The sequence below is a fragment of the Alexandromys fortis genome, unplaced genomic scaffold, assembly GCF_014885135.2.
Source record: "Alexandromys fortis isolate MF-2015 unplaced genomic scaffold, M_Fortis_MF-2015_v1.1 scaffold_23, whole genome shotgun sequence".
NCBI lineage: Eukaryota > Metazoa > Chordata > Mammalia > Rodentia > Cricetidae > Alexandromys > Alexandromys fortis.
In genome coordinates, this window is record NW_026067907.1 from 290,807 (window position 1) to 362,895 (window position 72,089).

Here is a 72,089-nt window from a genome sequence, read left to right on the forward strand (position 1 = left end):
TGCCCAGCTTTTCATATATGGGTCTAAGATTCAAATTCAGGCTCTCAGGCTGAAGAGCAAGTGCTCTTCCTCACTGCGCCATCCCCTCAGGTCCCTTCTGTGTTTGTTAAAATGTGTAGTTACGTGTGTCTAATTAAGATTTACTCTCTTTGATTTCTAGACTCCGGGTTTCTGGTCTTGCTTAACAATCTTCTTTCCTTTTGAATGTGTATGATCACGTGTCTGTCTATAGTCCCAACTACTCAGGAGGCTGTGGCAAGTGGATCTTGAGTTTAAGAGCAATCTGGACTATATCATGAGAGCCTGCCTCAAAATATTAAAAATTAATAAATAGATAGAAATAGGTCAGGCTGTCATTTTGTCTAGGGGCTCTGATCATTAATTCTTCCTTTATTTTAATATTTATTTTTGTATTTATATCTTATTCATGTGTCCATATGGGGACATGTGCAATCTTCAGGTGTGTGTATGTGTGTGCACCAGCCTATGGAAGCCAGAAGAAGGCATGAGAGCCCGTAGAGCTGGATTACAGGCAGTTGTGAGCTTCAACACATGGGTGCTCTTTACTTCTAAATCATCCTTCCAGCCTCTGTGGATTAATTTCTGCAGGGGGAGGGTATCTGATTTGGTTGCAGTTGGGTTTGTTTCTGGTAACTGATGGAATAGTTAGTATTCAAATGTTTCATGGCTAGTATCAGGTATTCTTCCTTATAAGTTTTCAAATCCTTTAACATCAGCAAAAAGCTAACTTTCAACTGTAAATTCATTTTGTCAGCCTGAATTTGCAAGAACTGCCAAAGGCACCAGTGAGTTTATTTGACAAAGCAATGTGTCTGCTTGTTGCATGGTTCTAACTGGAACTGTTTTCCTAATATGCTGTTTGGTGAAAAGCTTAGATTGGCTTCGGGAGCCACCACATCAGGGCTGGGAGTTCTCTGTGGCTGCCATTCTGTAAAGAATTTTTCATTCAACAATAAGCACTTCAAACACTATGAGCATGACTCTATATTACTCTTAGCATTTGGTGGCTATGGTGGTTAATCTTGATTGTCAACTTGATGAGATTTAGAATCGCCATGGAAACACAGCTCCAGGTGCATCCTTCATGCCATTTCCTGGTATGCTTAATTGAAGTGGGGAGACTTACCTGGAATGTGAGGGTATCATCTACTGGGTTCACGCATGAACTAAATAAAAAGGGTAAGTGCGTGGGGCCCCAGAACTCTGTTCTGTGCTTCCTAATGAGAAAGGGAGCTGTTTCCAACTCCGGTGACCAATGGTAGCAATGTTCTCTCTGTCCTACGTATTTCTTTGCACGGTGGACTTTCTCCTCAAGCTGTGAGTCTTTCTTCCTTAAGTTGCTTTTTTTTAATGCACTTTGTCATAGCAATAAGAATAATTAACACAATGGCTCTACATAATTAAAACTCCATGGCTAAGCGTTTCCAAAAGTTTAGCAATACAAGGTAGCAATGAATGCATACACTATGTTTACCTGTTTGCTAGTCTGTGTTCTTCTATGCCAAGTTCTTTAATGGCTGTATAATATTCTGCCTTTCCCAGTTTGCTTTTTCAAATGCCAAGTTATTTAACAGCCATATAATATTCCATGATGCCCTCTTGGTGCACTGAGCAGAGAGCCAATCTCAATATTTCTGTGACATGGCATAATGCTTAATCTCGGCTGTCAGGTTGATAGGAATGAGAGGTAGCCTGGAGTTTAAGGGAGCACGCTTACGCAGATGCATAGTGTTCACAAACACAACCAACATAGCAGGAAAAGACCTGCCCTGAGCATGCATGGAATCTCAAGTCGGCTAAGGGTGGGCTGCACAAAGATGAGAAGAAGACTCCTGCAAGATTTTACTGTGTAGCAAGAATATGCATTTTACTGCCTTGCTTGTAGGCACTAGACTCACTTTTTTGGGCTTTAGGAGTTCTCCAGGGAACTTTGATCCTTCAGCCTTGAACTGGGAATATGGAGACCTCCATCTCCTTGGACATGGAAGCCTCTGCACTCTCTGTTCTCCAGCTCGTAGGTGGTTGTTGAGAGACTATCCAGCCTCCAAGTGTGTAAGTTAGTCTAATCAATACCTCTGTGTGTGTGTGTGTGTGTGTGTGTGTTTTATTAGTTCCGCTCCTCTATTGTGCCCTAAATCACCCAGACATGTCACTTTTTATGTCATCTCCCCACAAATGCGGCTTCAGCTCTCAGCTCTCTCTTCCTGTTACGGTTACTTGTGTGCATAGCCTGAAGTTCTCCTGTCCTAGATTCATAAACCCAGAATTACTTGCTGAGTCAATCATTTACATTCAGGATGTGTATATCTTACCAGATTAGATTGCTTTCTCAAAAAGCTGTAGCTGTTTCTATCATGTGGAGTTGAGCCCTCTGGGATAAGGGCAGTCACGTGTGTTCTGTATACTTTGCTTTTGCCTTCCTTTAAACTTCAAGTGCATTCTTCATAAACAAAAAAACAAGGTCTTGCTCTGCTCTTTACTTAGTGAAACCATTGGCAGACTAAATTCCATTGTATCGATTTATGACTTTATTTTGCTTTTTTACTCTATCCATTTTCTTGGCTCTTTCTAGATCAGCCAAAATGAATGTTCCTTTCCAATTGCACTCTGATCTTAGAAGTTCCCTCTGCTTTACCACTGGGGTAAAAGTTACCCTTTTAATGCCTAGCATCATAATACAACCCTTTTCTCCAACCACAATAAAACAAATGTAGCCAGGTAGTACCGAGACTCGCACTCAATAATGCATGCAGAAGATGGTAGGGTGAGCGCAAACCCTTCCTATACCTTCCAACCATTTCTGTCAATCACGTCATAGTGACTGCTTCTTTGGAAAATACTCTTGTCATTCATCAGGTTCCAGACAAGATGGGGTCAGCAGATTTCTATGAGAATTGTCTGGAGGGCTCTGTTGGTAAAACTCTTGTCCCTCAAGCAAGACGACCTGAGGTTGGTTTTCCCAAAACTGCTAAAACAAATCAAAAAAACTGGGTGTGGCGGTGCATGCGTTTAGTCCCATCACTGAAGGAGATGCTGTTTAGTCCCGTCACTGAAGATGCAGAGACAGGGCTATTCCTAGGGCCTGAGAGCTAGTCACCCCAGCCTGCTTGGGGAGTTTCAGGCCAGTGACCCCGTCTTTAAGAAAAAAAGAATGGCACCTGAAGAATGACGTCTAAAGTTGCCTTCTGATCAACACATAAACATATTCATGAACACACGCATCTGTATCCACATATTCACCTCCACATATATGAACACACATACACCACTATCACTACCACTACACCATACTACACACACCCATAGGAGGGAAATAGGAGTTAGGCTGGGAAACAATATGACTGGATGCAGGTTTGTCACAGGGGCTTCCACTTCCTTCAAGCTTGACAACCCCAACCAAGCCAAGAGCACAAAAATTAAGCCATGCAAGAGATCTGGAGAATATCAGAAGTATCAGGGGGAAAGAGGAAGAAAAAATAACCCAGAGATTTCCATGACCCTCTTTCCAGAGAAGATCACCCTTCACCTTGAGGGACATTTTCTTTCTGTCTTCTGTACACTGTGGTGGGTTCACACACATTTAGGGATTTTAACTTCTTCACCTACTGCTGGATGCTGCTGGATGCAGCTATTTGATCTTTCATGCACCTCCTATTTTCTCCTGAAAAACAGATGGAAGACAGCGCTGACCTCTCCAGGTCAGTAGGAAAGTCTAACGGCATGCGCTGTCTTGGACCAAACTCCCTGTGGGTGTCAGAGTCTCTTCTCTTTGCTCTCCTGTCTCAGAGGGCTTTGCCTTCTACAGTACAGAATTGTGAGGATAAGAGTGAGTTGGTGTTGTGTTTGCAAACCACAAGGCTCTCAATGGGTCTCTAGTGTTGTGAATGCCGCCATTCTCGCTGTACTGGCAGACTAAATGTTTCCTTTTCCAAAACACGAGTTTGGTAATCACCACGATGTCACAAAAGCTGGGCAGATTCTATGAGGAATGTGAATGGATTAAAGAGAGTGTGCTTCCCCTGAATCCTAATAACTGGCTTCCTACACTATTCTCTGTGACCCCAGTCAGCAAGTTGTACCCAAAATTAAGTAATTAAGTACTGTGCTATAGGTGCATGGATATGAGAAGAAATCTGCAGAATGTATCAGGAACATCTTAAAAGACAATCCTTGTGCATATGAAAATTCAGCTGGTGAGAACCACAGCTTTTCAAAGGATGGCAAAAGAAAGTTCAAAATATAGTGTTAGGAAAAGATATACACATGGAAAAAAATAATGAAGACCTAAGCTCCTCTGACCACTCCACACAGTATATGACAATGAACTTTATATGTATTAAAGGGTCTAACCCAAAGTTCAGTGCCAAGTAAGACTCAATGCAGAAGAAAATGTAGGTGACTTGGTCCTTCATGGCCTCTGAGCAAGCTGCCCTAAAGTCTGAGGATTTAAGCTGTGATGATTGATTGCTATTAGCTATCAGGTCTCTGGAGAGTCTGGGTAGTTCCATTGATCTGGGCAAGGCGCAACTTGCCTCCAGGAGGCTTGTTCAGTCAGTGGGCAGGTGTCCCAAGAACTGCGTGTCTGGGATGACTTTGCCCATTGTATCTTCTGTAGTCACCACACTTGGTGCTGGCATGAGTAAGGGTCCCCTATTTTACCTCCTAATATGACAGTCATGCTCTTTAACACACAGAGAGAAGGTTTCACAGAAGAGGAGGAACGCTGAACTTTGTCACTTCCGGTGTCAGTACAGTTGTCCCGGCAACAAAGCAGATACCGTGGTTGACGGGAAAAGCAGCCACGTTGGATTGCAAAGAGCATTGAGATCCAAGCAATGAAACCAACGGCCATCTGCAACGTTGCACAATATGAAGTCAGTTTTGAAGTTTTATACTTCCAGGATTGACTTCATAAAATTTTAAGATCTAGGCACAGTAGAAGATATAAACAATGTTTAAAAATGAATATAATATTGAGGAAAAAATATGAGCAGTGTATCTGGCAGACAAAATGTTCCCATTCATCAATAAAAGGACAACATTCTAATTTCAAACCAGGCAAAAGTCCAAAAATGCTCAAGGCTGTAAAAGAAGAATACAAATAGCTAATAACTTTAGCAAAAGATGTTTAATCTCTGGCAATCTAAGGAAGCAAATCTAAAGGAACACAAAATAATGATCATTATGGAAAGAACTGGCAAAGACAAAAATGATTCAGTGTTCAGAGATACAGCAGTCGAAGAAAGGACTCGGTCCTCTTTAGGGAGCCAGGAACTTGAAAATCTCCTAAGACCAAGCCATCAATGCAAATCACAATATATGCGGGTGTTCTGCCCCAACAAATTCCCTTCCAGGGATATTTCCCAAAGAGACGATCAGATAATTGTTTATAGCAATGGAAAACAAGCTAAGCATCCAGCAACAGGAACTAGGTAGTCAAATGCCAGTAAACCCACACGGCATCATTTTGAGCTATTAGAAAGAGCAGAGCAGATCGCTGTGAGTTGTTAGGGAAAGACAGCAAGGCCGACGGTTAAGTGAAACAATGTGTGGAGATCAGGCTGTGGCTATCCTGTTACTGCGCTGCTCCAAGCTATGTGGAAAGGGACTTTCAAACGTTGTGCCTGGCCCTGGGTGTCTCCATTTTACAAAGCAGCAGTTGGCTCTATTTTAAGTGCAAACACAGATACAAACACAGAAGCATGGCTTCTCACATGTGTAAGTAGGCACAGCTACCTGTCTAACATGAACCTTGAGGCACAGACTAATAATGTATTTATATTAATAAAAAGGTACCACCTATAAACCCATTGAAGTACATGGCAAACACATAGACATGTGGCTATATTAAAATCATATATATTATACCCTGGTCTATAAACTTACTCAGCAGACAAGGAAGAGTGCAGCATCCTCACCTGGACCCCATAAAAAGAACACCAAATACCTTGACGCCAATACTTCCACCAACTTGTCATTTGACCATCTGACTGTTCTGGGCATGAAACTCAGCATTCTCCCAACTGCTTAATACAGACTACTCAAACAACTGTCCATACATCCATTAATCTATCTATCTTCCTAACCACCCATCCATCTAACTATCCATCCAATGATCTAGCCAATGATCCATCCATCCATCCACCCCTCCATCTATCCATCCAGTAGGACCCTTACTCAACAGCATACTTATGCCTCTGTGAGTCTGCGACTTGGTCCAGCTGCTAGGCTACCCTTCAGCAGCCTTTCAATGAACACCTTACTAGCCCATCTAACCACCTCAACGATTCCCTCTGCATCTTCATCATCTGTCTTGCTTGCCTCTGCTTTCAATAAGACATCTTTGAACTCAGCAGCCTCTCTAACCCTATAGCAGCCATTTTGTAACCTATATAAATACATACATACTTATTTAACTGTGTAAATTATGAGTGTCAATAATATAATTAATATTGGAATGAAAGAACACATAATGCCACAAGCCAGTCAGCAAGAGAATTTGGGATGTTTGGTAAGTTGTAGCCAGTGAAACTGACATAGCTTAGCAGTTTCTGACAACTGACATTATGGAAAGATATAAACATACCTATGCCTCTTATATAGGATATTCATGACAAAATGATAGTGTGCCTCGTACGATCCTATCTTGTTGAAAGTCATGCTATGGTTTAAAGTTTTCACCCCAGAATTCTTGTATTGCATAATCCCCAAGCTTATCTGGTGGTGAGACTTTGAGTCATTGAATCACTGAGGAATGGATAACTCAGTGGGTTATCATGTAGGTGATCTATTTTAAAAGTGATTTTGACCATTTCCTGTGTGCTCATCTTGGCAAGCAATGAGCTACATAAGCTACTTAGCCTCAGTGCTAGCAAGAAGAGCCTCACTGGCTATGGCGCCTCGATCTTAAACCCGCCAGCCTCTAGAATGGGAGCTGACTAAACTTCAAATCTTTATAAAGAACCCACTCTGTACTCAGTCACAGCCATGCCAAACAGACTAAGACAGCTGTTGAGTTTCAAATTCCAGAACTTTCCCCCATGCTTTTCCTCCCGGGTAGAAATGTTCTTCTCCACCACAGATCTTTCCAAACGCAAAGTGACAATCCATCCGGAGAAGCCCCCAGATGACAACACCTTCCCTGCCAGGAGGCCTGATCACTTCCTCCTTTGTTCTTCCTGGCTCTGTGGACAGCTGTACAGTGGAGGGAAAGAAGGGAGGGAGGGACAGAAGGAAAAAGGAGGCGGGGAAAAGCCAGTGACTATTTCTAACATGGGGGGGGGGGGGAATAGAAACTGCTTGTGAGCCTGTGCTCATTACAGTATGGAATTCCTCATGTTGCAGTGCCCACGTGTCTGGGTTCTGGGCCTTAAAGCATGTGTTTACACGTTGTTAAAGTGTAACCGTCTAGCAATATTCTCCCCAAACCACCCCACCTTGAAGCACATTATTTGCAGCGATTACATTTTAAACCCTGTCCTCCTCCCTCTGCCCACCAGCGTGAACCCAGGAAACAGTGTAAGAGACTGTTTTTATGGAAGCATAATTTGTTGTGGAACATTAACTGTGTAAAGATGTGTTGTATTTGTTTATGCTGTGGAATATTGCTGTTTGGAATCTCCGGCTTGGGGACCATTCCAAACCTTACCGTCAGGGTGCCAAGCCGTGGCCCTCCCCTGGAGTTGCCTCATTCTGGATTCTGCCCCTGAGAAAGTACTCCATATATGGCTGCCAGAGGGCATTTAAAAGCTCCCTTCTTGTGGTTCCCCCTCCTGGTTTTCTCCTCTTCCCCTGGGGTCACCAGGCAATGCTTTGCTCAGATTACACCTGGATTTATTAATTTACTTAGATTGGCTTATTACATCAGCGGCGGCAGATATCCAATAACCGGGGATTGGAAACTTATCAATTACTTTAACTGTGCAAAGGCGTGTTACATTTGTTTATGTGGCATTTGTTTAACGATGTAAGGAGGTGTGTTTAATTATATAAAGATAAGCTGCATTTGTTTCATCTTGCCTGCCTAAGGCATCTGATTGGTCTAATAAAATGCTGAATGACCAATGGCAATGCAGGAGAGGGATAGGTGGGACTGGCAGGCAGAGAGAAAAAAATAGGAGGAAAAAAATCTAGCCTCCAGAGGAACAAGAGAAGGAGGAGGAGAAAAGAGAGAGGCACCCAGGGCCAGAAGCCAGGCAGCTGCCAAACAGACAGACATAAAAAACCGTGAAAGTAAGTCATAGAAAGAAAGGTAACAAGCCCTGTGACATGAGGTAGACAAAGAGAAACAGCTTTGTTTAAAAGAGCTAGCGAGAGAGATGGCTCAGTGGTTAAGAGCACTGCCTGCTCTTCCAAAGGTCCTGAGTTCAATTCCCAGCAACCACATGGTGGCTCACAACCATCTGTAATGAGATCTGGTGCCCTCTTCTGGCCTGCAGATGTACACACAGACAGAATATTGTATACATAATAAATAAATAAATATTTTAAAAAAAAGAGCTAGCCTGAAGTGATACTAAGCTAGGATGAGAATCCATAACGAATAAGAAGTTTCTGTGTCATGATTTAGGAGCTGGTTGGTAACCCAAAAAGAAAAAAGGCTGATATAATCATTTTCTGACATGAGGCAGTACTTCAAGGTGATCACACATGGGAACTGGTCTGGACTACAGCTGGAGCAATAACAAGTAGGCTGCAGTCAGAACAGCAGCAAGACACAGGAACTTCATGCCCTTTATTTGGCATGAGCGTTATAGGAAGCTGAGAGTTAACCCATGTTCATGTCCTCGGAGATTTCATTTTGACAAGGGGAAATCTATCTAAACAAAGACATCTATGGTTTCCTAAAATTTTACACACCAATGAAAATGCACAACATTATAAATCCAACAGGGTCATACGACTGTTAAGTTTTATGTCGCTCCCAAAGCACAGAGCTGAACTATTACATCTTTACCAAATCTATATTATCTGGGTATTTCTTCTAGTGTCCTGGGAATGGATTCTGTGAAAAAGAGACAGATGGTAGACATGTTGAAAGACTTGAGGCCAACCTCATCCTGGTAATACAAGATAAGGAAGTGTGCTCTTAATATTTTGATAAATATTATCAAATATTTTGATAATATTTTGATAAATATTATCAAAAGACAGGGGTTCTGCCACATGGGAAAACTAACTGAACAGAGATCTGGTGCCATTTTGCTGACATCTCAGACAACAATCTGACCAAAGCATCATCAGCCTCCACCCGTCTATGAACTTACTTGGTAAGAAAACCTAAGTGAGGCAAGGCCCATTCCTTCTTGAAACTTCCTATCGATGAAGGCTTCCAAAGTCTTCTCGGAGGACGTCCCATCAGAGGCCTGGGGGCTCTGATGCATAGTCGTCCATCATGTAAGCGTGGTCCCTTTGCTTTTTTAAGATTATCTGCAGCCTCCAAGTAGCACAGACAGAACTACATACATTGCACCTTCTGCCTTTGCAGACTGAGCATGCTCAGAAAGGCCATCACTGAACCTGTCTACACAGGACTTCTCTGGCAGAATAAGCCGTGGAATTTGGCAATGTGGATAGTCACTCTTGGTTCCGGCCAGATTTTGACATACTCAAGATAAAGCCAGGAAGTGAACATTGACTGGTTGCCTTTGGACATACTTACTGTCTAAGTAATTTCCAGTAGAAGCCTTAATAGTCCAATTTCCCCAGAGCCCTTTTGGAAGAAAGAATTGATCACCAAGCCCTTTAAAACATAGATTTTTCTCAAGATGGTGGCACATACTGGAGTCTTCAGGTTTGGAGCCAGGAACTGCTGACCTGAGGTACCCAAGCCTGCTTCTTGGTGACAATCAGGGATCCAGGGATCCAAGCAAACTACCTGGCTCCAAGGTCAGTTGAAATCATGCTAAGGTTGGAAGAAGAGAATTTCCCTGCCAACTCCAGAACCATAGTGGGTCGAGGCCGTGCTGGCTTTGCAAGGAGGGAGCTGGGAAGAGCTGCAGTGTGTGGGGAGCCTTGCTTGAAAATCTGAGCTCAGGAGGTGAGCACTGTGCTGCACCCCTGCAATCCAAGCCTTTGGGAGTGAAGGCAGGAATATCAGGAGTTCAAGACTAGCCTTGGCCACATAGGTAGTTTAGGCCAGCCTGGGCCATTTGAGACCCTGAGGGGGGAGTATATAACAAACAAACACATAAATAAATCTGAGCTCAATATCTTCTGGGGGGAGCCTAAAAAAAGGAAAAGCCCTACCTACTCTAAAGTCAATGAATAACTTCTAATTTTATTTTGCCGGCTGTCTTCCAGTTTGCTCTGTGTTTACAGCCTACTCCTTTCAACTATTAACCAGAATCAGCATTTATAAAGGTAGCTGTTTCCCTCCTGGACCTCTTTATTCCAAACCATTCTCCAGAACTAACATCTTTCATCCAGGATAACATATTCTCACTTTCTGAAGCTTAGCATGAGGATGAATCGGGAGGAAAGCCATCCATGCCTTCGCTGGGAGCGACCACTGCCTTTCTTCACAATGGCGTGGCCTCTGACGGGAGGTTAGAAACGGATAGAACAAAAAGCGAAAGCTGGGCTCCAGATTTCCTCCCCCGCCCTCCAGCTGGTAGTACAATTATTTCTACAGTTCCAGCTCTGGTTATGTGTTTGACAGGTGGCTCGGGAAAACAACTGGACCTGATGTTTGATGGGGGGAAAGGATGGATAGAGCGCACTCTACCAGTCTGAAAGGAATTGGTCTTGGCAGAGGTCACCGAGAAGAGGTAAAGGGCACCCATTCCTGGCACAGGGAGCGCTTGAGTGGTTGTAATGGCCAATGGGAAGTCTTTCTGAGACCCAACAGCCCAAGGCTCTAATGTTTCCAGCTTCACTTCTCAGAACCTCCCACACGCCAACCTCATGAACTCACAGAGTGACCTGCCGCTGGGCAAGCCAGTTTGCTTGTTTGGGAACAAAATCTTTCTCTGTCACGGCACCGCACAACCACAGGTTCCAGAAGAGTGACTGCACTCACCCACACATGCCCACTTGCCTTGCAATGACCCGCAGCACCTCATCTGTGGTGGGCACAAGGGGAACAAGCTATTCAAGGCAAAGGGGGTACTGACTTCAGGGGCCCTGGCCAGGACTTGCCTTTACTACTTTGTTCATAAAAGATGCCAACTGATTAAGACTTTTTAAAGGGTTAGAGACAATGAAGAGAATTCCTGCAAAGTACAACTCTGAGAGCCATCTTTTACTCCATTTGTTAGTAAGTATTTGAGAGTTGAGATTACAATTGAAATCTTTTTCATATCCCTTATATGATAGTCACACAATCTCAGAAGCTTTAGGTTTTAAGTATTTTAAATCATATTGATGAAAAGTATAAATGACATTTGTGTGAGGCTATGCACTGAAAATCCACCTATAATAACGATAAATGAAAAATTACTAAGTCCTGTTAACTAGAAAATGCCTAAAATAAAGCCTCTGCGAAATAGAGAAGTACTATACAGCTTTAAAAATAGCAACAACTGCACGTAGCCGTGGAGCAGTTTACATATAAATTAAATTGAAAGCCTTGATGCAGTAGGGCTTGGGATTTAACTCAGGTTTGATCCCCACCACCACAAACAAATACAACCAAAACCAAAAACCCATAATGCATGGACACTTAGAGTGACCTAAGTACACGTGTTTTACAACACAAAATGTGAAGTGCTTACACAAATATATAAACTAAATTAAGCCCCTTGGGGTCTAACAAAGTGTTAATTCTTTTTTAATATAGATCTATGTCTCATTTCCCCTTCTATTTAGCATAATTTAGTTGCACAAACAATGGGCCTCATTACAACTTTTCATACAAGAATATAATGGACTCTGAGCATATTCACATCTTTGTTCTCAGCTCATACCGCCACCACCCCAGTCTCTTTCTCAAAGAGTCCACTTACAAGATTGATATTTCTTATTGAACTGCGTGAGATCGAAGCTCCTTTACCTTCCATATTTGAAAGATCTTGTAAGCAAGTGTTGGGTGACACCCAGGAATCTCTCAAAAAATGAATGGTTCTGAGGTATTCTGTGATAATCTGCTTATGTAGTTAAATTGTCTAAGCCCAAAATCTAGAGAAAGCCAGATAATTGGCTACAGCAGATTAGGTTAACTAACGATTTGAAGCCGTGGGGTTTTCTTCCTTCCTTCCTTCCTTCCTTCCTTCCTTCCTTCCTTCCTTCCTTTCTTCCTTCCTTCCTTCCTTGCTTCCTTTCTTTTGTTGTTTTTCAAGATGAGGTTTCTCCATGTAACAGCCATGGCTGTTCTGGAACTCTGGAACTTGAGTTGTAGATCATGTTAGCCTTGAATTTACAGAGATCCACCTGCCTCTACCTCCCAAGTGCTGGGATTAAAGGCGTGTGTCACCACACCTGGTCCAGGATTTGTATTTGTTATGACTCTAAAAATAATAGAAATTGAGTCTCAGCCATGCAAGGACTACTTGTATACTGCTACTATTCTGTGAGGTATACTTTTTTTATAAATGTGTTGCCCACATCACACACTCTTGGTCAGATACACACACATACACACAAACACACACACACACACACACACACCGTGTAAATACATTACAGTCTTGGAAGAAATTTGTGATGGAATCGAGGTGGTTAAATGGAGGACTAGCCTTTTAAATGAGTCAATAAGATTCAACTGGGTTCCAGAAGGAGGGTACACGATTTTTAAAGGTACAATTTTGGCAAAGGATATTACAATGTATACAGATTCTTTGTAGAAAATATCAGAGGTATGAGAAGGTAACCAGACTTTGCTTTCTCCCCACCACCCCATGCAGCTCCACAGCTGGGGTCGTGAGCCCACTAGGTCCAGCTGGTGTAGGGGCTGCTGTAATATTCCATGGGTGCATCTAAGTATCTCCTGGCAGCCTTGGGGATGCTCTCTTCGGGATACTTTTCCTTTCCTCTGCATCATCGTGAAGGCTACCTAGGCAGGTGTGCTGGTCCAGACAGCACTGCTTCTTTTTTGCTCATTCCATCACTTCGAAGAGTTTCCCCTTGTCTTGGTTCTTCTTCATCTTCTACTTGGTCACATGATCTCTATAAGGACTGTCAGCTATAGTGACGACTTTTGGACCCACTTGTAGTCTTCCATGAAGCTTAATGGATAAACTGAAAAAAACACTTATTTTGTCCAATGAGGAGACCAATGTACCGGCATATTAGGTAACATGTTTAAGGTTACACAGATGTGATATGTATTTGCTTCATTTTGTTAAATTGTCATGGAACACTCAACTCTCCTGGTAGACAGGTTTGGGAGGAGTTGAAACTGGAGCTGTATTTATCCTTTGAGTAAATCAGTGAAGTGTGATGTACTGGCTGGAGTCAGAAGGCTCCCCCCTCCCCATAGGCTCATATGCTTGAATACTTGGTCCTCAATTGGTAGAAACAATTGGGAAGAATTAGGAGGTGTATACTTCCTAGAGAAGGTGTGCCACTGGGGCAGACTTTACCATTTCATGCCATTCTCAGTTAACCATACTGCTTCGCGGTATGACTCAAGACATGAACTCTCAGCTACTGCTCCAGCCCCAATCCCTGCCAGCCTGCTACCATGCTCCCTCATCATGGTATCTTAAGACACCAATAGAGAAGTAACTAAGAGAGGTGAAGAACAGAATAGGAGAAAGATGCACTCAGGGTAACAAGGGAAGGACCTAGGGCAGAGCTGACCTGAGCAGGAGGTCATCACGGGAAGCTGGAGCTGATGGGACACAGATGGAGCTCCAAGGAGCCTTGGGAACATTCAAGGGAGAGCCTACAGAGATGCACAGATATGCTGAGCAGTCAACTGATACTTCATAGAAATTAAGGGAAGGATGCTATTCACTTTACATTTATAGAAGAGATTTCGCAGGAGACCACTGTTGTAGACTGAATTGTGTGTCCCTTGTCATTCTGAAGCCTAATCCTCTGCACATCCACATTAGGAACGATGACAGTAGAAGAAGTAATTCAGATTAAACGAGGCATGGTTAGGATCTAATGGTATGTGTATCTGCCTTCCAAAACACTACTTGGGGTAGGTGTGGGGTTGGGGAGAGGGTGGAGAGATAGCTCAGAGGTTCAGAGTACTGACTGCTGTTCCAGAAGTCTTGAGTTCGTTTCCCAGCAACGACATGGCGGCTCACAACCATCGGCAATGGGATCTAATTCCTTCTTCTGGTGTGCACGAAGACAGGTCACTCATAAACAAAATAAATACATTTTTTAAAAGGTCACTCAATTAGAATGAGGCCCACTCTGTGGGTACTCTATCTAACTAAACAGGTGTCTTTTGAAGAGACACTATGAGTGTGCAAACATAGGTAAAATACCTACTTTAAGCCAAGGCAAAAGATCACCTGAAACATCAAAGGTGTGACCCTTTGATCTTGAACTTTCTGCCTGTAGAACTCTTACAAAAGAATCTCTATTGTTCCAGCTCAATTTAGGGCTTGGTGTTATGGAAACCTGAGCAGAGTTTGACAGAAGTTGTTTAGAGATGACCTCCAAATCCCCATGGGCCACACCTTTTCCTGACCTCTAGATTGGAGAATACTTCACAGAAATCCCAGCTTTGCCCTTCAGCTGCCCTACCTTACCCATGATATCTTCCCAGTGGGATTCTGTTTTCCTTGGTCACTCTGCTCTTAATCCACAAGATGAAGCATGATTTAGGATATCATCTTCTCATAATACAGGGTGTAGTGAGGGCTTCTGGAGAAGGTAGTGGGACGAGCCACTGCACCCAGCCATCGTGGGAAAATGCTTCCTGTTCCATCACTGTCTCTTAAGCCCCAGGCCTAGAACATTCCAGACATAGTCAGTATTCAGTCAGTTAACAGTATCCATGAATTAGTTTAAGCACTGACCACTCCCCAGCCCCCAGCCACTTCTGGTTTTATGATGAATAGTCACATTGGCAGTAAAATACGATAAGGAAGAAGAGATAGGACAGAAAACGACTTTTGAGACTGGCTGTAATTCAGTCTCAGAGTAGAGGACTACTCATTAGGAAGGCCTGTGATCTGGAGCTCCCCATGTTGGAGGACTATTGAAGACGCAGGAGTCTCATGTCCACTTTGAAGAATGAATACAAGCATCCTTATTTCTAGAAGTGAATATCAAGTTGCAGTAGGGTGGAGAGAAATGGTACTTGATGGTCAAACTGGCAGTTAGGGACATCCTGAAGAGGGATGACACCTGAGCAGAATCATAAAGAATCTGTAAGACTGAGGTGTGGAGGTACCTATCTGCATTTCCAGCACAGTGGAGGCTGAGGAAAGGCAGTCATGGGTTCAAAGTCCATCTGGTCTACATCGCAAGAGCTTGTCTCAAAAATAAAATAGATTGTTATTTGTTTACTTATTGTTTGGGAATCGGGGATGAGCCCTGGAGGCCGAGTGGGTGCCTGAGCCAAGGCCTTGAGCTAGAACAGGATTGAAGTCTGCAGACCCTGTAGGCAGCCATTTGTGGTGGCCCTGTGGTAAGAAAGACGCTGCAGAAGAGATCAAATCTGGAACAAAGTATCTATAGTTTGTGGTATATCTTGGGTGGCTCTGTAGGCCTCTCATCAGTCAGATGGATCACACTAATGAGATCCTCTAGAAGTATTATCCACCTTTTTTGGTAACACACCATCGAATGGGGAGCGAAAGACTTAATCCCAAAGAGGCAGGGTAGGACTCTGAAAGTCTATGCCGAAGTTCGGGAGAGACGAAGACCCCCAGGTCAGGGAACCCATACTGCGGAAAGTGGGCAGAGAACCATCTCACAGACAGGGTTCCTTGGAGCCAGTGGTTGAAGAACCCAACCCAACAACAACTTCAGCTTGGGACAGAATGTGGTGATGGGACTTTCCCCTATATTGGAGTCTAGAGGGATCCAGGAGTTTAGAGCCCAAAGAAAACACTCTTAGTGAAGACTGGTGAACAAAACAGTGTCACAGAGCTCAGGCGAACAGAGGCCAAGAAGTCAGTGGTCCTTAGCACGACATGTGGCGGAGAAACTGCGGTAATAGACAAGAACTGTCCCCTGGTTTGGTAAACCACTGATACCCTTCATCAGAGAAATTTCAGTACAGCAATGGCTCTGCTTTACCTTTGGATGGGAAATGTCTACAAATGATTGTGTTTGAACACCTGGTTCTCAGCCGGTGTCCTTGTTTGTAGAAAGTCTGGGGCAACAGCCATAGCTGGTAGAAATAGGTCACTTTAGGCAGGCCCTTGAAGGTTAGAGCCTTCCCCTTCATCTGGAAAAGGTCTCTGCTTTCTGTCCACTATGACCAGTTACCTCGAACTCCTGATATCCCAGGTATGAGCTCCCTCCTCCATGCGTTCCTTCTCGCCATGCCATTTTCTCAGAAACAGGAGCCCAGATAAGCCCTTTCTCCCTTAAGCTGCTTCTGCTGTGTGTTTAACCTGAGTGATGAGTAAAGTAACCAAGACAGGATAGAAGCTAGACTGCAGAGGGTTAAGGACAAGACAGGTAAGGAGACTTTGAGGATGAGCTCCAAATACAGAACTATCTTTCAGGGAACTTAGCTGATGGAAGGATGGAGGGATAGAGCCATGTCTAGATGTGGACAACAGGTCAGCTAGCACTTTTTCAGGACAGAGGGTGGTTGTGCATACTTAAAAGAAAGAGATGAAGACATTGATAAGTGTATATGGGAACGATGATATGAGGAAGACATTAGCAGCCCTCTACTTGTGAAGAAGTAGAGATTTACAGTGAGATCCGTGAGATTTATAGTGTTAGTGATGGGACCGTGGGGCCAGAGGTAGAATGCCTCCTCTTATATGCCTGAGGGCTGGATGGTGGTGCCAGGGAAGTGATCAGTCTCTTGCTGCGGTTTTCAGAAAGCAGATGTAATGTACACCTGATGACTATAGTTTTCTTGATGAAACTGGGCATGTCTTTGGCAAAGAACAACAAAGATTATAGTGCTTGGGAAATAGATCTGTAAAGAGAAGTTAAGTTTTGAAATACTATCCATGTGTCAAAGATGTACGAGGCTGACAGATAGCAAGCCAGAGGGCTTTTGGAAGTGTTCAGGGAGTAGAAAGGCAGACATTTGTGCAGATACAAACGTATCCTACCGTGAGACACAACAGTGTGGTGTTAGACTGGCATCTATCCAATGAGTTTTGATGAGCTGGCTTGGGTCAGAAGAATGAGAGAACCTAGAGAGTTCTTGCAAGGAAGAGTGTGGTTTGAGGCTTTGATCCTGCAGCTGTGGTTAGGCTGTGATGCTAGACACATCATATGGAGCAGGTGTAATCAAGGGTAGGATAAGGAGCTCATGGCCAGACTGGAGATGTGGGAAAGAGAACACAAAGTCACAAGAGCACTGTGAAGAAGCACCAAGGAAACCCCTTAGCTGTGGAAAGGGGAACGTCAAACATAACCATCTTCTTGTTGAGGGAATAGGATTTTTTTTCACCTTAACAAATACTTGATAACTCTCAAAAGGCTTACACTCATGAAATAAAAAGATATTAAAGCTAAGTTTAATACAACCCCCCCCAAAAAAAAACCACAAACACTTGAATATTCTACGAGTCCCAGTTCTGTTCTTAGAATATTTTGGAGAAATCCTGCCACTTATTGGTTAACACGTTAGCCTCCTAGAACGTGTGAGACTTCAGACAAATTGCCTAGCCTCGCACACTGATGAGAAGCTCCCAGGAAAGAAACCCTTCTACAATGATAGTGCCCACTGGCTGCTAGACATTGAAGTGTGACACAAGAGGCCAGTGGGACATCTTGGAATGAGATTAATAGCCCATGTCTCCACAGGAAGATGTCCACCCTGGGAGGGTACATATACCAAGGTACGATAAGGTGTGCCTTTTAAGGGGATGCACTTTAGATGGATGCATCTAAGTGATTTCTATTCCCATCAAGAACAATGAAAATCCTTGCATCAATCAGATTAACCTAACCAACCCTTTATGAACCAGCATCTACTATGAGCTAATGTTAAGGACACCAGGAAAGTTTCTAGGTTGTTAATTACAGGATGGAGGAGACCCTCTGTAAACAGAGGTAAAATATGTCTGATGTCACAAAGATACTTTCCAAGGTTGGCATTCTCTTGTTCTTTACAGTGATTATTTTTAATTGTGAACTGGATGCAATCAGAGTCACCTGATAAAGACAGTCTGAATGAGGGACATGCTAGATCAAGTGGGCTTTGAGTTTTTCTGTAGGACATGGTCCCGATCATCTTATTTAATATGGGAAGAACCCACCTGATTGTGTGCAGATGGCTCCGTTCCCTGGTTTGGGGCTCTGAACTAGTAAGAGTATAAAAAGCTAGCAGAAAGCAAAGCATACAAGGGTCAGTTAATCCTCTGTTCTCGGCTGTGGATGTGAGCAGCTGCTCCTGAGACTTCTCTGCAATGCTGGACTCCAACCTGGAACTGTGAGCTGAGACAAACCCTTTCTCCTCTAAGTCGCTTTGGGTCAGGATGCTTTATCACAGCAACAGAAACCAAACAAGGGAGTATCTGACCCAGAGAGTCAAATCCATGGAAACGAGAGACTTGGAGTAAACTAGGTCTCCCTAGATGGGTTGGTACACAAGTCTTCCATGACTTATGTCAAACTCTGGCCAGAGGAAGCTTTCTGAGGGTATCTAGGGGATAAAACTGCATGGAGGTCCCAAATATTTAGGAGCTAGGAAGGAGTGGCAGAACATTCTAGCTCTCATTAAACACGCTTAGGAGTGGTTATATTGAGTAGTAATTGAAAACAGCAGAAAATCAGAAGATGACATCATGACTTATCTTTGATGGGTGTTTCTTCAAATATTTTCGCCTCCATGAATCATCAAGCTAAATATAATCATTATAAACCTCCCCAAACTTTGCGCTTAGTTGTTTCAACAAAGTTTTGTTTTAGTTTCAAACAATTATGTCTCATTGGTGGAAAAAATGTCTAGGTTTGTGTCTGGAAGGAAGTCTATCTTTTTCAGAGTGGGAGCCTTGTATTCCAACACCACCAGGATAGGTTACCCCTTCTCCGTTTGTATATCTTGGGTGACATGGCGAGGGTGAGCCAACCTGGCAAGTCTTAGGTACTGTTTAAACACTTGGCACTTAACACATCTGTGCTCTCGGCTTCCTAATGAGCCTTTGTCTCCCAGTGGGAGCAAGATTCTACTCTGTGTCTGTTGAAAACATCCACCAAGCTCGCATTTGCTTCCTCCCTCCTCCCTCTGCACCACAGTGCCTTTTTTTTTTTTTTTTTGTTAATTTTATTGAGCTCTACACTTTTCTCTGCTTCCCTCCCTGTCTCTCCCTCCTTCAACTTTCCCCCAAGGTCCCTATGCTCCCAATTTACTCAGGAGATCTTGTCTTTTTCTTCTTCCCATGTAGATTAGATCTATGAAAGTCTCTCTTAGTGTCCTCGTTGTTATCTAAAGTCTCTGGGATTGTGGTTTGTAGGTTGGTTTTCTTTGCTTTATGTTTAAAAACCACCTATGCCTGAGTACATGTGATAATTGTCTTTCTGTGTCTGTGTTACCTCATTCAAAATAATGTTTGATCCAATTTAAAAAAAAATGGAGTACAGACCTAAACAGAGAACTCTCAACAGAGGAATCTAAAATGACTGAAAGACACTTAAGGAAATGTTCAACATCCTTAGTCGTCAGAGAAATGCAAATCAAAACAACTCTGAGAATCCATCTTACATCTGTAAGAATGGCCAAGATCAAAAACACTGATGACAACTTATGCTGAAGAGGTTGTGGGGAAAAGGGAACACTTCTGCATTATTGGTGGGAATGCAAGCTGGTACAACCCCTTTGGATGTCAGTGTGGTGATTTCTCAGAAAATTAGAAAACAACCTTCCTCAAGACCCGGTAATACCACTTTTGGGTATATATCCAAAGGATGCTCAATCTTGCCACAAGGACATGTGCTCAACTATGTTCATAGCAGCATTGTTTGTCCTAGCCAGAACCTGGAAACAACCTAAATGCCTCTCGACCAAAGAATGAATAAGGAAAATGTGGTACATTTACACAATGGAATACTACACAGCAGAAAAAAAAATAACGGCATCTTGAATTTTGCAGGGCTGACTTCTGAATGTGGTCCTCATTATCCTTCTTTAATCCTTACTACACTGGCTTCTAAGACCCCAGACCATGCAGCCCTAGAACTCCATAGTCCTTCAGATTCTCCAAGGGGCCCCAGCCGTCCTCTTCCTACCCTGTTAGAAAGAGTTCCTGATACCCTGTGCCTCGTACTCCAGGCAAACAGCACCTCCTCACTGTGACTTCCATTTCCAAAGAGATCTCACTTTGGGAGCTAATATTAATAAGGACAGTGGGTTACCCATGCCTGATGCAGGGACTCTGAGGAGGCTACAAATATAGAACTCAAACATACATATTTAAAGCAAAATGTAAGGCCCCTTGAGTGTAACTAGTGCACGTCATTGAAATCCAAGGGTATTTTGTGGCTGCTTATTCCTCAAATGATCCCATTGTGAACTGAAATACAGGGCAGGTTCTTTCTCTTCTAGATGGACCATAGGAAGTTCCTATTTGCATTATTCCTGAGGGGGAGGTTCTTTGCCAGGGCTGGCGGAATACACTCTTTAATCCTGACACCCACATTTTCTTTTGCAAAATGAAAGATACTAGAACGCAATGCCCACACATGTTATCGGCACAATTTGAAGAATAATGGGCTCTCTGAGAATAGATGGAATCTTCCTTCCTTTTCTAGGGAAATAAAAACAGTAAAGATTCTTAGTATGAAATAAGAGACCATCAGAGACTTGGGTGATAGCTCTGACCCAGAAAGCATGAGCACCTCAATTCTATCTGTAGAAACTGCATTGAAAAATGACATGTGAGGGGTGGAGAGACAGCTCAGCAGTTAGGAGCACTTGCTGCTCTTGCAAAGGCTGAGTTCAGTTCCCACCATCCATGTTGAGTGGCTCATAACTGCTTGGAACTCCAGTTCCAAGGGATCTGTCGTCCTCTTTTGGCTTCTGGGGGTACCTATATTTGTGTATAATACCCACATACATACATATAAAATTATCGTAAGTATTTATGTATTTAAGACGTTAGATGTTATGGTATGTGCTTATAATCCCAGTGCTGGGAAATGGAGACAAGGAGATCTCTGGGACCTGCTAGACAGCCAGCCTAGCCTACTTGGTGAGTTCTAGGACAATGAGGAACTGTGTCTCAAAAAATATTGGACAGTGCCTAAGGAATGACACCCAAGATTTTTTATCTAACTCTGAGTGCACATATATATGTGGGTGTATGTTCAAATCCCCATCACAACATCCAAACACATGCACAAAAGAACATCAAATATTGTTCTTACTCTATCATGAAAGGTTCAGCACAAAACCTTAGATTAGCTGTTACACCCAGATGGAAGACAGGATAGCGTCCCTGACCCTCACATACAATTGCATGGAGAGAAATGAGAAGATTCCAGGAAGAACAGGATTATTTCCTTATAATGTCTGACTGTGCTCAGGTGTTTACAAATAGAAATGTGGAGAAGAAGTCAACTCTGAGGACAGAGAGAGACCTTTGGTCACTAATTTCAAAACGTAATACATGGTAGCTATTCCATGAGATGTGTGACTTTAAAGGAAATGACACTTTGTTTTGGTATTTTGGTTGGCGGACAAAAGCAGAAAGAAAGATTCCAACATGGTGATAACCCAGCTTCTCTTGTTGAGGACGCCTAGGGAGGTTCTGCTTAGGGTCTCAGACGCCAGTTTGGACATTTCATCAATTCTTGCTACACACGATAGTCCACAGACCAGGCAGCAAAAGGCTGCATGACTTCATACTAGAGTAGAAAGAGCAGGCATTCACACTTCATGGACGTTGCATGCAATCATTGGAAAGGAAAAGCAGTTCTGAGTCCATCTTGTTTTCTCTCTTAGGAAGGAGGCATTAGCACATGCAACTTAAACACCTGCCGAAGCATTTACGATTCCTGGATGCTTTGCTTCTCTGTTCCGAAAAGGATGTGCTGTGGGTTCCAGGAATTCACACTTTATCTTATTTCATGTCTTTGTTTTGCTGCATGTAGATCTATGTACCACACATGTGCCTGGTTCCTGTGGACTCCAGAAGAGAGTGCCAGATCTCCTGGAGCTGGAGATGCAGATGGCTATGAGCTGCCATGTGGGTGCCAGGAAGAGAACGTGGGTCCTATGGAAGAGCAGGCCCTGCTCTTGACTTCCGGGTTACTTCTCCAGCCCCAGGATTAGAGACTTTCGATTATCATAACAATTTCCATCCTTACACAGGACCTTGTTTGTTCTAGTCCAGAACTTTGTGTCTGAAAACTCTACAAGTTACACTTTGTAGAAAGGCATGTGTGTGTGTGTATATGTGTATGTGTGTATATAAGTATGTATGTATATAACATATATTATATATTACATATATATAAATCTTTCAAAGGTCAAGGTTGCAAACTGATAGCACCATTTCCTTAATAACCAAACAGCCTTAGTATCATCAACACACCCATCCTTCCCGCTACCCAAGTCCATGTCTTGAAATGACTCGGGGACATAGTGTTCCCACCTTTGCTTCTGAACAAATTTCCTTGGCTCAGACCACTGCAGTCTGCTTCCATCCTCTGGCCTCAGCTGAGTTTCCTTCTTCCATTCCGACCATCCCCCCTTTCCACTCTTTCACGAATTCTTTATGCTCCGTGCCTTGCATCCTTCCCGTTGACTATGGTTCTCTTCCCTACCCTCCCTCAAGAGACCCAGCCCGAGCTCTCTGCCTCCGGCGTCCCTGTCTTAGATGCACTGCTCCTTCCGCAGAAACCAGTCAATATAAACGTGTCTGCGGGATCATTCTGCTCTTTTCTGAAGGCAATAAATAAATAGAACTGACTGTTAAATCACAAGTGTTTAAGGAATGGTGCAGGCTATGATAATCATCCTGTGTTGCCAATATGCTTCCTAATTATGTTTACAATTAGGCTGGATTTCCTGGTTCCAGCATGCCAGTGGGTTGAAGATGTTAAAGGTGACGATTTAACCCTTTCCTGATCTCACACTTTTTCAACGTTGGTAACTAATGGCATAGATTTACTTCTCCTGTATGACTTCGTAAGCACTTAGCCACATACAAACTCAATAGCTCCTCCCACTCTGTGAGTCTCTGGTGACCTTCAGTTTCATTAACATCATACAAACACTTGGCCCTGTAAACAAGGTTGGTACCATTTGTACTCTGTGGAGACTTGGGGACCATTTTCTCAATATGAAAATTTCCTGGGTTGTAAGCATCGTGTTTGGTCTTTTGAAATCTAACCTGTACACGGGAAAGAGTCCAGTCTTCTAATCAACCTGTCGGCCACCTGGAGTTTCTACAGACTGCAGCAGAGTGCAGGGGACTGTGGAGAACAGGAGGATGCGGATGCCTGACCACCTTGCTGAGGCTGGAAGTGTGAGTCATGCTCTTTTGGGTCACAGGATACCCCTGAGTGCCGGCCAAGGGATATTAATAACGCTGACAGTTCAGCAGTTCTTTGGGAAAAACACAGTGTTCCTACCAAATTAGAGTTGCATAGTCTGGTGCATAGTCTGGCCAATAGGTACCGTTTCGTTTCACCCCTTCCTTGCGGCTTAGCTCACCTCGGCTGTCCACAGCTCTATTACAGGCTGTTTATCCACCCCTTAACCATTCCAAACAAAGCTTTAGGAGTTGGAATCCTAAGCTCTTTCTCTGACAGTTTCTTAAAAATAGTTTCCTTTGAGAAAAAAAAAATGGAGAGCATTAGCACCGTAGTCATCAAGAGGCTGCACTAAGTAGCCTTTTGCTGCTAGAGTCATCTGACTCGCAGGTTTTCCTAACTAAGTATTCTCAGTTCTTCTCGCTGTAGCCAACAGCGCCAGGTCCTCAGCATCCCTGGGATGCTGTGTATTGCAGCCCTTGTTTATTACAATCCATCTTCACCAATTGCCCACAAAGGAGTCCCTTTCTTCATGGGGAATAAAGATGACCTCCATCCTGGTGATAAGAATGGGCTTCAGACGTCTGTGGAGGACATCTTGGCTCCATGTGGCCTTGGAAAAGCTCATGAATCTATTTCCATGTCCCCTTTCCTAAGTTTTGAAATGGAGAGGACCCAACAGTTTCTCAGTGGGCTCTTTAGAGATAAAAACAAGTCAGTGTAGACAAAAAGCTTGGAAGAGCATCATGCTAATTCTACTGATTACTAATGGTATTTAGAAAAAGTAAAATATATATTGAAAAAATGAACACACTCAACTTCTGAAAACTATGTAGTAACTTATATTTATTTATATGCCTTCCTTTACTCTCCCTTTACCATAAGAGAGGGTCTCGGGCTGACTGAGGCTCCTCCTTCACACAGTGTTTCCGCTGCCTCCCATAAACCCTGCCTGCCCGCAGCCTTGGGCGGACGCCCTTCCATTCCTTCTCTCCCTGTAGCTCGAGCCCCACCCCTGTGCACTGTATTTCTTGTCATCGGCATGAGACATCCTTTCTCATGAAGAACACAGTGATCTTAGATGAACGGCAGCATCTCCTGTGTTCTCCTTCCCTTCTCTGAGCGCCGCATCCAGGCCCTCTGCCCAGCAGCTGTGTCTAGTCACTCCGCCTGCTCTCCGCAGCATCCCTTCCCTCACAAGCCCAGCGGACACTGGACTGTCTTAGGTCACTGGAATTCTTGGCAGCGTTGGATGCTGTGACCGCTTCTTCCTTCCTGCAGTCTCTTCCTTCAGTTCCCTGCTCCAGGCTTCTTTAACTTTCTAAACTCACCCTTCTTCCCCTCGGTCCAAACTGTTGATCTATTTCTTGTGCTCCGAGTGGTGTTCACTGGGCCTCTGGCAGATTCTCTTCTCTTTCCCTGTTGCTTTTGGTGATGATGCACCACAGCAAAGACGCTACTCCGTACCACCAGAGAGAGCTTTAGTGTTCAACGATTAGAGTTTAAATTTCAATCCAACTCAGTGACAAGAGAGAAAAGGGAAGATATGAGCAAGTGTGTGCTCTGCATGTTCATGTGTGCTGGTGTGTGTTTGCGTGTTCATGTGTTGTATGTATGTTTGTAGCTGCGCATTTGCATGTTCATGCCTGTCAGTATATATGAATATGGGATGATGGACATGCAAGAGTACACATGCATATGGGGGTCAGAAGAAAACCTCACACACCATTCCTCAGACATGATCCACCATTTTGAAACAAGGTCTCTCACGAGCCTGGAAGTAACCAAGGGGGCTGCCTGGCCAGTGATCCCCAAGGATCCAACTCTTGTCTCAGCCATCCTTGCACAGGGATTACAAACATGTGGTGTTGTTTGACGTTTTCTGTCCTGCTCAGTTCCTGCAGTCGTTAAGTCCCAAAGAATCATACAGAGGTCTACATTAGTTATAAACTGATTGGCCCATTAGCTCAGGCTTCGCATTACTCTTACAACTTAAATTAGCCCATTATATTTGTCTATGTTAGCCACATGGCTCAGTACTTTATTCAGCAAGGCAGTCACATCTTGTTTCTTCTGTGGCTGGGTCACAACTGTGGACTGTGTCCTCTTCCCAGAATTCTCCTGTTCTCATTGTCCCACATCTACTTCCTGCCTGGTCACCCTACCTATACTTCCTGCTACTGGCCAATCAGCATTTTATTAAATACAATTGACAGGGTACAAACCATTGTCCCACAGCAATGTGGCACTATGCCTGCCTGCCTTCTATTTTTTTAAGTGTGTCCTAAGGATTCAATTCACATCCTTGTGCTTACAAAGCAAACATTTGAATAACTGGACCATCTCCTCAGTACCAGAAAAGGCAGAATTACATCTTTCTGTCAATGGATATGCAATTAACGCAGCACCGTTTTATGAAGGGCCATCTCGGCTTCGTGGTTTCACTGTCTACACGGGTGAGGTGTGTGTCTGTCCTTCACTGTTGACATGTGTAGAGATGCGTGTCTGCCTTTGGCCTAACTCTGCTGTGGAGCCCCCATTTGGCTCCATTATGCCAATGGAACATTTTAAGGCAAATCTTCACATAAAGAAGAAAGTTTTTACAGGTTGGAGTTTTTTACAGATTCTGTTTGAGTTGGAGCTCTTTTCTGATTTTTGGTTTAGAGTTCTTTTTTCTAGAAAAAAAAATCTTTCCAGGAAGGAATACCATCAATAACAACTGTGTTTTTATCTCTTGAATTTAAGTAGTACTTGTAGTTTAAGACTTTTGAATAAACTTACTGGCTATTTCATTAACAAGGCCATCAAAACAGGGTCACTTCAGTGGACATAGCCCAACAAATTCAACTAAAACAGTGGTTCCCAGCCTTCCTAACGCTGTGATCCTTTAATACAGTTCCTCATGTTGTGGTGACCCCAACCATAAAATTCCTTCATTGCTATGTTGAAATAAGAGCGTCGGCGGGGCTGCGTCCCCAACACCCCGGCCGCTTGGCTAGCTTATGTCCGAAATAACAACACACAAACTGTATTCATTTAAAGAACTCCTTGGCCCATGAACTCTAGCCCTTACAGGCCAATTCTCGCAACTGGACTAGCCCATTTCTAATGATGCATGTAAGCACCCCAAGGTGCGCTTACCGGGAAGATTCTAGCCTCCATCCATCCTGGTGTCTCTGCTCCAGAGAGCAGAGCTGTTGGGTCTCTCTGGGAGCAGAGCAGAGTCTGACATCACTTCCTCTTCCGCCCAGATTGCTACTTCAATGTAATTTTGCTACTGTTATGAATCGTAATATAAATATTTGGTATTTCAGACGGTCTTAAGGCAACCCCTGTGAAAAGGTCACTTGACCTCCAAGTGGTCTCAATACAGAGGCTGAAAACCACGGCACTTCATTCCAGATTCATAGCAGCTTCAGGGAGCTTCTGGGGCAGGCACAGCCTTTCTTCAACTCTTCAATCTCTAGCAACCTCACCGACCCTTGTCCACGGTCTCTCTTCATCCTTGAGAATAATCAGTGATGAACGCGGCTATTTCTAAACACCGATTACCATTGCTCTAATTTCCTATGAGATCAAAGGAAACGATTTTGTTCTTTTCTCCTTTCTCCCTCCAATTAAACTATTGACTGTATGCAACCAGTGAAACTTCATCTGTCCTTGTTTTAGCCAGCACCCGGGGCTCCTCTGTCTCTCACTGCTGATCTGGTCCCTCCGGTAAATTTTATTTTTTTTAAAATATTTTTATGGTTTATTTAACTTTATTTTATGTGCATTAGTGTGAAGGTGTCAGATCCCCTGCAACTGGATCTTCAGACAGTTGTGAGCTGCCATGTAGGTGCTGGGAATTGAACCCGGGTCCTCTGGAAGAGCAGTCAGTACTCTCAACCATTGAGCCATCTCTCTAGCCCCAATGAGGTGATTTATTTTTTTTCTTCTTCTTCTTTTTTTTTTTTTTTTTGGTTTTTCGAGACAGGATTTCTCTGTGGTTTTGGAGCCTGTCCTGGAACTAGCTCTTGTAGACCAGGCTGGTCTCGAACTCACAGAGATCCGCCTGCCTCTGCCTCCCAAGTACTGGGATTAAAGGCGTGCGCCACCACCACCCGGCTGCTCCGGTAAATTTTAACACAGCCTTGCCACTTGACAACACCACTTCTTAGAACCAGAGGGTGAGCCCGTTGGGACCTAGTAAACATAAGAGGATATAGTGAATTGATATTCAAGAGGGTACTTCAAAAGACAGCGGAGGAAGTTCAGGTATCTAAGGACTATAATCTAGTTGAAGTGACAAGATTAGAACCCATGAATTAGAGAACACTAAAGTAGCAGTTCTCAACCTGTGGGTCATGACCCCACAAGGGACACATATCCAATATCTTACATATTTATTATTTACTTTACCCTTTATAATGGTAGCAAAATTATGGTTATGAAATAGCAACTAAATAATTTTATGGTGGGGTGGTCACCACAACATTAGGAACTGTATTAAAGGGTCGCAGCGTAAGGCAGTTGAGGGCCGCTGTGCTAAAATGGCAGTATCATCCATCTTAGCAAATAAATTACAATAAACACTCGCCAAGAGTTTAACAATGTCAAGAGTAACTAATTCCCGTGTCTCTAGCCCCATCTTTGAACTTGTTCCTGCCTTCTCCAAGTTTGTAATTCCTGTCTCAGCTCTGACTGGCTAACTCCCACCTTCCCTGCCCCACCCCACCCCATGAACTCAATGATGGGAATGCTTGCTTTGGGCAGTCTGAGGCACGGCAGCGAGGAGCGGTGCAAATACTTCAGTTCTACAAGCTGACTGGGCTTTTGTGAAATGGCTATTTCTAACCATCTCTTTGGGGAAGCCAGTCTGAGTACAAGACGACCTGCTTTGGGCTGAGATTTCAGAGCACAGACCCTCCTTTTGGCCGGGAGTACTCAGACATAAGCACTCAGGAAGTGGGTGCTGCCAGTCCCCGGATGTTCTTTCTCTCCTTTGGAAAGGATAAAGTGCAGACAGGTTGGTGGTCAACAAGGCACGGTCGGGCACACTCTCTTTGTTTTTACCGAAACGACTTTTCTCATGAGCAGGAGGATCAAAAGCATCTCAAGAGAAGCGAGAATGCACCAGGCGTGTTTGTTGTGTACTCGGAGCAGCCAGATCTGGGAAATGGATGAGGGTGTTAGCCAAACCTGAATTGGGAAAGATGTGCTTTCGAATGCATACGACTCCTAACTCAGAGACTGCTCAACAGCAGCAGTGGAACCAGGTTTTAGGGTGCGAAATTCCCAGTGTGTTTTTGCTAGTGTCGTTCAGAGCATGGCGGTGGGACCTGTGACATTAGACTCAGCCAGGAGGTGACCAGAATGCAGATACTCAACTCACAGAAACTTTATAAGACCCAAGTGTTCTGGGCTCCAGCAAGTTTCCCAAGGGCTTTATGTACCTGGAAGGATGGGACCTGTGCTTGCCTTCCTTCCTCAAGCACTGTGGAATCAGCAGGGGTGGCGGCGGTCCTGGATTGAGGCGCCTCAATGGGCTGTGCATGGGGTCGTGGGCTGGCTGAACTTAGGGCTGAACACAGACCAAGCCCTCCGCAGCAGAGAGATGAATACATCTGGACTATCTCCATGCACCTTCTGCTTCTCTCTCCCCAATATAATAAAGTTAAATAAGAGTTCCAATTAAACCACCACAGTGGGCTGTTACAGGCTGAGCTGTGTCATCTTAGAATTCATGGGTTGAAGTCGCAGCCTCCGGGATCTTCTCTGTGAGATCATGTTCAGAAATAGGGTCATTAAAAGGGTAATTGAGTTAAAATGAGGTCATTAGTGTGTGTGTTAACACAGCATGACTGGGTCCTGTAAGGAAGAGGAGAGGAGGACACAAACGCGCACAGGAAGGATCTTCTGGAAGAAAGGACAACCACAGCTAGAGGGGCATCAGTGAAAGCAATGCACTTGACTTCTAACCACATGAACTCTGAGGAAAGCTTCCTGACATTTGAGCACCCCAGGGTCTCTCCATCGTGGCAGCCACAGCAGGCTGACACAGGACCCCATCTTGGCCCTCACACAGCAGAGCTTCATACAGGGCTCTGCCCAGAGTGATTGCTACCCGGTAAGCAACTCATCCCTAGCCTTTGCAGGGGGATGTCTAAGGAATTCTTCCCTTACGGGTCATTTGTATAGCACAGGTAAGCCGGTTCTGACCCCGGCAAGAATGTGGTTGCACGCTCTGCTGTTTCTCTGAGAATGAGAGCCTGACTGCCAGGAGCAGCTTTGGCCTATCAGCCTAGCCACACCAGAGCCCAGGCTTCACCCGTTACCGCTAACTGCATACTAACTGCATGTGTGTCTGCTACGGTGTTCTCACTCTAAGTTTGTTGCTCCACATGTAACATGGAGATAATAACAATGTCCACACTGACAGTTCCCTTACCCATGCTGACAAGTTCAAATAAGGTGGCATGTGTCGGGGAGAACTATAGATGGCTGGATCTGTTACTTTTCTGGGACTGTGATAAAACACCATGAGAAAGGCAACTCCATAAAAGGGAAAGTGAGGTCTGGCTTATGGTTCCGGAGGGATAAGTGTCCGTCATGGGAGGGCAGAGCCATGACAGCAAGAGACAGGTATGGTGGCAGGAGCAGATCACATCTTTAACCACAAGCATGAAGTGGAGAGCAAACTGTGAAACAAAGTTACAAATCAAAGCCAAGTTCCAGGGATGTGCTTCCTCCTTGAAGGCTGCCCCATACCCCAAACAACCTTACCAGCGGGAACCAAGTGTTTGAATCCATGAGCCCATGGGAGACATCTTCATTAAACCACTACAGCGGGTCTATCATTATTACTGTTGCTATTTGTTAATTATCGTCATCATTAGCAAACCTTCTCTAGAGACACCCCTTGGGCACAACAGCAACTGGGAGCCATTGTGGAGCCACTACTTGGTCACTTCTCAGAATTCAGGGGCTCTGAACTCAACTTGGTACCTACACATCTGGAAATTTGTCAGAAGGCCATGTAACTATGTATTTTTTATGATCTGGTCATGTAACTATGTATTTTTGTGATTTGGTTGTTCCTCTACATTTTTTCCCTCAACTTCAGATTGCATGAGTGGTGGGATGCATTCCAGTGGGTGGGCAGGAAGTTAGCTTTTGGAAGACAATGCCAAATTAGGGTATTTTCAGCCTGCAGTACCATCAGGACTTTGAGAGCCATCTTGTAGACATCTGGGCGCAGAGAGCCGTGTCAGCTTTTGCTGAGTTTAGTTGAACTGAGCAGGGGATGTGAAGGATGAACACGGGGTGATAATTTAGATGGAGCTGCCAAGCCACGAAAGGTCTTGGGCAGAAGACGGAGAAGAGGAAGAAGGCAAATAGTAGATACTTGTCGGTTGATTAGGGTAAGAAACAGGTGCAGAAGAGAACTACGTGGTGGGCAGGATTAGGCGAAAAAAGGGGCTAAGAACACAGGCACGATTTTAAAATGTTAGTAGTGTAATGTTTCAAAAGACATCGCTGTAATGAAAGCATCCAGGACGAAAGGAAAGCTGAAAAAAATGGGATGGATACCTACCAACTCACTGAACATGAACTTTTAGTGGGAAAACTGAGGATAGTGAGAGAGAGAGAGAGAGAGAGAGAGACAGAGACAGAGACAGAGACAGAGACAGAGAGAGACAGAGAGAGACAGACAGACAGAGACAGACAGAGAAAGAGAGACAGAGAGAGACAGAGAGACAGAGAGAGACAGAGACAGAGAGATTATATGATCAGACCAAGCTGTCATGTGTAATGGGCTCCATCCCTCCTCTCTCACTAATTTGAACCACCACATTCTCTCTTACTTTTCATAGTTAAATGCTTGTATCTTATATCAATAAGGATCCAATTAGATTGAAGATAAAGGCCCCCCCTTATTATTGTGTTTAGGACATTACAGCAACAACAACAAAAACCACATCAAAGGCTCCATTCAGCCAGGATGCACAGCAAAATGAGTACTAAATGACACCAGACAAAACAAGAGAATGTTCTTGAAAAATCATTGGTGGAATTTATACTCAAAGACTTCTCTTTAATTCAAACCACACAACAACTGGTGGTGACATCATTAAAATAAATATCCCACATGGCCTATCTCTCTCCCTCCCATATAACAGCACTGACATCATTTTTGTATGTTATATTAATGGCATCTTCTGTATTCTGCTGAAAGGTCACAATTCTGTCAGTAATGAGATTCAGCCTCCAGTCAAGCTGTTCCAAGACACCACCGCCTAATTCCAAAACAATCCGGAGGCTGGAATCCCAGCAGTATGAATTCCAGAATGCAGATGGCTCCCTGGGTGTGAACCTTGAGTGGAAGTGAACGGAGTCTACTCCAGATTCCCCTGGTCCTTGGCACTGTGGCCAGGATAAGGGGACACATGGAAATATATAATCCCAAGGGGCCTGGGCTTCTCCAGAACACATGGCAGCGGATCATAAGGGGCCAAAGGGCACAGTGTCAGGGTTGAGTTCAGAATCCCCAAGTGACAATATGATTGTCAACTAATCCTGAAAAACAGAGTAGGAAGAATCATTTGTTTAAAGATTAAAAACCTGAAGAAACTTGAAATTGTGTCCAATCCAAATCCTGTGGGTGGAATGTGGCCTGGGGTAGCTATGAACGTGGGTCAACAAAAAATCAAACATCACAAGGGGTGTGTACATGTATGTGTGTGCATGTCGGGTGTGTGTGTGTGTGTGTGTGTGTGTGTGTGTGTGTGTGTGATTGCTCCTGTGACTCAGTTGCAAGGTTCAGGTATGAACTCTGTAGATGACAATGCTGTGTCACAGTGTCAAGATGCTGAGCACACCTGGGAGAATGAGCAACTAAAATCGCTCTGATTCTGTTCCCTGTGTGATTTCAAGCAAATTGACCAGCCTCTCTGAGTCTCTAAGACAAGAAGCTAATGACCCTGTCTTCTTAGGGTTGTTGGGAGAATTATGACTTATTGCACTTAGCACAGTGGCTAGAAATGTCAGCTGACATCTTACTGTTAGCAAGGATGTTAAAGTTGTGCTGAACTTGTGTATCTGCTCTAAGGACCTGTCTTCCACTCCTGATGCCTGCTATGATAGGATCAAAGCTACACTGGAAATGTTTTGATCTTGGAGCTTCCCATGAAGAAGGGGAAAAAAGCAAGCATGGGCACAGGGATCATAGTGTGTATGTTTATCAGTGCAAATGTGGTTCTGCGCACAGATCCTTTTCCAAGCTTGCTCGCTAAGTCTATATGACCTGTTTTCATTCCCTGTGCAGCGGTGGCAGCACACTTTTTAACATTTTATTAGCAACCGTTCTCTGCCTCTCCCAGGATCCAGAAGCTCTCTCACTCCCATCTGAGCTAGATAGGAAGAAGTCTGTTGGGTTGCTAATATTTTAGTGTGGATTGATGCAATGTGTTCATCTGCATGGGAGGGCTTTCATTCTGAAAGACCGAAAGACAGACAAAGGATAGAGTCTGTTCTAATGACTGGACCAGAGGAATGCTACGCTGCAGACATATCTGGATTTCAGCGAGGGAAATAACAAAACCCTTCTGGAGAAATCGTACACCAGAAACGAGCACACTTCTATTTATAACCAACTCAATATCCCCAGCATGAAAAAAATGCTTATCAACAGAATAAGGATATAAGGGCTTGGTGTCCTTGGATAGGGTCACGGGGCTGTTTTCCAGACCACATCCTGGTCGATGTTTTTATCAATAACTTCAACGAAAACATAGATATGCTGTCTGACAAGCTCTCCAATAGTTGATTTGTAACCGGTGTGCTTCGATGACCGAGACTGTCCGATGTTCTTATTCCGGTTAATAGTACTGAGTGGCAGATGCGCTGTTCAATGGCTGAGTTCCTGCTCAGTCCAGGGCAGGCTATATACATTGTTGCCATCCCTAAAGAGATGCAGTGTATTCTCTATCGTCACTAAAGAACCTGGTGCTAGGAGTGTTTAGAAAGGCTGAAAGAGCCAAGAAGGATAGAAGAACCAACGTTGGATGTACTTGGTAGACGTGTCCTGCAAATCCACCTCTTGGGAAGCTGAGGCAGGAGGATTCACAAGTTCAAGGCCACCCTGAGATTCCTAACTCCATTCTCTTTCAAACAAAAGAAAACAGAACTTAACTCCAGGGTCTATGGTCTTTCATGATCTCACCACACTGCATATATTCTGTATTTCCCTTTAACCTACAAATCCTCTAGCTGTACAATGGAGGGAAAGTGTGTCTAGTACAACTTCTGGCACTTAGATGCAGAAATATTTGTGAGAGAAAATGAGTGGGAGGGAGGAAGAAAGAAAAAGGGAGGGCACATATCTGCTTTAATGTGTGCTAGTAATCGTGGCCGGCGAAGAACATCTGAAGATATTCCATTTGGCAAATGTAGACACCGTGGTCCTCTCCAAATATTTCAAGGACTGTGTGTAATAAGCATCAAACAGATTTAAATTCAGTGGGAACTGGGACTGTCAAAATAATGCGTACTATTTGTGCAGGCAGGAGTTGGCTTCTGGGCCCACATTGCGTGGCTGGGAGTCTCTAGGCCATATCAGATCACAGCTCACTGAAGGCAACAGAGAGGAGGCAGAGAGGAGACAGGAGAGGTGGAATATATGGACCTATGCTTTGGAAAAGTGTCCTAGAAACATCTCAGTTGCTTTAGGCCAGGGTTGGCACTGTACTGGGAAGCTGAAGACAGGGAGGGGGCTGTGTTTTCTTAAAATAGACCCCTTTCCACTTCTTCCACATGTGTCAAAACTAAGGTTCAAAAGTTACGTCCGTCATTCATCGTACCAAATGCCAGCAAAACAGTGGCCATTTCATTCTCTCAAGCAAGCTTCTTGGGCATGGAGAGGAGGGAGGGAGGGCAGGGAACCCTCGAAAGTACAGCAGGCACTTCTAAGGGACAGAGTGGACTTTGTCTGCTGCTGCAAGCCTGAGCCAGAAGAGCAATGAGGGAATGGAAAAAGGGTCCCAACACGCCATGTTTATCACCCACACCATTGTGAGCTGGTCACAGACACAAACACGTTTCTTTCTGGGAGGCTTGTGGAGAGAAGCTCGGGCTGTAGAAAGGGCTGTGGGCTTACGGTTTTTTTTCCCCTCTCTATTTCCAAGGCGATAAACCAGGAAAAGTTTTAGACATCCTCCCAGGAACTGGAACACTAACAATGAAAGCACACCAAGAGCGCAGGCTGCTTGATGATTTCCTAACGTCCTCTTTATGCTGGTTCCAGCCCGAGCCCCTTGCCAGACACAGGATGCTTCCCTCATGGCAGCACAAAGTTTCCATTTCCCAGCCCAGAGCCAGCATCCAAAAGATCCTCTCATTTGAAACTGAATGAAACAAAAGATGGCCCAGAACCCAACTGTAGCCAGGAAACAGAGGATCCCATGCCAGAAAACTCTGCTGCGTCCCAGAAATCCCCAAGGCCAGAGGGAGGGGAACACTGGCTACTCCAAGCCAGTGGCCATCTCAGAGAATGACCTCCTGGCTGTTAACCTATCAGAAAGGCCTTCAAGGACTTGAGATTCCATGCAGTCTCTTGATACTCCCAAGAGTGTCCTGGCCTTCCTGACCTCTCACGCATTGTCACAGAAATTCATTCATTCATCCCTCCAGCCTTTTTTTTTTTTTTTTTTTGGTGCCTCCTTTAATGGTTTTCAACACCATATATGTGTCTTATTCCATTTTGTATTGTTATATCAAAATGCCTGAGGTTTAGCAACTTACAGAGAAAAGGAGTTTCCTTGGTTCCTGATTCTGGTGGCCGGAGAGTCCTAAAAGCCTGGTGCGGATATCCTGGTAAAGGAGTCTCGTTTTGTCACAATATGGTGGAGAAGTGCCAAGGGAAATGACCACACGCACAAGGGACAGGCATGTAGAGTGGCCTCACTTTATAACTACCCTTGTGAGAACCAATCCATTCCTGAGAGCCCCGACCCCTGCCACAAGACATCGCCAATATGTGCATGCGGGTAGAACCCCTAAGACCCAGTTCCCTCTCGCAAGCTTCACCTCTCATTCTGTAAGAACATACAGTGTTATCCATGAGAGCCGTATTAAAATTGAGTGGGAGGAAATGTTTTTGTGTGTATTTTCATGATATTTTGATTTGGTTTCTGAGAATTCCATGTATAGGATGCATTTTTATTGTATCTACCTCTCTCTCCAAATCCTCCCAGGCCAACATGTCCCCATACCCTAAGTCATGTCCTCTTCTTTATTTTGTAAATAATCCACAGGGTCCAAGTAGCACTGTTCTGTGCATAGGTGGGGGCTGTCCACTGGAGCCTCTGCAACCTACCAACAGCCACATTCTCACAGGAAAAAACAAGTCTCCCCTTCCCACTATAGCCTTTAACTATCAATGGCTCCTCAGCTAGGGGTGGAGCCTCATGGGCTCCTCCCCCACTCATGCTGGAATGCTCTCTGGCTTATCTTGTAACCATGGCTACTGTGAGTTCTTGAATGCCTGGGTTCTGTGATGCTCAGAAGATGGGTTCACAGCACACCTCCCCATCCTCCAGCTCTTCCATCCTTCTGACCCCTTGCATGGGGGTGGCTTTGATATAGATGACCCCTTTAGGACTGAGCACTCAAGGTCACTTATCCTTTGCACTTTCACCAGTTATTAGTCTCTGGATTAATCACGGTCACCTGCAAAAGGAAACTTCCTGAGCATGGTTGAGAGCAGCATAAACCTACGGATATAAACACAAACGTTTAAAAGATGCTTAGGCACTTTGACCATTTGGCAAAACAGTACCTGGTTCCTCCAATAGGAAGGCTCCATCTCTTCAAAGTTCTATTACATTAACACCATCGTTCAAGAACCTAAGGACCTGGGAAGACAAACTCCATCCAAACTGTAGCACTCGGACTCTCATAATCCATTCATGGCTTTAGCGCTTCTGACCATCACCACAAACCAGTGTAGAGCTGGGTTTAAAGAGACGACAGTACATGATCCTTGCTGTCCTCACTGGCTGAACCCTGCTGCACTGTGTGTGTGTGTGTGTGTGTGTGTGTTTATATGTGTGTGCAGTGTATTGGTTTGGTTTGGTGTTTCAGAGAGGGTCTCTCACAGGCCTAGAGTTCACTGATAAGATAGACTGACTTCCAGAGATCTGCCTGTATCCATCTTGCCGGTACACACCATGATTTCTCCATGGGTTCTAAGGCTAAACTCAGACCCTCATGCTTGCAGGGCAAGCACTCCACCAACTGAACCATCTCCCCACCCCAAGCACTGCCCAACTGAACCATCTCCTAAGTCCAAGCACTGCCCAACTGAACCATCTCCCCACCCCAAGCAGTGTCCAACTGAACCATCTCCTAAGTCCAAGCACTGCCCAACTGAACCATCTCCCCACCCCAAGCAGTGTCCAACTGAACCATCTCCTAAGTCCAAGCACTGCCCAACTGAACCATCTCCCCACCCCAGGCAGTGTCCAACTGAACCATCTCCTAAGTCCAAGCACTGCCCAACTGAACCATCTCCCCACCCCAAGCAGTGTCCAACTGAACCATCTCCTAAGTCCAAGCACTGCCCAACTGAACCATCTCCCCACCCCAGGCAGTGTCCAACTGAACCATCTCCTAAGTCCAAGCACTGCCCAACTGAACCATCTCCCCACCCCAAGCAGTGTCCAACTGAACCATCTCCTAAGTCCAAGCACTGCCCAACTGAACCATCTCCCCACCCCAAGCAGTGTCCAACTGAACCATCTCCCGAGCCCGAGCACTGCCCAACTGAACCAAAATGCTTTTGGCTGCTTTTCTGCTTCTCTGCGTTTCATAGCCAGAAGCCACACTCTAATGTCCCTGCTGGATTCATTTCCTCACGCATGTGCCATGGACATATTAGCATATGTGGAACTGAACTCATGTCCAAACCCTCTAAACCCAGAACTCTATAATATTATTGGAAACAGATATATATTTTTTCTCCTGCTATTATTTTCTTTTAGTAACTGTTTGATGTTTATATTGTCAAAAGATAAAGGCAAGGTTCAGAAGATTGAAACTGATTTTCAGATATTCAGAAAAAACTGAATAATTTTTAAATTATTGTAATTTTGGAACATATATATATATATGATGCATATGCATACATAAGGCTTAAGCAAATAGAAATTTATTTCATCTGCATCTGGAGGCCAGAGGTTCAGTGTGGTTGGTTCTGCTAAAGGTCTTCTTCCTGCGGATAGCTGCTTTCTTGCTGTGTCCTCACATGGTGAAGTAGGAGAAAGTAGGACTCTGCCATGACTTAAAAGGACATTAATGTTAACCAATCACAGGACTCATCCTTATGACTTCATTTAACCTTTATTACTTCAGCAATACCCTGTCACCAAATGCAGTCACATTGGAGGATAGATCTTTACATACAGATTTTGGGGTAGACACAAACATTTAGTCCATACAGAACACACTTTCTCCCCTTCCTCTTCCTGCTCTGCTCTCTCTCCTTCTCTTCCCCCCACCTATCTCATGTGTGAGTTCACCTCTGTGTGTCATCATCAGTTAGAAACACCTAGAAAGAAAGGCTATGGAGACCTCCGTGAATAAAGCTCTTACTTTGTAAGCATAAGGACCTGAGTTCAATCCCTCAAACCCCATGTGGAAAAAAAATACATAAATAAAAGAAGCCGGACATGGTGACCCAGGTTTGTAATCCCAGCACTGGAGAACCAGAGACAGGTGGGTCCCTGGTGCTCATTCACTGATGAGTCAGCAAGTCTAGCCTAATTGGTGAGTTCCAGGCCAGTGGTAAACTCTCTCTCTCTCTCTCTCTCTCTCTCTCTCTCTCTCTCTCTCTCTCTCTCTCACACACACACACACACACACACACACACACACACACATCACCAGCACATGAGGTTGTCCTCTGGCTTCCATGCCCCTCCCCACGCAGACTCACACCTACCCACAGGTGAACAAGCGGATACTACACTCACAAACATCCATGTACACACACAGTCATTGCTGGGGCTCGTAATAGTTCTGAATTTTCTTTCATTTCTGTCGTCTCTCTGGCCCCAGATGAAGCATATGAGAGGGTTCTGTGAACATACTCTTCCTTAGCTTTATGCTTTTAATGCTTTGCTTTATACTTCTGACAATAATTGGGCTTTATTTCCTTCAATAATATCTCCTGAAAGCAATGCAAATGCTAATACTCAATCGTATGTTCCTATCTTGTTCCATTCAAAAGTGTTCGAGGTGGTTTGCCAAAATACAGATAGGGAAACAGAATTTTAAATTAAATTGGGAGAAAGAAAAAGATACCAGGAAAGGATATAAAGCCACAAACAAGGATAAAGCATAACATGTGTCAGAAATACCAGGGCAATTACCCACAACAGGTACCAGTTTTGAAGCTGCGCTCCGTAGCAGCAAAAGCAAGTGAGGAAAGTAGTCTTACCCATTAGTGCTTTCTAGCAAGACCATATTCGTTAGTGGGAGGGAAGAGAGAGGGCATAGCTGGCACGGCTGAAGGAGATTAAGAATCCTGATTAAATGCAGCACAGCCACGGGATGCTGAGAGCACACCTGTGACTAGTCCCAGTATTTCCTTATCTTCTTTTCCTTTCATTGGTATGGAGTGGGGGGTTCTAGAGCTTTTGTATTCAAAACAACACCTTAGGGTTCATCTCTAGAGACCTATGATGGGTTTACCAAAACCAGTGTTTTCAGGGACCTCAGCTAGGTGTAACAAGCTGATTCTGGTGATCCACCCCTTGAAAATGCCACACCAAAGCATGGCTGGGAGGAATCTGTCAAGAAAAATGTGCAAAGTAAAATGTACTAATCACATAGTTTGCACAAAACACACACACACACACACACACACACACACACACACACACACAGAAATCTAACTTAAAGCACTGCCACTTCCTGGCTGACCCTCCAGTGTAAACAGGCTGTAAATGCATCCCTAGGAAGCGACACAAGTTGATTTTCTATACATGGCCATTGGAGAGAGGCCAAGTACAACTCCCCGTCTTCTTTACATAAACTGTACTTGAGTTATTGATTTTTTTTCAAACTCAAACACAGAACTTTACATTGATCCTTGTTCCCACCCAGTGTGCCCTCTGATTGGCTGGCCCGAATCCAGGAAGCTGGCCCCATTTGCCCTATGCTCTCCACAGCTGAATTCATAAAGGAGGGCCCATCTTTTGGGCTTGTGTAACCTGAAGTCAGCCTGCTTTCAGGAACTGGCAATGAACAACACATTTTCTCAACGTTTCCTAATCTCTTCCTGGGTCTAATTTCTTCTTTGAAATTTAGGAACTAAAACAACAACATTGATAAACAACTGCGTGTTTTTTGTATAGGTGCTGGGTGTCTGAGGAGTGAGGGCTGGGCGCCACCCAGCTTCAGGTGGCCCCACTCATGCCTCAGTGGTATACCAGAGTGATTCCCGAGTGTGGGGACGAAGGAATGACCTCGTGTCTAAATTCGCTCAGAAACTGAACTAAACTTTCCAGTGAAGCAAACTTCCACTTCATGGTTAAGGGACACCGTATTAACTGACCTGTCAATATCGATTCTCGATTCTGACCCCAAGTGTGATTCTTCCCTCCTACCGTAACAGTGACGGCATTAATTGGATACTTACTAAACTGCAAATTATAGACCTCTGCCTCAGATGAATGGACTCAGAAACTCGGAGGGCAGTCAAGCTACACACAGCCTTCCATGACTTACCTTGCCATCCACGTAGTTACGTGTATGGTTCAGAGCCACTAATGGGGTTTTTCAGAGGCCTTGCACACTGCTGGTGTTTGATAAAAAGTGCTTGTTTCAATCCATGTAATATGTGGCCCAAAAATATGTTATTGATCATGGGGGAGGTAGCTCAATTAGTATATTGATGACTTAGCATGCCTGAAGCTCCAGATTTCATTCTCATCACTGCCTACACAGAATACAGCATGGTGAATGCCTGTACTCCCAGTAATCAGAAGGTAGAGGCTGGAGGAGCAGAAGGTCAAGGTTATCTCAGCTACATAGTGAATTTGTGCTCAGCATGGGTTTCATGAGACCCTGTCTCAAACTCTGTTTCTCATTAAGCACTAAGAACTGAAGTAGGGACTCAGAACAAAGACATGACCGTGAAGTAAGAGCTTACAGTGCTGTGTTTCCCCTTAGCATCCATATCGTAGATTTGGGGTAAAACTTTTTATGAATATGAAAAGGTGCATAAATAGGAAGGGATAAAATGCATATGATTTCACCTCCACCCCCTAAAATAACACTCTTTTTGTCTCAATGAAACCTATTAAATCTCAAGAGTGACCCCATGTCTGTCTGGGAAGTTTCCAGGGATAGGGCAGCCTCTACGAAAGGCAGATGCCCACTAGAGACACCAGGAGTTCACCCGGCTAAATAATACACGGTGCCTTGTTCTACTGAATGTATAAAGTGATTTGTTATGCTGTTTTGTGCAGGACTGTCCCACTTTCAGTGCCTCAAGTCCTCAGCCCCCATCAACCAGGACAGTTAGCCACTGTTCATTGCAATAACCCAAGATAACCTACCGTTAAGCAACGCCCCTTCCTGGATAGCCCTCATAACATACAAATTGATTAAAAGGGGAATTCAACTCATCAGTTAGCTTATGTTGAGGAGCAAGGAGCTATTTTACCATATAGAAGAAACTGGACCCAGGAGTCATCTGTCTTGCCCCAAGTCACTGACCCCTCCTATATCTTCCACTCTAAGTTTCTTATTAATATCTTTATTAATATTCTCAGTAATTTTTGCTATTGTGTTATATACTTATTTCTTGATATCTAGGGTTTAAAAATATAGATGACTTTTTTATTATAGTTTTCTTTATCTGCCCCTTATTTATAAAGATTATTTATATTGGCTTCTGTATCTTTTCCAAAGCACTTTAGCTACACCATTCTCCTCACCTGCTCACTCACCCATCCATCCATCCATTAGATAATTATTGCTCAGGGTGTTTGGCTGCATTTGCGTCACCACGGTTGTTGACTAGGTGCTGAGGAGTGGCTACTTTCTAGTGAGAGATGTTGGAAAACTCGCTGGCAGCATAAGAGCCCAGATTTACTGGCCATGAGAGTTACCAAGGGAAAGAAGCACGATTAAAAAAAAATGGGGCTGCTACAGGGACTGATGGGGTGAAGGACGCAGGGAAGGGAGATGGTCATTGTTACTTTTCTCTCCCTTGGCTATGTATTGTGTGTGCATGCACACATGCCATGGCATGTGTGTAGAGGTCTGAAGACAAGGTGTGGGACTCAGTTCTCTGCTTCTACTATATGAGTCCAAGAGATTTAATCCCAGGTTACCAGGCTTGGCAGCACATACCCTTACCCACTGAGCCTTACTGACAGCCCCACTGTACTTATTTATTTGTTTGTTTGTTTTTTAGACAGGGTAGAACGAGGGTTGAAGTCACCTTAAACCTTAAGCTACATGCATGTTGTTTTCATTATTTAGAAAGGAAAGAGGAGGGAAAAGGCTGAAAGCAAAAAATATTGGAAAGTATATTAGCAATTTTAGATGAAGAAAATATGCCAATAGCACTATACTATGTATTGTTATCTATTTTTAGAACCCAAAAGATTTTATATAAGAAAAAAGTGTTCTAAAAGGCACAGATGTTTAAAAAAAAAAGTGTAGTCTGTGTATGTTTATGGGTTCCAAAGAGATGTAGTCTTTTTTTCTGAGCCATTTTAATAAAAGTAACACTCCTTTGTGATCATGTGACCAATGAATTTGGAGAAGTAATTGAAGCAGACATGTTGGTCACACCCTCTTTCTACCAGCCCATAGCTGCAGGATGCCCCAAGATCCCCAGCCATTCTCAGTGTCCTCTGTTCTACCGTTAGTGACAAACTGAAAATTGTATTTGCTTAGAGGGGCCTGAACAGTAGAGTTCACCCACATCTGAGTAGGACAGTTGCAGAAAGAGAGACCCATTTAAGTGGGTCTGAGCCATGAAGAAACTTGATCTCCTCATTTGCAGGTGAATAATACCTTACCAGCAAGACCGAGTAGCCCGTGAACTCTGCCATGCAGACCTTGGGAAAAGCCTGAGCTGGCCTTCTGCTCAGCCAGGAGGATGCTCCCATCAACACAATCAACTTCCTGGCCCCTGCACGGAGATAAAGCTATCCTCAAGGAAGGATGCCAACAACAGGAAATCTTAAAATACAAAGGAAACCAACTGTTTTCCCCCCTAACATTGATCCTCCTAACATGAGCCATGAGAAGTCTCCCCTTAGAATAGAGTTCCCCTAAACAGGGGGCATCAGAACTGCACCTGTGGGGCCCCCATCACCTGAGAGACGTTTCTGACGTTCTCAGGTGTGCATCTGACCATGTCATAACCCCACCCCCAGCAGCTGGGTTTCAGCATCATTGCTTTCCTTGGGTCTCGCATACTTCGACAACAGCTTTTCATGCTGGCGTTCACAAGCAAACATTAAGCATTGCAGTGTGGTTCTTTTCCTGTGTCTGTGCTTGGATGTGAAAATATTGCTAGCTGTTTACTGTGCCTGCTCATCCTGGATGACGGGTGAGTCGGAAATGAACAGGCTGACTCACCAGTTGAGGGGCACATCTGTGCTCAAGTCTCCGGAAAGTTCGTGCCGAACCAAGGAACTCCACACTGCTACTGGAATGGTTAGGGTTAAAGCCTGGGTTCTAGCAAAGAAAGGACATTTATTTAGTAAGGCCACACTGGAGGAGAACAGTGCCACCGTAATCAGTGACCACCTCAAGTCTCCAGGGTCCTGCCATGAGGCTTAGGTTTTAAGCTGGGAGTGGCAGGAGGTGTGCATAGCTACGCAGACCTGGACAAGGTGTGGTCCTGCCCATTTTTGAGACGTCTTGTCTAAGCTCCGAATTCTTCTGCAAGGAAATCTGACAGGTCGTCAGAACTGCGTGAAATCTCTTACTAAGAGATAAATTCTTGCTCTGGCTAGCACCAGACATCAGCCTTCTTCCCGCCTCAGATTCCTGGAGAATTTTTAATTTATTGGGAACTGTATTGATCTGTTTTCCACTGCTGTGGCAAATTATTCCAATCGAAAGCAGCTCAGGAAGAAGGGGGTTTATTTAGCTTCCAAGTCCCCATCAGACTCTCTCACCAAGGGAAGTCAAGGCAAGCACTCCCAGGTGTAGCTCTTCATACATTTCTTCTGGTCCCAGCTTCTCTCTTCCCAGTGATAGGAGAGGATGTGGAAGGGTGGGGAGCAAGGAACAGGCAAAGAACACGAGGTTACGGAATGGGGAGAATGACGTATCTGATGATTCTCCCAAGTTGTTACTTACTGTGTGGCTTTGAATTCTGAATTGCGACCTCATTTCCCAGGGAATCTGTGTGGGGCCTGGGAGAGTGGGGGGGAGTTAGTCCATGGTTCTTCAGTGGAGTTTTCAACATTTTTAAAGCTAAAAGACCCGCCGCTGGGTACTTTCCTTAGTGAGGTGTGCCATTTGGTTCTTTGCCTTGGGAAATTCTTCTAGGCTTTCCATATCTCCCCGGTAGACAAGTCTATCTGTGAAGGATTGGGAAGACAAGAAATGCTAAGCCACAGAGATTCCTCAGCAACATCACCCAGTGCTGGACCGCCCTCCTCTATCATGGCTTGTTTCCCAGGCCTGATGCCCTTGGTCACCTGCTTTTTCTACGCCTTTCCCTTTGCTGAATATAGCCTGTCCCTTAAAAGAATAGACATTGACCTCCAATCCATCAACAGATTGCCTTTGTTGGCCTCTAAGTTCTTTCTGGCTCTAATGCCCTAAATCAAAGGTAAACTAGCTAAGGGCACTACTACACACTACTACATGCGCATGTGCACGCATGCAGGTACCTGCAACCCAAGGTCCCCTTTTCAAGTGAGCATCTATTGCTATAATACTCACTGGTTCATTCCATTGTTTTGCCAGAGAAGGGATTCTAATTGCATTTTCTTCAAGCCAGGCTGCTATGAGACAAAGCCGTTCAGGCAGGTGAAGCCTTTTGGTGCAGCATCCGGCTCATTCGCTATGTTCCTCTTACAGCCAGGGTGGGCTTGGGACTCCTTTCTGGAATCTAATTAATAATGATCATTGCTTCCATGGTCAGAGAAGAGTAATCTGACCAATGACCTAAGGCAAGAAAGTTTTCATGGCCTGTAGGCAAGACATTGTCTTCTTTCATTTCCCAAAATATCAAGATCACCTATAGAGAGAATGATGTTTAAGGTTGTTTTTCTGAAGCTAAACCAAATCGTTCCCTTGGACTTTCCAACCAGATGTTCCTTTTAATTTAAAGGCTTGATTTCAAAATCATGGAAGAATGCCTCCTTTATTAGATCAGATGTCCAATTACTCAACTGTTACTGCACATGGACAAGCTTGGTTGAGAGGGCAAAAGACAGACCCGCCACGTCAAAGTTTGCGGTATAGAAATGCAATCAACAAAAAAACCCAAGAAGTATTTAATTAGGTGTTCATTGCGCATGGATAGTAAAGAACAAAGGAAAGAAAAAAGGGTCAGTCTAGCCCATGATGGGAGAAAAGAGAGGATTTCCCAAGTCAAGAGCTCTCTCAGCAAAGGAGCCTACAGGCAAAGAGGGATGAAGAGTTAGTGAAATAAAAGCTTGTGTGTGAGTCTCCTAGGCCTGGCCTCACCCAAGCTTCTCCTGGTTGCTAAGGCCCTTCCTGCTCTGCATCTATTGGAGGTCTCTTTGCAGAAGGGGTGGTGTTTGTGTAGAAAGGAATGCAGAAGAGCCAGCTCTACACCTCAGCAAAGCTGATGTCAGGATGCCCCAGTGGGATTTGGGCTTTTACACTGGCTATTAACAGCCATGACTATCTTATTACTAGCGGTTTTGAGGCCTTTTCTCCCATTGTTTCAGAGTCTTCCAGAAAGTCCTGTGAAATTCTCAGCTGATATGAAGGTATTCAGAGAGAAACTGGGGCAGAACCTACTTTAGAAGGAATAGTAAGATTTTTCTGAGGTGAGACCAAGAGTTGTATACCCTCCCAAAAGCCGAAGCAATAGTCTCTTGCTAAAGACAAGTGACCTGGGGCCTGTCATGTGTAACTCTCTTCCTAGTCAAACAATTGCCATTTTGTTAAGAATTCAACTTCAACCTCTTGCAAAAGGGTTATTCTAACTGGGCTTGCGGTTTGCCTCTCCTCGTGAAGGCCTAGGCAGGGTTACAGGACCCTCACCCGAGAGTCCAACCTTTCCATAAGGCCCAATTGTATGTAATGCTGCTTTAATTGCATTATAGTTAAGGAAGAGCCAGTGAGGACTGGGGGGGGGGTGGATCTCTCTATGGCTATGAGAAAGCCCTTATTCTTTCTGGGTAAAGACTCTCAGGTAGAGTCACCCACACTCCTGTAGGTAATCCCCCACCTAGGCTCTGTAAGTAAGCCCAAGAAACTCATTGGTTGTCCAGAGTTAGCTTTGGTGGCATGGTGCCTTGGTTTGTCACTGGGACCTTGGGAGAAGGCACCGATATTGCTTGTCTCCCCCAGGCAGGAATTCTAGCAACTGGGCCACGTGGTTGATCTACTCAGCAGCATGGCATACTGACTGGCCAGGGAGAGATACTGAACATAAAGGTGCCTCAGAAGAGCTCAAAGATTGGGGGACTGCATTGAAAACGCGGTCCAGAGGGTTTTGCCTGCCAGCCACGGTATTATAGGAGTCAGAGGACCCGTAAGGCCATAGGCATGTGGTTGCGTCAGCCTAGCATATAGCAAGCACATTCCTGGCTTTAGCCGCCTTTTCCTCACTTCTATTTCCAAGAACCCTTGGTGCCAATTGTCTCCAGACATTAAATCCACTCCTGTTGGCTTTGGGGGATTTAGGACAAAATCATTTGTATAAGAGTTGGGAACAAAGAGGAATTTTTAGACAAGGTTTGAAAACTGGGTTAACTATCTGTCACTATAGGAAAATTCATCTGTAGAGACAGGGGATCTGTTTTGCCTGATGGTTTGGGAGGTTATGGTTCATAGTCAGTGCACCCTGTTTCTTTGGGCCTGTGACAAGGACACATATGGTGGGAGGGGCTGGAGGAGCACCTGTCCTCATAGTCTGGGAGCCAAACAGGGAAAGGAATAGACTGGAGTTTTAGAAACCTCATCAGAGTTACAATCCTAGTGTCCCCATGACCTCATTTTAGGGCTCCATTGTGTCACTTTGGCGACCAAACTTTCAACACGTGGGTCTTGGAAGTTTCAAACTATAGCAAGAACTTTGATATATTTCCAAAATCTAAACTCCAAACAAACAAACAAAAAAAACAATCCTATATAATTTTTTGACAGACTTAAAAAAATAAAGCAGTGCGGGGGGGGGGGTTACAGCAAAACTAGATGAATTTTGTAGAAATCAGTCCTCCAAGCACCCCAGCCATTGCCACCTCCACAGAGCAGCTATGACACCTGCATTTGTATGCTTGTTTACACTCCCCAGTGAAGAACCCGATGAGGAGGGTCACTGGGGCCTCATCTTGGGTCCTAGCTATGCCTTCCTGTACAGCTCTCTCCAATATGCCTAATTCTACCCCAGTATCTGAAGTCCTTTGGTCTTTAATGGTAGAGCGCATCGAGGGAGAAGGCTAACTGAAGGGGAGATACCACCTATGCCGCCATAAGGAGGTCATCTCCCGAGCTGAGGGAACTTTTCAGTAACACGGCTGCTTCTAGAGTCACCCACACTTCTGTCAGTAACCCGTTACCCATGTTCTGCAGAGAAGTTCAAGCTGGACTGGTAGAATTGTTCCTTTGGTTCATCGCTGGTGTCCTATCTGCAATGAGTAGATGTTTGTCTACATCTCCCCTGGAACATTTTGTGCAACTATGACATACACAGAGTTCCTACATATCTCCAGTCTCCTCGCTGTATGCACACAATCTCCCTACCACTGTATACATAATCTCCCCAGCACGCACACACACACACACACCATCTTCTCACCACATACACACATGTACACATTATCTCTCTGTTACATACACACATCATCTCCCTGTTACATGCACACGTCATCTCCCTGTTACACGCACATGTCATCTCCCTGTTACATACACACATCATCTCCCTGTTACATGCACGCGTTATCTCTCTGTTACATGCACATGTCATCTCCCTGTTACACGCACACGTCATCTCCCTGTTACATGCACACATGATCTCCCTGTTACATGCACACGTCATCTCCCTGTTACATGCACACATGATCTCCCTGTTGCATGCACACGTCATCTCCCTGTTACATGCACACATGATCTCCCTGTTGCATGCACACGTCATCTCCCTGTTGCATGCACACATGATCTCCCTGTTGCATGCACACGTCATCTCCCTGTTACATGCACGCGTTATCTCTCTGTTACATGCACACGTCATCTCCCTGTTGCATGCACACATGATCTCCCTGTTACATACACATGTCATCTCCCTGTTGCATGCACGCGTCATCTCCCTGTTACAGGTACACGTCATCTCCCACCACTGCACACATGATCTTGACAACACTGTATGCATGATCTCCCCAACACTGCATATGTAACATTCCCATGACACATCACCCACAAAACAGTGTACCCCAATCCCTTTTTAAAGACATCATTACTTGAAGAGAGAAAGGCTAAAGCTTTGGTTTACTGACCCCAGGACATTTGTCTGCCCTTTCTGAAAAGCCACACCTCCACTTTTTTCCACTACTAAAATCATCTACCTAGGATTGTTTTTAGCAAGCAAGAGGAGACAACAGTCTTCTCTGTGGTATCTGAGACACTCTTAAGATACACTGCAGATAAAAAAAAAAAAAAAAAAAGAAAGAAAGAAAAGAAAAGAGAAAATAACCTTTCTTCTTTGAGTAGCATTTACCACTTAGGGGAGTTCTTAGTGTCAAACTGGATGCTAACATTCTGCAAGCTGAACCACTGCAAGTGCTTGAAAGCTAAGGGTCTTGCAGGGACCGCGCTGTCATTTAATCTTCCCCCTCCCCCAGACATGTCTCAAAAGGCTGCCCTGAATGGCACCGAATTTCAATTTTCTCCTCACCAGGGAGAAAGCCCCCTCTGACAACATAGAGAGTTATTCTTAAAACGAGAAAACTCTCTCTGACTTGGGTGACACAAAAATGGGCTGCAAACAATGGCACTGGCTCGGGCCCGGGTTACTGGACACTGCCTCTTAACATGAAGCGCGCTCCCAAAGGGCGGGCTTGCATCTGGCAGGATATGAGATACTCTAAATACTGTACACTCTGTGTGGAAATATCCAAAGTCAAGCAGTAAATTGGGGCAATTATCCGGTTCCAGGGTGCCCTTCCTTCCCCACATATGCAGTTTCCCTTGAATTATCTGAACATCTCAACAGAAAGCCCCTTCCCCTCGCATGGTAATTTTTTTATTTTTCTATTTTATTCCATCCACGTATGTACATATCAAATCCCTCCCTGTACAACCCCCATATATGGCTCCACAGGGGAAAATACAGTTTCCTTGGGAGGTCAGAGTTCGACCCAGATAGGGATATGGTGTCTCAGCATTCTCCAGTCTTGAGGAGCAGAGATGCTGGCAGAGGCCCGGGGATCTGACAGAAACTGTCATCCACCAGGCAGGAAGGCAATTCACCTGTGGCCTGCTTGCTCTTATCACAGGGTGTGCTGACAGGCCTGAGGATGGGGAAGGAGAGGGGTGATGTTGTGTTCCAGCCGAAGAAAGAATGACAGCTTTCCTCTACCGTCCAGCAGGCTTGAGACGCTGCTGTTGGCACCAAGGAATGGCAAGGAGCCTTCCAAGTCAAGGACACGGGGTTCCTGGATGCTTTGTAGAGTTCTTTGAGGGCTCCACTGTTGAGTGCACATACTTCGTGGCTTGTGTTGACTCATTCACCCCCTCATGCTTTTACTGGTATAAGAAACTGTGACTGCTGGGCCACCCGTCTTTTCATGGCTGGTTGTCCTATTTGCTAAGGACCTGTGGGTGTCTTTTAAAATGGTAGGCTTTCTCTCAGGATGAAGGACCACAGTGAAGAAAAGACACATACATGCAAGATACATTGCTGCTTATTTCCAGCACACTTCTCGGTTTGCCAGATGGAAATGACAGAGATCAGGCTATTTTAAAACGACTTCACACAACTGAAGGAGAGAGAAGTTGTAGCTATTCGGATCCCAGGAGACTCTATTCTTTTTTGCCTTGATCTCATCATTTCTCCTCTACCTCCCAAATTCCGAGATTACAGATATACACTGATATACCTGCTTCTTACTTAAGGGTAAAAAGCAAACCCAGGACTCCATGCCTGATGCCTATTAGGAAAACAAGCTAAGGACCGAATTACACTCCCAGCCTGAGATTCTAGAAGAGTCTTATTTCCCTTGACACAAGCAAGAGAGCCTATTGATTCCCAACAGATGCAGAGGAAGTGCCTGTGGGTGACTCCTGTTTAGAAGTCAACACAGTGGCAGAGACCTTGTCTCCTATGCACAGGGGTGCAGGCTCCACCCCTCTGCACTGCAAAAGAGAAAGGCAAGCCAGTTCCTTCATAGACTAGCTAATCGTGCAAATAAGATGCCTTGTGTGTGTCAAAGGGGAGTCTATGTGGCCAAATAGTCAAGAGATGTCAAGAGGGTCAATGCATCACAGCTCTGGAGGATGGGGTGCCTAGTTGCAGAATTTTAACCTGAGTGCCTCAGACGTAAGTTCTTTTCTAAAGTCCTGGGGATTGTCAGCAATTGCTGTGGCTACCAGGCTGCAGAACTTTATGAAGTTGAAGTTTTCATTTTCTGGTCATAAATCGATTTATTTATGTCAGTGTGCCTTAGAAGGAAACTCTAGTCGCAGTAGACTTTTTAAAAAGTGATTTATTATTGCTCTAGAAGCATCAGAAGACAGCCAAAGATAAAAGACAGAATGAATCCCTGTTTGAGCTGGCGTCACCCAATGTCAATAAAAGAGCCAGTCTCCAGGCCCTTCCTCCCTTCCTTCAGCAGCGTGTTAGGGGTCCCCCAACTACATCCCACCTAAGGACCTCAGCTACTTACCCACCATCTAGCCTCAGTCATTTTTCTTCCTAAGTCTCCCAGGCTGTCCCCAAGACCAGTCACTGTGCTTTTGTCCATTTGTCCTTCTGCCACCCTTGAATTTCCCATTTCTACTTCCACATAGGACATAGGTTTTTTAAAGTTTCCCATAGTGGCCCTCATTTTCCTCTTCATCGTCTTCTTCCTCTCTCTCTCTCTCTCTCTCTCTCTCTCTCTCTCTCTCTCTCTCTCTCATCCATACTCACAAATTCAGGGTGTTGCTTGATAACTCATTCTTCTTAGCCCTTGCTTGGCCTTGGACATTATCCGAGCCTGGGTTCTCTAGAGGAAGAGAGCTGATACAGTGCCTATATATTACAATATAGTTGGGGTATTTCAACGGTGGCTGTCTTCACACTGGGTATGCCGAGAATCTAGCAGCTGCTTGGTCCCCTGTGGCCAGGTATCTCAGCATCCCAAATGCTGAAAGCCTGGAGGATTCCTAGAGTCATTAGTCTTCAGTCTGTGTTGGAAGGCTGAGGATGCTGGGTTCTGATAGCAGCAAGAACATGCAGCGGCAGTAGTTGTAGTAGCACCGGCAGCATCAGCACCAACGGAATGAGTGAACTAGCCAGCAACACATGGAGGCAAGGAAGCAAGAAGCAAAGCCCCACCCACCACGCCAGGCTTCTTTTTATCTAAGCTGCCACCTCACTTAGGGTGAATCTTCCCATTTCAAATATACCTAAAGAAGAGAATCAGTTGCAGGCGTGCCCAGCAGCTTATCTCTTTGCTGGTTTCAAACCCAGCCAAGTTGACACCCAAGAATAACCATCACAGATGCTTTTACTTAAAGGGATAAAACACCTTTGTCTTATGCCTTCTTGGTCCTGCTTCCTAATGCTGTGCCTCCCCTGAACGCTCTCTGCCATATCCCTCACTTACGATGTCTCCAAATGACAACATTTCCTGTTATCCCTTCTCCTCATCTTCTTCCCAAGACTCTCATTTAATGGGCAGGTCTACCTAAAATGTCTCTCCCAGAATAAAGCCCTCATGTGCCCAGGGCAACTCGACTCAGCTCAGCATGGACTGGGTCTCATCTCTAGTGCCCAGGTGCCTATCAGGTTTATCCCAATCATGCTATGGACTAACAATACTTAAACCTGGCATCTTCCTCCTAATACTACCTCCCATCCCCCTGGTACCCACTTCCTGTCTTTGAAGTTACAACCACTGACTTTAAGTTCCTCATCCTTAGTGCTGCTAACCAAACTGTTGTTCTTCTTGCTTCTCAAGACCTATTGGCATTGTCCAGACTCTAGGTACATGGAGGGCCTGATTGGCCATCATCTGAACCCTAATCTGGATTGTGGGTTACTGGAAGATTTTGTTATTGTGTGTATTCCTATCTGCTTGTCCTTATAACAATGCTGTGCAGCGTGGGAAACAAAGGGGCAGGCGGATCAACTACAGGTGACAAAGGTAAAGTCTAGGATGGCTCACCGGTTGCCCAAATGATCAGGGATGGCGAATTGGAGTACCAGACTCCACACCCCAACCCCAGGTTCTGGACCATGTGTCTTTTTGGTGCGTTCTACTGATAAACAATAAATACATAATAAATATATAGTTGATTTGGTGAAATCTCTCAATAGTTTCTTGTTGTCTGCAAAATAGATACTAATTTCTTTTTAAAAAAATAATCATATTTATTTCATGTGGGCAGGGGTGACACACAAAATGCCAAAGTACATGTGGTGGGGGGGAGGGGTCAGAGAAAAACTTGTGGGAGTTGGTTCTGTCCTCCCACCTGGTAGGGGCTAGGGGTCAAATTCAGGTCATCAAGCTTGGCTGCAAGCGCCTTTACTTGTGGAACCATCTCAAAATATTAAAGGTACAGTAAGGAACAAGAAAGGGAAGGGAGGAGAAAGAGAGAGAGAGGGAGAGAGAGAGAGAGAGAGAGAGAGAGAGAGAGAGAGAGAGAGAGAATTTCTAATTTAAAACCTGTGATGCATTTTTAAATATTCAAGAAATTTGAGGGTGACCAAACAAAGGAAGCAAAACCAAAAGCCCTGCAATCTGGGACATTTCTGGTTCTGGCAAGTTGGTAAAGAATAGGAAACTGCCATGGTGTATTTGCTCGGACATAGAAGAAGAGAAGCAGTGTGAAGAAAAGACACTCAGGTGGTAGACGTGCACACAGCAAAGCAGGAAGTGGGAGAAACCACAAAGCCATGGTGATTTCTCCCCCTCCCCCAGCACACAGCCTTTGTTAGCTAGTCAAACCCTTTCCTTGAGAAAATGGACTGTAGACTTTCCATGCGTGGCTTCCGATGACCTGGATTTCCATGGGCCCCTTCAGAGCCATGGGTTGCTGTGTGGGAGCGGGGAGAGCTGAGCTAATGAGAGATGTCTTCCCATGTGAGGGGTCTGCTCTGCCAGGGCCCGTGACCGTCAGCACTTTGCTAGCCCTGTTCACATTGTTCTGATAACCTGCGCTTCACCAGAATGCACTGACCCCTCACTGGCCTGGGTCACATGTCCTTCCCCAGTGTCATTAGGGATCATTCTGGGTTGTGCACTGACCCAGCACGGAGGCCAGTGGACAGTGGCATCCTCAGCAGGAGCAGGAGAGGAGAAAGCCAACTGTATTGACATAGGGAGCCTCCCAGTAGGGGTTGGCTTTGGCCCGGCCTCCCAGGGTTTCAGCTCACACAAGTGGACCCCTGCTGCTGGCTGTCACAGCTGTCCTGGCAGTTGACCAGCAGCTGTTCTGGCTTCATCCCTATAGATCCAATGTCATTCATCTCTTGCCTTCACCTCCAGCTCACCTACTCCTATTTCTAGAGCCCTCTCTCCTCACTTCTTCCAATGAGAGGCAGTACAAATAAGAACCAAGCATGGCCTCTCTAAAAGCAGAGTTCACCCCAACTTTCCCATCTACAAAACGGGTAGGAGACTATGCTTGGTGTCTCACCAAAAATCTCCCTAAATTTACGGACAGACACACTGCTGATACATATGTCAGTGGCCTTCGCCCTTCCAGTCTGTTCAGTTCATATTGTCCTTGTCCCTTCTTATCTGTCCCTGTACAATTTTTTCCCAATATAAGCAAAGAGTGCTGCAGATATGTGATTAAACCAGATGGAAAGATACCAAAATTACTGAAAGGTAGCCTTGAGTCAAAGAATACCAATCAAAAGCAAAATATTATTTTTGTTCAAACTTCCAGGATATTACAGAAGTCATGCAAAATTGGTTGACAATGGGTCACACTGATTCTATTTCAGATCTCCACTGTGGGGTACAGAAAATGAGACTTGGTCCCTGTCTCACAGCATAAAGGCTGGGGTTTATAAACATGGAGCATCAAGTCGCTTTGTGGGGTAGTTCCAAGGGCCAGGAGGAAGGGTTGGGACTAGCTCAGTGCCTTCTACTCCTAAGCTTCCCTGTCTAGCCAACTAGTGCTACCTAAAGGGTCGCCCTCAGTTATGTAAAGCGAGTATTCTTAGGTAAAATGAGAAATTCCGTTAACTTATTGCTGATTTAACTCTAGGTCACTTCCCATTAATAACGACTTTCAATAGAGTGAGTCAGAGCGTGTACACCTGTCATATAGCAGAATTGTTCACGCCAAACACATATGAACATCTAAAGAAGGAAAGCAAAGCCCGAGAGAGAAAAGACACGGCTCAACTGGCTGCAAAGAGCTACTGAGGGCTAACAGGACATCATCCCCTCCCCCAACCCAGCAGGTGTCTTCCTGGGGCAACAACCCTAGAAAGGCCACTAGCCTGACCTGTTCTTTAGACAACAGAGGCTTTCTGACAGCTGAGTTAGGAGTGGTTTGGTGTTTGCTTGTGATTGTTCTGGACAGAGCGCTGAGAGAGAGGCAATCTTGCATTTTTTTTTTCATCCTGCTTGTGATAGCTATTCTTAGTTGTCAACCTGATTGCATCTGGAATTAACTCAAACCCAATTCACTGGGGACACCTGTGAGGGATTGTTTTTTTCTTAATTGAATCATTTGAAGTGGGAAGACCAACTCCTCCTAACCCCTATCTTTGAGATGGGAAGATCCACCTTTAATCTGGGCCACACCTTCTGCTGTTCGTCTATATAAGGGACGTGGAAAAAGGAATCTTGCTCTCTTGGCCTGCTTCCTCCAGCTCTTGCTTGCAGGTCTATTCATTCACTGGCACTAGCGCCTCCTTCTTAGGAATTCGGACATATACTGAAGACAGGTTGAGACATCAGCCTCTTGGACTCAACAACTACTGGACTCTTGGACTTTCAGTTGGTAGACAGCCTTTGTTAGACTAACTGGACCACAGCCTGTAAGCCACTCTAATAAATCCCCTTTCTAGATAGATAGATGCTAGATGCATGGACGGATGATAGATAGATAGATAGATAGATAGATAGATAGATAGATAGATGATAGATAGATAGATAGATAGATAGATAGATAGATGAGAGATAGATAGATAGATAGATAGATGAGAGAGAGATAGATAGATAGATAGATAGATAGATAGATAGATAGATAGATAGATAGATAGATGAGATAGATGAGAGAGATAGAGATAGATAGATAGATAAATGGATGAATGGATAGATGAATGGATAGATGAATGGATAGATGAATGGATAGATGAATGGATAGATGAATGGATAGATGATGGATGGATAGATGGGTAGGTGAGTAGGAGGATGAATGGAAGGATAGACAGACAGATTCATTCTATAGTTTTTTTCCCTTAGAGAACTCTGACTACTGCAGTACTCTTTTAAAAAATGAGGGTTTCCTCAATACTGTGTCACCTGTAAATTGAAGCTCTTAGCCTTTAAACTCCCCAGTTGCCAGCCTACTTCATAGATGGGGAAGGAAACTGAAGACTGGAACCTTTACATCATCAGCCCAGGGCTCTCGACCTGTAGATGCGGAAATCCAGGATTTGAACCTACGTGCCTGGACTTCAGGCTCCCCCACTAGCCAGATTCTGGCTCCCCTGTAGCCTGCCTGAGGCCGAGGTAGGAAGAATTTTTTTACTCTCAGGACCCTGACAAAGCCAGAAGTAGATCCTTGCTTGCCCCGTGGCCTCTCCCTGAAGAGCACCGCCCACTTCCCTTCCTAGTCTGAAGACCAGAGAGGCTTTGAGAGACTACAGCAAGAGCTAGTCAGAGAAGGTCATTCCCCGCCTTCCCTCTGCCTGACAGAGAGCCGATCCCTAGAGCCACCACAGGGAAGTCTGACAGGATGCCAAGCCTCCATGTCCAGAGCCTAGCCCTTCCCATCTGGGTCACATGTGATGAAAACCTGAGCACCGTGGGTTTACAATCACCACTTCTCTGCAGATCCACTTGAACATACCTAAATGTGGGAGCCGCTGTGTGGTAAGGGAGCTAGCCAGACAACACTGACAATTGGCCAGGACCATGGAGGGAAGCTGAAGGAAGGTTCTGGTATCAGAGCTGTGCCTTGAAGGACGTGCAGGATTGCAGTGGGCGGAAGAACAGACACGCTGTGCACCGGGGTGGTAGGGAGCCCTCAGGAAACTGGAGGACTGCTCCTTCAGCTGGAGCTTGAAGGATGCAGGCCATCTCTAGCTGTGCTGGGCTAGTTTGGGAAGCAGGAAGGAAGGCCTGGGAGCAGGGAGGAGAGGCTGCCAGCTTCCGTTTTGTCCCCCTCTCCTCTTCCTGTGGTTCCGAGAATCAGCTCTTCCTTCGAGGTGGATGGAGGGACTTTCCTAGTCTCCTATCTGGACAGCAGCTAGACTGCTTGGAGCCTGCAACAATGGCTTTCAATTGAGAGCCAGAACTCAGACTTGGGGATAGCATTCTCCATAGGGGAGGAAGGGAGCTCATTGTTCTCTATTTGTGGAAGGACTCCATGCAGAGCGTAATGCTTCTAAATATAACCAGCTCCAGCAGACTGCCTTGTCGCTGATAGAATACTTTGTTCAGGACACAACCATGCAAACCTCCAAAATCTGAGTTATTCAGCCGGCCTCCTTGTCGCGAGTGAGAATAATTGGCAAGCCTGCAGCTGTTTCTAGAAACAAGGCAAAATGGGTACAAACTCTTCTCCATGTAAAATGTGCACACAAAACAAAGACGACTAAAACTCCTTTGATGATTTATCCATGTTGCAGGTGTGTTCTCCATCCATCCTTCCCCGCCCACTCTACTGAATCATCTGTTATTATTAGTATGATGCCCTATACATTTCCCGAATTCTTTACATATCTGAACATAAGTATCTGTGTCATACGTTCATATGCCTAAATGCATTGTGGGTGCAGTTTTGGATTGAAGGTCTGAGGAAGGGACGTGAATAGAACACCCAGAGTGTGCTGAGGTGGAAGTGAGGCGGGGCTCTCTTCGTATTTTGTAAACGGAAATACATGTCTGCTTAAGCTCGGTTTTTCTTTCCGTGTTTAGAAAACCAAAAGGAATAAAGTTGCCCTATAGTTTCCTGCTTGGAATCCGTGTCCCTCTGTGGAAATCTCTGTTAGATGTCCACCTCACACAATCTCTGACTGACACCTCTCACAGGGTCTAACAGGATTTCGCAGGTAGAGAAACCCAAGGGTTGACATCTTACCTCCAGTACTCAGAGAAGAGTGGGGTCCTCTCTGACCTACCACCAACCATGACAGCCCACGGATCCTTGTCATAGTCCCCACCATTTCTATGAAGGAAAACACATTCCAAAGCTCAAGAGGATGGGACTCTATCCCCATGGCTTGCTCATTTCTTGGTGTAATACTGATTCTGGGTAAGCTCGCTTGTCTTCCTTTTAACTCAAATTTTCCTCTTTGTATGAAGAGACCTTGAAAAGAGAGACTCTCCATCCAGAAAGACACGTTGTTTGTTTAGATAACTCATAGACTGGGCAAGTTGAAGTGACTTATGAATTAATTCAATGGTAATGGTTTCTTCACTTGGAGGAGAACGCAAGCCTTCTCATAGTATAGGGAACAGAAGGTCCCACTGCATTTTCCTGACGTCTGTCACTAAAGATGAATTCTCATTCTGGGGAAATTAACTACTGGCTCTTATTCTGCTTCTTAAGGAGATACAGCTAATTGAACATGTGACCACATCATTTGAGTGTGAGCTAATTGGCGGGGAGTGATTTTTCCCTGATAGTTTGTTCTCCTTTTTAAAATTTTAATTGGAGGACATATTGGTGATTATCAAACACTATAAAAATTCTTGTGTCTTTGTTGTAAAGAACAAAGATAAATTGCCTGAGCATCAGGTTTTATGGAGATGGTAAAAATCTCCCTAAATGGGTTCCAGGTGATAGATCACATTGGCCCTGAGACCATCCTCCGGTCACTGCATGGGTATTAGCAGAGCTCAGACATATTGACACAACAGGTGTGTTGACGTTTTTCTTCTACCACATCTTTGGAATGATTTCCATTGAACTCTGGAGGTCTTACGTGCCAAGAGTGGCTAAGCATCAGGGAAACGGTTGTGTATTCCAACCTTCCTCTAAGCTTTTCTTTCTGAGCTGACATAATCCTCAGGATCAGTTTCTGCTACTGCCTTGGTAGTACAAGGAGTTGGTGACACACCCCTCCTGTCACCAAGCCTGATTTCTCATCAACACATGGGTCACGTTTTGTGTCAGCATTCTGATAACACGCTAAAGGCGCCAGGCCCCGGGTGCGAGACGGTTCTGGGTCTCCCAAGACCATTGTCTCCATGTAAGTAAGGGTGAAGCTGTCTTCAGGTTTGGGACTCCAGGCTGTGACCTCATAGGACAGCATCAAGAAAATCTGTTATAAAAGGAAGACCATAATGCTGAGATAAAAATAGGATGTTCTATTATTCCAGTCTTGCAAATGACAATGTACCAATTCCATCAACCTCTGATTATCTTTGAAATTCATATTAAAATGTTGAAGATGCATAGAAAATATTTATCTCTAAGGTATGAAAACCCTGAAGAGGGGAGAAAAAGTTTGCTGTTGCCTTTGTCTTGCCAGAGAGCAATGTACATAGTCAGCACCACTGTGAGTGTCGCTCAGGTGTAATGGTCTGCCTTTAAGAGACAAGCCATGCCCACTCCCTCCCCCATCTGCAGAGGCAGGCCGATCTTCAGCTTCCAGCCTGAGTCCCTTCCTTTTCCATCTCCCTCTTGAAGAGGCAGCTTTGGTCTCTCCCTTCTCCCCACTTCTCCCCTTCCCCTTCTGTCTCTGTCTCTCTGTCTCCTTTCCTCCCTCTCTTCTTTTCTCCCCTTCTCCCCTTTCACCCCACTAAATAAATACCCAGCCTCACTCTGCATGGCATGCCTATCCATGTCTCTGTCTTTCCCCCCTGACATGTGGCTCCCTTCCCAGGACCGGCCACCTTCAGAGACCTGCAGCTTGGTCCCGTGGCATGCCCATCTGTATGTCTCTCCTCGTGGGACTCACTGCCCCTCATGGCCGGCTGTAGCCACTCGGGGAATAGCAGGGACTGGCTGCTCTTGGGATCTGCTACCCACTGCCTGCCGCCACTTTGGGGACCTGCAATATTTCTGCCGCTGCTGCAGCCACTCGGGAATCCGCAGCATTTTACTTTTATCCTTACACCAGGTGTGATGGCAAAACTCTGTTAATTCTCCCTGTAATGCTCAGAACAGGGAGAACAGACTTGGGGCCTCAGGGAGTATCACCCTTCAGCTCTGCAGTTCTTTCTAGATAGTGCAAGGGAGCTCTCTCACCCTTTCCCAGGTTCCTCCTGTCTGCCCCATGCCATGCCCAGCTAAAAGGAAGAATTAGGGGCCTGTTCCCCAAGTTTACCCTCAGTGGCTTCTGACAGGCCCTCTGAAGTGTCAGCAGCAGCCAGGGGTGACAGGGCTGTGGAGTCACACCCTGTCAGGAGCAGAGCCACAACCAAGCCCAACCAAAGGGTCTCTGTGCATGCCTTGTTGAACCAATGAAGTTTTCCTTTCCCGAAGAAAAGGCCTTTCAGACACTCTGGCTTTTAAAGCGCAGGAGGCTTCAACACGCCACTACATAGCCCAGAGGGGATCATCGGTTCAGTGTTGAGACAAAAGTGTTCAACTTTTATCCCCAGAACCCTCCAGCTGGGAGACCCTGGGCTGTTTACCCAGCCTCCCTAGCACTCCATGTTTTTACCCATAAAGCAGAGGCAGTGTGATGCCAATGCTGACAAGTTATGTCATTTGCCTAGCATGTGTCACCCTAAGTGAAGTAACACACGCAAAGGTCTCAGTCCCATTAGCAACACAGGAATCTCAAAATAAATCGTTGCCTTTAAGTTTTCTGTGTCGTTCGCCATGTTCTATTACATCCCATAATACTAGTAGGCTTTTTGTGCAATTTTCAACTTCAATAAAAGTTATTTTTGCTGTGTGTGTGTGGGGGGGGGGTCCTGAAAATGCCAGGAGGGGGTGATGGATCTCCTGGAGTTAGAGTTAGAGGCGTTTGTGGTCTGCCTAGTGTAAGTCCTGGAAACTGAACTTGGGTTCTCTGCAAGAGCACACTAAACACACGAAATACACTACACTGCTGAGACATCTCTCTTGCTCCCCTCTTTTCAGCTTTTGAAAATATACTTGACAGCAGTGTTTGAGACCGCGTATCAACTATCTAGATAGTAAATAGAAGTCAGTTTCATAGAATAAGCACATAGGTTTCTCTAGAAGAAAGGAGTAAGCAGAAACACTTTCTGAGAAGTGGCATCTATAAAGGGGCCTACCACCCTTATCATAATCTTGTTTTTGTTTGTTTGAGACAAGGTTTCTCTGTAGCTTTGGAACCTGTCCTGGAACTTGTTCTTGTGGACCAGGCTGGCCTCGAACTCACAGAGATCCACCTGCCTCTGCCTCCAGAGTGCTGGGATTAAAGGTGTGCACCACCACGGCCCAGCCATAGCGATCATTTTTAACATTATAATAAGAATGGATATGCTAAAAGAGGAGCCTGAGATGTTACAAAGTCTGTACTGATGAAGACAAAGACCGAATTACCCCGAAAAGATGATTTAATGGACAGGTATGTCTAATGATCTTTCCTACATATTGCAGAGGAAAATTAATTCTAGTGAGCCCCAAAATTCAATAAGGTATGACATCTCTTTTCACAAGGTTTTATTTCCTCCAGACTTTATTGAATTGAAGGAAGAATGCCTGTGGCCTGGCTGTGTGTGGTTGAACTAGCATATATTATATTTCTGTTTTCTATGTCTTTCTAGGAGACCATGTCATTAGTCATTATTCATGGTTTAGGTCTTGGGGTAGAGCTCGTAAGATATAATCATCAAATAATACACTCTACTCAAAGCATCCTTGTTCATACTTTAACCCTAAAATATGCCTAGGAGATAAACATTAGGTGCAGAAGAGGCTCTGTCTGTTGATGAGGGATAGACAGGAAGTAGCTGGAAGGCTACAGACACCTTCAGCAGGAGGCACCTCTCTCCCTAAGGCCAGTGTGCAGGTCTCTGCTGACACCCCACCCCACCTCCCCTCCTGCATAGCCTTTGAAGGGTTTCCAAAGGGCTATGGTTCTGACTTCGGTGGGAGTATGAATGATTTAGAGGAGAATGATCACTTTGGGGAGGCAGCGCTGAGTCCCCCAGCTGGACATACAGTAGCCCATTCACAGAACGGATCCTGGAGCGACTCAGAAAGCAGTGGCTTAGATTTAGGAGCAGTTGATGGATTTAAGGGCTGTTGGCTCTTTGTTGGAATTCATATTAATAGAGAAGGGGGCTTTATAGAAACTTACTGTTGCGTACGGGGGCTCCACAAGAGATCACAATGCAAGGATTATTATGTTCTCGTGGCTAAAGAAGTAGGGACAATGTGTTTCCTCTCATCAGGTCCTGCATTTTTAAAAGTAAGTAGTCTTTGGCAAAATTTACCCACAAAATCTGCAGAACAAACTCAACTCCAGCAAGTAGATTTAAGCCCTCTTTTCTTCTTACCCACTATTGCCACCAAGAAGCTACTAGTACTGACAAGTATATGTGTGTGTGTGTGTGTGTGTGTGTGTGTGTGTGTGTGTGTGTTGGTTAAAGGCAAGATAAAAACATTCTACTCTAGGACTGAATTTGACTTCTGGAAAAGTTTCCTTTTCTTCAGATTCCTGGCATAGATCTAGACATAGGACACTTCAGCGACTACAGAAAAGCAACAGAGCAGCACGGAGCTCTGAGGGAACATGAAGTCATGTGACAGGCAGGATCCACTCCTTCTGTTAAGAGACCTGGGCTAGGGTTAGCCAAATTTCCTGGGCTCCCAGTGCACACAGCTCAACAGGAGAAGGCAGGAAACGTGCATTAACGCTTGTGCTGCATTTGCTATGATGGGGACCAGTGGTTCTCAACCACTAATGCTGGGTGGGACTCTTTAATCAAGTTCCTCATGCTGCGGGGACCACAAATCATAAAATTGGTTTTGTTGCTACTCCATAACTGTATGAACTTCACTACTGTTATGAATCATAATGCAAATATCTGTGTTTTCCAATGGGACCCCTGTGAAAGGCTCATTCAACACCTAAGGGGTCATGACGTACACAGGTTGAGAACCGCTGATCTACACACAAAGGTGATAAGGGATTTCCCTCTGTATGCTGTGAATATGTTTTATTCCCATTGGTTAATAAAGAAGCTGTTTTGCCCTACCAACAGGGCAGAATAGAGCAAGACAGGAATTCCAAGCAGAGATAGAGGAGAAAGTAGGCAGAGTCAGAGAGACACCATGTAGCTGCTGGAAGAGATAGATGATGGAACCTGCCACAACCTCATGGTGATACACAGATTAATAGAGAAGAGTTGATTTAACATGTAAGAGCTAGCTAGAAATATGTGTATGCTAATAAACAGAACAGTGTTTTAATTAATATAGTTTCTGTGTGGTTATTTGGGGTCTGGGAAGCCAGGAATGAACGAACAACCTCTGCCAACACAAAGGCATTAATCAACTTATAGCACAATTGTGCACCAAGCTATGACTGGCGAGGAAACTCAAATGGAAAGAGGGTGAGTGACATTGTCACCAAAGTCATCTTGAGCACTGTGGCTTCTACAAATGGCTCTGAAGACTCCATGACCTAATCCCCACAGCTGGTGGATATGACATCACTTTCATGACTTTGTTATGATGCACGGCCCTGCTGAGCTTTAGATAAAGAGACTATTCAAGGGGTCTAACTTCATCGCAGAAACCCTTAAAAGCAGAGAGGAAGCTCTCAACTACTGGAAGAAGTCAGAGAGATTTGAAAGTACTGGCTAATCCCATGGTTGACTTTGAAAATGGAGAATGAACAAAGGAGAGCCAGACTTTTGAGAACTAAGAATGACCTAAGGATGTCTTTTCCCCAGGAAGCTGCAAACAAACATTTATCCCCACCTCATAGGCACCAAGGACAAACCAAAGTATGGTTCCTCCAGAGTCCAACTTGAAGAAGTCAGGAGTCTGGGGGCTTACTTACAGAGCATAGGTGACGGATTATTTACTGGAGGGGGTGGCCCCTAAAGCAGCCACACTTCCCAAAAGTCTTGTTCCAGCATGGAAGGCAACTTCCCATAGCTGTAGAGATGGCAACTCTCCTTCAGTTCAGAACTCAAACACCTCCTGAGACTGCGAGGCCATGTGCAATTAACAGGTGTTGGAAGGCAACTTCCCATAGCTGTATAGACAGCAAGGCTCCTTCAGTTCAAAACTCAAACACCTCCTGAGACTCTGAGGCCATGTGCAATTAACAGGTAGTTAGGAGTTGTAGGGGTAGTACCTGAGATACCAGGTGAGTGTCCAGTGACTTTCCCCACACACTCCTTCTAAGAGGAGATGTCAACACTTAACAGGTCTGATCCTGGGAATCTCACACAGGTAGCCACAGCTGCTCTAAGAAGGATGACAGCTGTCACACCCAAAGGACAGCATTCTGCAACAGACCCCAGCAAGGAAACAGGGAGTTGAGTCCTGTAACAGAAAAAGCCCAGCAAATTCTGTGAATGAGCTCGGAAAGCTGAGTGAAATACATGGTCCCTTCCCAGAACCTTATATGGGGCACAGTTAGTCAACACCTTGAACTTAAGGTCCCTGGTAGAGAATCTATGTGAACTAGACCAGACCTTGAACCTATGGAAACTGTGAAATACTAAATACTTAAGGGATTTGGTTGTCTGTCATTTATTGGGTGAGTAAAGAACAGAGATCAATTTCAGACAATTCTGGAGCCTGGAAAGTGCGGCGTATGGGGCTAGCATGTGGTGTGGTCCTTCTGCTGCATCGTGGTACCACAGAGGGCATCTCAGGATGAGGCAGGAGCATGCTCTGGTTACTGTCCCTAAATTTTTGGTCCTCTATGGTGCCATGAAAAAGGAATAAACACAGCAAGCAAATGGAGACGCTCAGCTGTTTTTGTCTTCAACCAAGTAGGTAGAAAACTTTGGTCTACGCATAGAACTGATATAAACAGGTAAGTGCGCAATAAAGAAGAAAGTTATTCCCAGAATAAGTCAGAAAAACTAGTTCCTGATTTAGTGTTTGCTGCCACCAGACCCCAGACTCTATCCTTAGACATTTACAGCCCTGCAGACCATGTTCACTGAGGGTGGTGGCTTTGTCATGAGTGTCTCATATCAATCACCCTTTCCATTTCTTTCACATTTCTTTAAAATGTGTTATTTCTATTATTAATTATTATTTTCAATTTATATGTATAAATGGGTTCACATGTATGTCTGTGCACAACATGGATGCAGTGCCCGTAGAGGCCAGAAGAGGGTGTCAGATCCCCTTGGACAGGAGTTACAAAAGGTTGTCAGCTGTCATGTGGGTGCTTGGAATCAAACCTGGTCCTCTGGAAGAGCAGCTGGTCCTCTTAATCACCTGATCATCTCTCTAGCCCGTGTTCTTTGTCTTAAACTGTTTCCATAACTACTCTAACAGGAATGGTTTCCCATAACTACATCTAGCAGATGAAAAGTTAGAACTATGAAGTTAACCAGTTTTTCTAATTGTCACTTAGTGAATAAGTAGGAAAGCCAGGAGCCAGCCTTGGCTTTTATCCTCGAAGAGATTAAAAAAAAAAAAAAAAAAAAAAAAAAAAACTGAAAGTCAGCAAGATGGAGCAACACACAGCAGGTCACAGCTCCACTGGTCTGGTGACCACAGCTTTCTATGGCACATGGGCACACCGACCTGGAACTCTACGGGAATCAGCTCACCCCACCTGCTCAGCCGGTTGTTACCAGTCATTCCAATCAAGTACCCACAACCTCCTTTCCAGCAAGAGCCTCTAACCCAGACCCTCTCCCTGCAAGGGCTGGGGAGCTGCTCCCCTGCCTCACAGCCGTGCAGAGAACACGTGCATGCTCTGACTCTCCCCTGCTCCTTTGCCATGCTAATTTTACTAATCCTTGAGATCACCCATCAAAGTGTCGTTTCAAGGGCGATTTCCCGCCACACTGCTAGGTTAATTTTCTGTGTATTATCTCATATCATCCTTTACTTGCTCCAGTTACTAATTTATAATGACTCAGACATTACCTCACTCAGGTCGGTTTCCTCCCTTATGTGGCGAATCCATGAGGAGAGGAACGGTGGGTTTTTTGCTCAGATCATGTCACCTGTGCCTCAGATGGTACGGCACATAGGTAGGACTCAGCAAATGTCAGATTGTTCATGGGAACTCTTCTGCCATTGCTGCATGAGGCAGTCTAACTGTCCCCTGAGGAGGCAACTGAGGACTTCTCCAAACAGCCAAACTGCGTGGGTTCTCTTGGCCACTCTAAATGACATACTGCTGCTTCCGTCATCCCTACACCGAGCTTGAGAAGGGACCATAGGACCATGGCAGTGCCATCCACTGAAAAGCCCTCCAAGATCTTGCCTGGAGGGCAGCATGTGCCACCATCGAGCTAGAGCCACGTCTCCCCTTCATACCCTGCATGTACATTATTCTCACCTCCTCACACAAAAGGCCCCATGGGTAGATCTGCTCCCAGGTGGCTATTTCAAACAAGTCAGCCAAGAGAAGCTACCACTCCCAAGATGCCTCACTTCTTCTCACCACAGAATTCAGCCAGCAAAAACAACTCAACGCCATTAGGAAACCTGCTGTTTGTATGCTGATTTAAGAGGTAATTAAAATGGCTTTGTATGTTGAAAATCAAGACAAATTCTAACAAAGAAAAAAAAGGTCACCAGCTAGCTACCCATGAACAAACAAGTGGACACTTTTTTCTGGTTTTCTATTTTCTTTCCTTTTTCTGTTCCTTTCTTTTCTTCCCTCTCTTTTCTTTTCTCTCCTTGGAAAGAGTTACCTGGAAAGGGTTTGAAAAACTGCACTAGACAGTCTGGGTTTTCCCAACTTTGGTTTTGAGATGTAGTAGCTGTCACTCAAGCTCGGCTCAACACAGTGAGGAGATACTAGGCAGCAAAATCACCAAGCGCAGAGGACCGGCTTCTCTGGAAAACAGAGATAGAGAAGGTGTTTCTTTTAATCTAGTTTAAGCTTAATTAACCCCTGAACATTTGCCAGCTGGCCAGCAGTCCCGTAGAAAACACTTTCGCAGAAAGGCTGTAACTAACAAATCCATCAATGAATCACTGTTTTATGAATAACTACCTCCAATTACATCAATTTTGTTTGCTGAGCCTTTGCAAAAACGCAAATTCGTGTGCTTACACGTCTTGCCATTATGAAATTAACTAGGTCTCACCTGCCTCTCTGCAGCACTGCCAATAATCACACAGGGAGAGCACAGGAGGGGGCCACACCCCTTTGTCCTTGCTGTCGTAACAAGAGACAAGAGAAGATGTGTAGCCATTGTACAATTTGGGCATTCTAGTGGCATTTGGAGAAAACCTGCTGTGGATCCTTGGAACGGGAGCATCTCCTAGAAGAAGGGCTCATCTCATAGAAGCCAAGAAAGGCCATTCACCATCAAGCACAGAAACACATGTGATCTGTCTGGAGAAGGCTTAATCCATGCTAGCAGGTTTGGTTTGATGTTTGGATGAGAGAGAAATGTTGTTGTTGTTGTTGATGATGATGATGATGAGGAGGAGGAGGAGGAGGATGTTGATGATAATGATGATGAAATTGATCATGGAAGGCACTGTGACCAGATACCTCCTAGATGAATAGACTTTGAATATAAGGCGGATGGATTTGGACTTTGTTCAACACTAGAAGGCCCCAGAAATGTGTGCAAAAAGGGTGACTAACACATACATTCGTGAGGTCCACCTCAGCCCACTTTCTACACAAGAGCAGTCAGGCACACCTTACCTTCTTAGCACCCCCTGAGTGTCAAGCTGAGAGCGAGTTTCCTGAGGTTCAAATAGCTGTCGGTAACCATCGTGGTGGGCCCTTGAAACATACAACATCGTGAAGACATTAAAGAAGAAACCAATAGAAAATGCAGCTGCATCATGGGATGTGGGATAGCACTTCAGACGCATTTACACATCAGCGAATGCACACTTGCAAACGGTGTAGTGAATAGATAGTCCAGCACGCGTTTGCACTTCCATTATTAGAAATTTGTGGAACAAATCACTTTGAAGATGTGGCCTCCTAAAGCCTATATTTTTTGTCCCTGACATACCAAACTCATCTTTCCTTTTGAGTCTGGATAATGTAGTAATATTTATATCTATCCAGCTGAGTCATATTCTTCTCTCTTCTGCAAGGGGTTGACTTTCCCCTTGTAATGGAGTTAAAAGAGGTTATAATTTAGAGAATTAATTCCAAATCAAGTTTGCATTTCCCAAAACTGTGTTAAGAGTCTTCCCCAGCGGTGATCTTAAACTCAGCTACATTTTTTCCACTTAACACCTGAGCAAGTCTGAACAATGCCACCATTTCATTAGGTGTGTTCTTTTCCAGTGCACACCCTGATAAACCAACCCCTGGCTCGGTGTGACTGGCTAGGAATAGCTTCCTTTCTGGCCACGGCTGAGCCGCATTCACTAGGAGGGTCATACAACATGAAAGGACTGTGACCAGAGTTTCTCATAGGGACAGGGGATGTGAAGAAGGTGGCAGGCCACTTGGCCAGTCTGACAATGAACAAGTCCATGGTTCCCTAGTTACTCTCTGGGTCCTATTCTCCTAGCCCTTCTTCACAAGACAGATTGGATTTGCACTGAGCCATTTGGACTTACATGTGTGTTATCAGTTATGCAAGCATATTCCAGGGGGGGACCTGGAACAGCAAAGCTGTACTAAGAGAAAAAAGAATGAAAGAAATAACACGGCCGCATTTGAGGAGGCCTGTGGTCATTTCGTCGTAGGCATTAGATTTGGAATTATGCGGTTACAGATGTGTTTGTTAATTTTGTTAACTCCTCTCAAGATTATTTTCCCATTCCTTTTGCTCTTTCTTTTTCTTCCTTCCTTTCTTTCTTTTTTTAAACTGGCACAATAGTTTTAAAAGACACCTCTGTTCTTGAAAACTGGAAGGATCCATGTCCTAAAGGAAACAGGAGCTCAGACATCTTATTAGGAATGTGGCCGTCAGCTCAGGCAAGTATTGGGTTGCTGGAAGCTGATCGGGTGCTGGGATCCTTCAGGACCCGAGTCTTTACAGAAAAAAAAAAAAAAATAAGTTACTTTGAAGCCAGTGTGCTGGGCGGGTCTTTGGTTAATGGCTTCACAAAGGAATTTAACCTACACAGGCAGCTGGGACTGTGCAGTTTGCAGGGTGCTCCATCTTCCCTCATATTCCTGACCAGATCTTTGGTAGACAGTTTATGTCAGTATTCAAGCCGCTTGTTCCACTATCGAGAGCCACAAAAACAAGGAAATCAACTCTTTCAAAGAGAGCTTGTTTTGTTTTTTTCTTTTTCATGGCAAAAAATTCGGGGCAGTGGGGGTGGGGGGATTACATTTCTTTTGACTTAGTTTATTACAAAATCCCCAAAGAAAGTAATGTACCTCTTGGCACACAGGCACAAACAGTGTGTCAAAATTACAGAATTGGCTTTGCTGAATGAGGTTGGAAGAGAATTGTTCAAAGAGGAAAGACTTGGTATTCAGAATCAAGTTGTTTGGTGGGGAGGGAAGGCTCAGAAATTTAAAGCCAGGAAGGGAAGCTAGAAGAATACAGCCTGACCAGAGGCAGAATACATGTGCAAATGTGACTATGGCAGGAATGGACTTTATTTCTACCCTTTACAAGAGAGATATGTACCACTGGTGCAGGTAATTCCACCAGTCCTTGATGTAAAATATAACTGTGACTATTTAGGGTGAATTCACTGAGCACACGCTGAGGAATCAATATATATTCAAAATCTTTTGTTGGACCTTACAGTGCATGACAACGCTCTCAGTCTTTGGGAAGCCGAAATAGACGGGATTGCAAGTTTGAGATCATCGTGAATGCATAGTGAGACTATCTCCAAAAACAAACAGAGGAGTCATTATTCTATTTATTTTCTATTTTCATAATTTTTATACATTACTTATTTACTTATATATTTTTAGCTATTCTTGCAGGTATATATTGAATACATCCCCTTGTTCTTACCCCCTCCTCTCTTTATTTGATACCCTCCTGTTAGTTACCAGTGCTCCCCTAGACAATATTATTTCTTTTAATATTTGCATTTAATGTACACACACTCACACATACACACACACTTATGTATATGTAGATATACATATATATTTCATGTATATATGCAAAAGCTAGGAATCATAAATTAAAGAAAATTTATAATACTTACAAACTATTATTCCTAATAATTCCTAAGTGTATCAGCGACTCTATTTTAATAAACTGTGGGTCCCATCACTGATATATGAATAAAATTTTCTTGGGTTTACTAATAAAGAATTTTGGAGAAAATGAGTTTGAGATATTTTGTTATAAATTAGCCTATATGACAAAACCTGGCTCACTAGAGTATTTTGGAAATCAGAGAGTGTGATCATGTGGTTTGAAGAGTATGTCGGGGTTGGTCACCTCAGCTCTCACAATGAGAACCTCCAGCGGTGACATGGAAACTGGATCTTACTCCCCTTGCTACTCAGCTCACCTATCCTTCCCTGTGGGCATGCTGTTCTTCCAAGACCTAGCTCCACACATCTGCCAGTAAATCCCTCTCCCTTCATTATTAAACTTGTGGTGATACTTTGTGCTTTAACAAATAAAGCTTGCCTGAAGATCAGAGTGCTGAACTAACCACACTAGTTAGCCATAGAGGCCAGGCACACACCTTTAATCCCAGCACTTGGGAGACAGAGGAAGGTGGATCTCTGCAAGTTCAAGGCTACCCTGGGCTACACAAGGCAGAGTCAGTCTAAAAGAGAAACAGAGCCAAGCAGTGGTTGCTCACACCTTTAATCCCAGCACTAAGGAGGTGGAGGCTGAAAGTGATATGGCTGGGGAGAGAGAGGAATATAAGGTGGGAGGAGACAGGAGCTCAGGACTCAGTTTGAGGTTTTGAAGAGACAGCATTCAGTCTGAGGACTCCTAGCGACAGGATCGCCCATTTGTTCTGAGGATTCTGCAGAGGTAAGAACTATTGGCTGGCTATCTGCTTCTCTAACCTTTCAGCATTGATCCCTCTATCTGACTCTGGGTTTTTATTATTAAGACCAATTAGAATTTGAGCAAGAAAACTTTTGAAATTCCAGGTCCATAAAATTTCCAATACCAGCTCTTCTTCATCAAGAGTAAACTGTCGGGCGGGTGTCAGTTTGATGAGATGGCTGAGTTAGCTTCTGCACAAGGATGGGAACCCAAATTCACATCCTTACCACTCATGTAAAACACTGGGCATGGTAGTCAGGTGGTGGGGGGCAGACAGGACGACCCCATCTTCCCATCTAGATGGATATGCCGCTTAGCCACATCCGCGACCCCAGAGAAGCTTGCTGGCCAGCTAACATAGCCGAATCAGGGAGCCCAGATCCCAGGTGGAAAGCTGCTAGGAATGATGTCCAGCATTGACCTCTGACCTCCACGCATACATACACATGTGTGTGTGCCTGCATATAGTCGTGCACCCATAAACATGAACATGTGCATACGGGCATGTGAACATTTGAGTTTTTTAAAGTTTCATTTAAAATTTATTTTTTGATATTTTCTTACAGGGCTGAACAGCACTAAACCACATTTGAAAGTCTGCATTGTAACTTGCTACACGTAGCACATTCTAGACCCTTTCTTTCCTCGTTCCAAACACTGAACATTTTGCAGTCAGTGCCAGAACAACCTTGAAAGCCTGGCTCCTCTGGCATCTCTCCGTCTGGAGTTTCCTCTACTTAGCAGGTTGTCACAGAGACTTTAGTGACAGCCTTGGACCGTTATTTCTAAGATGTGTCTAGAAGGCCGCTGCTAGCTTACAGTAGCCAAGACTTTGTTTTTGTGGTCTTCAGTGAGGCTGAGCACAGGACTGTCCCATTGCAGCTGGTCCCTTCATGCCCTGGTGAAGTCCCTTTTCATTTCTGCCCGCAGCGTGCACTACACAGTCAGACCTTGAGTGTGAACTTCCTTCTTTCACTGGGCGGTCTGAAGACAAAATAGAGAACTGAAAAACCTCAAAATCTATTTGAAGGTATCACACACAAGAGTCCTATGAAGTAAAAACCTTTTCTCTCCATATTGGTATTAGCCAATGTACAACCAAGCCCTACATGTGTTCTCCGTCCATCCCTGCACTCTGGCTAAACCACAAGATCTATCTCTCTTGTCTGGTTTGAACAAGGAGACAGAGAACCCAGGAATCCTCATGGATGGACCACCGAATAGGATGCTGCTCACTGTCTCTGCTGGCAATGGAAAATTGGATTCAGATATATTAGGATTTCCAGGCTCCTCTAGAATTCAGATTCCTTCCAGATTCCAAATTCCTCTACCTGCTCTCACATTCAACCCAGCAAAAGCCTAAGAACTACAAACAGCTCTTACTTTGTCTTTCTTTTGCTCTTTGAGGATAACACAGTTTGTAAATCTTCTAAGCAGCCAGGGTCTGGAGAGAAAGGATCGTTTGCCTGAATGCACACACTCAGTCGGCTGCTCCTGGGTACAGAGAACTTGAGCACACATCATCTTATACACAGTTGACTACATTTCTTACACGAGCCTTGTATTGGATACTTTTCTTCTTGCCAAAGCAAGATGTGTAACCAGAGCAACTTAAGGAAAGGTTTTTTTTGTTTGTTTGTTTTAGCTGGCAGTTCAAGGAAGCAGCCTATCCTGGCGGTAGGAGCTGGAGACAGCAGCACACTGTATCTGCCACAAATGCCGATATGCAGCTTGCTTTTCTCCTTTTATTTCAGGCCAGCCCCACAGCCCACGGAATGGTGTCCCCACAGTTAAAATCAGTTTTCCCTCCCAACTAACCTAATCTACCTAATCCTCCCACAGACGTGCCGGGAGACACTGTGAGTCTTGATCCTGTGAAGCTGACAGTATTAACCATGACAGGACACGTTCCTAAAGTGTCTCTACAGGACACTT